The sequence below is a fragment of the Leiobunum rupestre genome, chromosome 7, assembly GCF_980474605.1.
Source record: "Leiobunum rupestre chromosome 7, qqLeiRupe1.1.hap1, whole genome shotgun sequence".
Taxonomy (NCBI): domain Eukaryota; kingdom Metazoa; phylum Arthropoda; class Arachnida; order Opiliones; family Sclerosomatidae; genus Leiobunum; species Leiobunum rupestre.
This window is the reverse complement of record NC_143390.1, coordinates 57,561,379-57,632,762: the sequence shown is the minus strand read 5'-3', so window position 1 is coordinate 57,632,762 and position 71,384 is coordinate 57,561,379. Positions and strand designations below refer to the sequence as shown.

Below are 71,384 nucleotides of genomic sequence, written 5' to 3'. Positions count from 1 at the left end.
CTAATGCTTTCAGCTGCATGAGAGTAAAACTTGCCACTCAAGTATTGAGCAGCAGTGTTGCTAATGCGATGGAAGTGCTAATCGGAGAGGAGGCTTCTGAGACTGTTAAATTTTTGCGGTACTTCGATACTTTTTTTGACATTTTAAATGTTTCAAATGTCTCATCTTGCATTATTAAGAGGAAACCCGCCTTAGCACCTTTCACAAGCAAAGACGATTGGAGATTTAAGGTATTTAAGCGTATTCACATATATTTTCACCAGTGGCGTATAGACAAGTGGGTTTTTGGGTCTAGACCCCCGTAGACCCCCCATTGGGCCTACCTTTGACTGTACTAAATTTCCACCCCCTTGACGAATTTCTGGCTACACCACTGATTTTCACAGCTCTTTTTACTTTTCAGTGGATAGTTGAAGACTTCCTTGGCTATTTGGACGAATGGGAGGAGGAAGTCAATCAAATAGAAGTCAAAGATAATTTTGATAAATCCAAAATGCTTCTTAGCAGAGAAACATTGGAAGGTCTTAGAATCACTAGTAAGTATAAAATAATTTGATGTTGACTGTTGAAGGAAACCAAGTTAATTTTATATTTATTTGACTTTTAGTTTTCTCAACCATCGAAATTATCAAGTTTCTATTAGAAAAGGGAGCACCCTTTGTTTTGACGTCTCGACTAAACCAAGGCCACTTAGAAAACTATCTTGGTACACAGCGAGGATCCTGTGTTTCGGGTGAAAATACAACTGTAAATCAGTATGGCCAAGGAACCAAAAGAATAAAACTGATGAAATCTTCATTGAAACATGTAACAAATGGAAATTGCAGTGCCATAAAAACAAAAATATTGCAAAGAAGATAAGCAGCTCGCGATGCTTTTCAGGTTTAACCTTGCAATGCTTAAAATGTTTTTAAAATAAACATAGATTTAAACCTTCATTATTATTGGTTTTCTGGTCCATCACTCCAGGTTATCACTTTGGGGATCTGGGTTATCACTTAAAGCTCTTTACGAATGTATTTTTAAATGATAATTTATTAGTATTTTGAAAATCTTTTGCTTAGCGGCATTTGAATTTTCCCTTTGTTCTCCCCATAAATTATCCCAAGATTGATTTACATATAAATCATCTTGTAACGCATTAGAAGTACAGTAGCCATGTGCGAGCCCTGATTTTTGACTATCGAGCCAAGTCTCGAGTCTTCAAAATTTCATTTTTCGAGTATCGAGCTGAGCTGAGCCTTAATTTTTTATCGAGTCTTTAGGCTTAGCACAAAAAGAGGGTTTCGAGTATTGAGCCGAGCTTTAGATTTTATCGAGCTTTCGAGTCTTTAGGCTTAAGAGGTTTCTAGTACACGAGCATGCAAGTTTTGCTTAAAGGAACATTGAAAGTACTTAAAATCTTAAATATAATTAAAAATAATAAAGCTGAACTAGAAGTAGTTTTATTGATAGTTTGCAGTTACAAAAACCCAGAAAATTGAATGAATAATATAATTAATAATTAATTACTAATTAATAAATAATATATTTAATATTTTATAACAATAACATTGGTTTAGGAACTTTAGGTAAAAGATAATTTTCTGGATCTCAGTTCAGGGGTGGCATTTTCGAACTAACAAACTGTTTTAAACTAGAAACCGTTTTAAGGTATCACAGCTTGCGATAATTGAAATGTTGTACCTAACTTCTAAATGTTCATAATAGCAACTACTGTTGAACAGTTGAGTTTCCCTGGGATTTGTTTTTCAAGTATAGATGTAACAATGTTAATTGCTCAAGATGCTCTGGAAGAAGTCGTTTCCTTTTGTCAGTCATAATAATGATCTCCGGATAGAAGTTGAGTCGCAATTTCTAAGGGTTCTAAAGTTTCCAGCATTGTTTTCACAATTTTCCATTCCAGACTTTAAGTTGTCTACTTTATTGATATCCAAAAGAACACCTGACTATATTTCAACCATTGTCAGTGGCAAAATTGATAGGAATAGACCCCGAGAGAAACTGCTGAGGAACAAAGTTTGTCATGAGATTTCGAAAATTCATTCGAATAACATCTGCAGTGTGAGTCTCTTTATATGGTAAACAGGCTAGACTCAAAACAGCTGTGATAAAATCTGTGTTAGTAAAATGGCAAGTTCAACTTAAGAAGTGTTCCATTGATTTAGACTTCCAAAAGTCAGTAGTAAAAGCCAAAGATGAAGATAAAGTTTTATCTTCCAATGCTGATTTCAACACCGCTTTGAGGTCATTTTGCATATCTTCATATAAATTTGGTATGACATTTCTAGAGAAAGTGGACCTGCAGGGTATGTGATACCTTGGTTCACATTCGTTAATAAGCATTTTAAATCCTTCAACAATTGAATATGGTTGGTAATCAAGAGCTATCATATTACCTATTACTCGTGTAATAGCAATGCTTTTGGGTGAATTTGGGAAAATGTGGTCACTTTTGCTTACATTTCTTGCAGAGTTGGTTGCTTAGTTTCCTTAATTACACTTGTTTCTTGAGTTATGAGCTCGTTAAATTCTGTGAGTTGCTTAATACGAAGATGTCTTTTCATACTTGATGTATTCCCAGTTTTATGATTTATGATCTTATTGCATTTCAAACATTTGGCGCTATGGTTATCTATGGTTCTATAAAAATTCCACACTTAACTTTTTTTCTTCTTCTGGTGATAGTGTCTTGATGCTCACCCTTACCAAAAAATAAGTGGTCTAAGAACTATTTAAGTTGGTTTTAAGTTTGTATTTGAGACAAATACCAACTAAAAACCTACTTAAAAACAACAACACCAACTAAAAACTTACTTAAAATGTTACTTAATAAAGACCACTTAAAGCCAACTTAAAACTTACTTAAAATGTTACTTAATAAAGACCACTTAAAGCCAACTTAAAACTTACTTAAAATGTTACTTAATAAAGACCACTTAAAGCCAACTTAAAAAATAATATGTAATTTTCTGACCACTAAAAACCAACTAAATACCAACTTAAAGTAAAAGGCATTTTCCCACCAACTTAACTAGTTTACTGAAATATGCAGACCACTTAAAACCAACTTAAATGTGAATACCAACTAAGTACCAACTAAAAACCAACTTATTTTTTGGTAAGGGCAGCTTCAGAATCAGAACTGATAGATGATTCGGTTTCATTATTTGATTCTTCTATATCACTTGGTTCTAAAATTTCCTCTTGAAAAGAGTAGTTTCGGTTACGTTTTTTTGAAGCCATTTTTAACAACTAAATCAGTCAGTAGAACCCGGCAATTTCTTAAAGGGGTCCACCAGAGCCGTAAGGGGAGCAATCGCTTCCCTCCCCAATAGCCAATCTGTTCATTAGTTAATATTTTTCCCGTGGTGACCCTAAAGCGCGGTCAGTATTTTTTGCCGGCGTGTAACTGGCGTAGGAAAATAAGGCAGCCTACTCTACTTTTTCTTTCTTAATCAAATCATGGCGGATGGTGAAGATTCGGGCACGTGCTTTACGCGAAATATCTTAAAAAGTAAAGCAGAGAAAAGGTGAGAAGCTCAGTTAAAGCGAGAAAAATCCAAAATATACCTTTTGGAAGAATTTGATAATTGGGAAAGTTCAAAAAAATCGTGATTTAAAACCAAAGTTAGCGTTCAAGGTAAGAGTGTTAGGCCTAGGACTGAATACAGCTCAGACAATGAAATCCAAACCAAACTGGAAAATCTTGTGTTTAACGAAAAGGCCATGAATTACAGATCATGAAAGAGTGTATTTCTGATAATGACTGCATTTTACCCAAGGTTAATGTATATTTTTCTCGACATTTACTGAAAATTCACTAAACGTTTTGAGAAGATTGTTTCTCAACCCCTTTACCTGAAGTTGACCCTGTTACTACTAATGAGCCATATGTATATGGCAATGAAACTATAGCTCCAAAAGTGTCAAAGGCAGAATTACCAGTAACTGTAAGCGATTATATAAGTACCGCAGTCAAAATTGGTGTGTTTCCCTCTAACCATAATTATTTGGTGGAGTCTAGCGAAGAAATTTTCCAGCTGAAGACGAAAATACTAAATCGATCCAAATAGGTAGTTATACATTTAACAAAAATAAATACATTTCAAATAAATATTGAATGAAAATATTTATATTTAGAATCCAATACGGCTTTGGAATTTGTGGCTTCATACCCGGTGGTCAATGGAAATGTGGAAATAAATGCAGTTTTAACAACACCACCCCGAAAGAGAAATAAACGGAAATCAAATGAGTATGTTACCATTAGAACGTAGTACTTTGAATATTTAATTCTAATGGGGATTCAAGTGAAGGCTTTTCACATTAACTTCGAAACTGAGGTAGCGGTTGTCTAAACATTCGAGTCCAGTCTTAGACATAAGGCGGTGGCATTGGTCAAAGTCTAGAGTGCTTTTTTGGGTCATTTCGAGTTAGTTTATGAGAATAGGCGCAGAACAGTTGGTCATGACCTTTTTTTTAAAGAGCGGGGTGCAGTGGTCACATTAGCAGTAATTTGTAAAAGCTTATGTCTGAGACGGTTCATGGCCTGTTTTTAAATTAAAAAATAAATGGTTGTCTGCTTATAGTGGACTGCTAGCACAGTCAGGAATGTAGAAGTCCTAGCTGACATCCCCATTTATGTAGGGTGAAAATATATATGAATTTTCCATACTTTCAGACCAAATTGTGAAACCTCTGAATTAGATTCCCATTCAGAAATTTCTCCAATACAAACCAAAGAGGCGACTTTACAAGAGTTTGTAACACCATTTGAATTTGAGAAATAATGTAAATTTAGTGAACGTGTCAGCTTTAGACAAAGAAAGTAATTATGTTTTATTTTGTTTTTATGGAACTTTTATATCAGATAATTGGTTACTACTAGGTCATGTTTTGATATATCCCAGCATACTCCAAACTTGAAACAAAATCAAAACTCGAATAAGAAAAACCTCTTCTCTCCACAGAAGCAACCCAATCGTAGTACTCCTATTGCATCCATTACAGGAAATAAAGAGAGCTTGACACCGCAAAAAATAAAGTAAAAATTAAATTTAAAAAAAGTATTATACAACTACTTATAATTGTTTTTTCCTAGCTCCTCACTTGGAACACCCTAAGGCTTAGGAGGTTTGCAAGTTCAATATGCGTAGTTGATGATTAATGAAATTAAAAACGACTTCATTATATTTGCATATTTAATAAAATATTTATGATATTTACAATGAAAGTCCGACTAGTTTCGTCGTGCCTAGCATGACATCTTCATCATTAACAAAGCTGATAAAGGGGGAAAAATCGTGGTGATTGATAACGCAACCTATAAGGACAAAATTTACGAACTGCTTAACTCCGAAGATTACAAGAAATTGGGAAAAGATCCAACCAACAAAGTGCTAGCCCAAGTTAAACTATTATTAAAAAAAACAGATGTGCTTAATGATGGGGAAAAAAAGGAACTAAATGTAACCGTGGCTCTGCCTCCCAGACTATATGGTCTAATAAAAATACATAAAAAAGACAAAAAAATAAGACCGATAGTTTCTGGAATATGGAGTCCTACCCATGCGCTTGCTGGAAAACTCGCTAAACTATTATCCCCCCTTAGAAATAACATTAGTAGAACAGTTAATAACTCATATGAATTTATTGACCAACTTAAAGAAGTAGAAATTAATGAAAATGATAAACTTTACTCGGTAGATATTGTTTCTCTTTTTACAAGAGTTCCCGTTAAAGGGGCTCTCGATGCCTTAAAAAATAACCTTATTAAAAATAAATATAAAGACGAAGACATTAATGACATTTTAGATCTAGTTAACATTTGCGTCACAACCACCTACTTTAAATTTGACAATATAATTTTCCAGCAAGAGCATGGTTTAGCCATGGGTAGTCCCCTTTCACCATTACTCTGCGACCTCTATCTTAACGAGTTCACAGAGAAAGTTTTTGGACCAAATCAAGTGGCTCTACCCAAATTTTGGGTACGCTATGTAGATGACGTTTTTTTAATTTGGAACTCCGGCATACTAAAATTTTACAATTTTTTGGAATTTTTAAACTCTATTGATAAGAATATTCAATTCACGTTTGAAGAGGAAAAAAATAACACATAGCATTGTATAAAATTAAAATTTCAGTTAAAAATTAAAACCTGTACTAGATTAACAAATTATTGTAACTCTTAAATTTAAACATTATCCTCTCAATTTAATTTTGTTAGAAATAATAATTAAACCCCCCTTTATTTTAATTGTATAACTTAAAAGACCTCCAGATGGCACCTAAGGGTAACAACAAAAAAAGGGAAAAAATAAAATAATTATTTTTTGTCAAACGATTGGTTATACCGTGACAAAGGCCGAGTTAATTTTGTATAAAGATGACGCAGGACTCACCAGGAAGGTTCAGTCCCTGAAGATGTCATGCTAGGCACAACGAAACTAGTCGGACTTTCATTGTAAATATCATAAATATTTTATTAAATATGCAAATATAACGAAGTCGTTTTTAATTTCATTAATCATTGGAACACCCTGTAGTAGACCAAACTTGATTGAAGTTGAAAAAAATAAAAAAAGGCTTTTTCCATTAAACGAGTCATCATCTAGTATTAATTTTTCCTTTGACAGTGACTTTACACGATTAGCTTGCAACCGCAGCCCTGATACTAACATTATAAACCGATCATTTGAAACAACGTATGTTAATGAATGCAGATGTTATTAATTTTTTTTATAATTACATTTTTAAATATTTTACCAGTGCGTCTGCTGGAAACCCTACTTCACCAATAAGATATGGAATTGAAGAAAATGTTGAGCTTAGAGAACCTGAATTACAAGATCTCAAGTGCATTGCCTCCGTTAATCAATTAGAAGCTCTTGTTAAAAAGTGTATAGGGCCCATTTGCACCGTTGAGGGTTGTGGGAAATCTCTAATATTTCTCTGGTACAATTTACAATGTAACGTGGAAATGTAAAAATTGGGTGGAGTACCACAAAGAGAGATGGCAATCTACGACTGATAATTTAAACCTCAGACTTTCCGCTGCACTGTTATATTCTGGTTGTTCATATGCTAAGGTAAATATTTAATTTCATATTACTTTATTCAATAGATCTTTGTTGCTTTTGATTTAATACTGCCATCTCAATCCTGTTCTATGAGTAAAGCACCGTAGATCAAGGTGATTTTAGGAGGGACTCAAACTGGGGAAAACCAATAAAATGGCGTTTAACATTTGAAAACTTTGCAAAAGATCTGTTGAATGAATAAATTTGGTATAATAAATTTCTAAATCTTTTCATCTCAGTTTGAAACATTTAGTAAGCTGTTGGATCTACAAGTTATTGGCTCAAGTACTGTAATAGACAAACAAGTGAACGGGTGTTATGGGGCAGTTGTTCAATTCTGGGAAACTGAACAGGTAGATAAAAACTAAGGCTGGGCCGGGAATCAAGACTCAGCAACAACAACTAGTCTAGTATAAAAAACGAAAAAGTATGAAACAAAACTAAAACTAAACCTATTCTCCCTTCAGTTTTTTTTTAAAGTAAAGGGAGACTACTCAGAATAGTTTGTTTTGTTTTGTAGTCTTTTCCTTTTGGTTTTTCATACCTTAGGCTACTTGTTGTTCTTGTGGTATGGATCCCCATATTTTTAATAAAGTAAAATTATTGTCATAAGTTAATTTAACTTATTTTAATTAACTTAATTCTGGTCTAAAAATGAATCTTGAGGATAATGGTGAAGTTAATGTAGCATGTTCCAGTACTCAGGCCTCTGGTACTATAAACTAATACAATTCGACGAATATTCGGTATAGTATTCGACGAATATTCGATAAGGCAATATTTGTATTAAGCCCAACTATTCGGTATTTAGTTCAAAAACTACTATTCGTCTCGGTATTCGATTAGAAATTTATTGGATATTCGTATCGATAGGCTAAAAATGCTATTCGCCAAGCCTTAACGAAGAAAATAAATGCTTCTAATGAAAATTTATTTATATTACAATATTGTATATCATTTGTTTCCACTAATGTTTATTTTTTAAATTACATTTCAATTTAACACATCAAACATTCTCACGATATATCTGGCACGTTGCTAAATTGCTGCGAAAAAGGCTTGTTTCGGTATATATAGTTTTATAATAGCTAATAAATGTTTAATTAAAATTAAAAAAAAAACGTTTTTAGGCGTCTAAAGAAAAAGGATGCGAAGCCATTTTGGAATAGATAGATGATATTGTAAACCATTTTTGGTGGTGCGGTAGAAATTGTAATGGAGATACCAATCGTATGAGACTGAGACAAACAAATCTACTACATATTAAAATGTTCTAACCCTAAAATATTTCATAGATGCTATGGTTATCACAATTGCATCATGTGCAAAATTTGCATGTGTGGCCATTAGGGGAGTGTCAGCACACTGAAATTGAAATGGAAGGCCGTACAAAACAATGGCTAAATAGAAACAGTTTGGCATTTCGTAAGCTTCAATCTCTCATTTGTGACAAAATGTTTTTAAAGGATTTCTCGTACTACAAAAATTTTAGGTTTTGTTACTATTTATATTATGATCAAGAATAAATTTAAGTGACTAAGAATATGGTATGCTAGAATACATTGTAACTAAGTTCGTCTGCTTTTAATATTTTGCGATGATGAACTTTTACTTCAAATTATGATTGCATAGTATCAAAGGCTAATGCTATTATTGCTATACTCCATATTCTTAGGTACTTGAACAAATTCTATTTATTATTTGATAACCTGAAAATAATAAGTTTGAAAATTTAGACATACCGGTGCATTGGAGTCATACCATAGCCTGATATTGAAATATGCCACAAAGAGATTAAATTTCCCGTGAGTTTTGCTTTATAAATTTTGTACCCATAACAGTTTTATTAGAGTTGATCGGATATTTTATTTTAGGTGGAAAGGATATATAGTATGGGTACTTCTAGCTGTATTGGATCACAACAGAAATATTTACAGACCAGTTGCTTTAAAAAAAAATGGTCAGCCAAGGTAAACCATAAAGGCAAAGCTTTTGTAGAAATATACCTAACATTTCAATATTCTGCAGAATGAAGTGAAAAAATTCTAGAGTGTCAACGAAGTGGACTGTTGTTCCAGTAAAAGTACAAAAATCACAAAAACAGCTAGGTTAAAGAAATGATCGAACTAGCTATGTCAAGAGAAATTTTAAGAAATGTCGAAGACATGTTTCCTGAAAATCCCGCCAGCATTACAAAAAAGAAAAACATTGCTAGAACTCCATGTCCTGAAAGAACAGACTTAATATCTTCAAGGGAGAAATATGCAAGATTTAATTCCTCTCTTTATGATGACTTACATTTGTAAATTACAAAATTTTTTGATTGAAGTTATTTCTCAAATAAACAGAATTACCTACTGATAAATTTGTAACATTGATAACGATAGTTACAAAATTCTAGCAGGCTCATATCCAGTATATCTATCATTTGGATTTGGGTAAACAGCTCTAATTTTTCTGACTATGCAAGAAGGTATTACCCTCCTATTACCTTGACCCAATCTACCCCACTGCCAAAAAACATACTACCTATATGCTGCGTAACGATAACGTTTATAATAATCTCCATCTTCAGCTTCCAGATATGCTATATGAAAACGCATCTCCATTTGAATCTCTAGAACTTCAGGATCCAATATCAAATTTTCAAAGTTCTGGTAGTCTGTTATGCAACCCACATTTCTTCTTCGAGTGCAGCATTTTCTTTCGAGAACTGTGGGCATCTCTGTACAGTTATTACATTTACACCATCCTGGTTTTTCCTCTGGGTTTCTAGGACTCGATTTAGGGCTATTATTCAATTGACTAGGAATTTCGTCATTTTCAGTATTGCCATAATTTAGTTGACCGCCTTGTCCATCTTCACTATTTTTTTCAGATATTGAACATTCTCCTTCGCAATTGAGCACAACACCAGGATGAGCAAAGGACATAGAAACACTTTCCTGTAAGCTTGGACCAATTGGGTCTTCTTCTAAGTAGCTGAGCAACGAAATATTTGGATTTTCTAAATGTATTTTCATAACAATTAGTTCAAGTTGAGCTTTTGTCAACTGTTTTGCATCAAAATCTGGTATAATGGGTGGCTAAAAGAATGTAGGTTACGTTAAAAATATAAAGGTTAAATTTATCGTCATGTAAAATACCAAAGTTGGTTCTTGGAATGTGTAATTGTTTTTCTTCCACTGACCAAATGTCTTGCGATTCTTGGCTGGCTGAAATGGCTCTACTTGATTTTCCCAGTCCTCTAGGGGGTCCAATGAAAAGACTACTACAGGCACATCATTCAAACCTTGAGTCAATTCTTGCACATGTATGTCACCACCTGATGAAGGTTGTGTCTAAATAGAAACAAAAGCGAATAGTAAAATTGTAAAAAAGGAAAACCTAACTTACAATACCGAGAGAGAGACAGTTTCAGTCCAAGTTCTTTTACTCCTCTTTTTCTGCCTTGACAAGTCATCTGTATAATTATGTTGGTTTTGTAATTCATGACTAGCCCCACTCTTGGTAGATTTATTAGTGTCCCAATCTTTTGTGGACAAAAACTATACCGTAATAAATTAAAATTAAAACCAATCAATTATCAACAAATAAATGAAACTTACTTTTGGTAGATACATTTTCTTCAGGTTAGCTCTTGGCTTAGTTAGTTTCACAGGCTGCTTTGTAAACTTAAGTTTATTCCATTCCGAGTTCTCAGAAAGTTGTTCCGATAATTTTTGGTGAAGCTTACCACTGCCTTCGGTAGGCTTACCATTTGCACACTCGAACCTGCTACCACAGGAACAAAACTCTGAACATAATATATTTCGCGCACGGCAAGCACATACATTTCTACCTTTTGCAGTAAGGCAATTGCTAGAACATTTACACGATTCCATTAAAAAAACCACTGTTAAGTTGCACTCAAATGATGTAGTCCGACCAGGAAAACAAAGAGGAATGGGAATTTGCACTCCGTAAATCGCGGAACGCTGATATCACGTGGGAGCATGACGTAGTTTCCTTAAAAAAAAAGAGCCCCTCTGTTACAAAAGACGGCTTTGGTTCGGAACTATAGGAACTGAACTGAATAGATTCTAAATCCGCTAGCTTAACTAGTCCCCCTTACTGCTCTTATTTCCAGCCCCCTTATAGCTCCAGTGCACCCCTTTAAATGTGCAATAGCTGCGAAAGTTGAATACTGAAGATACAAAAGGAGACTTTCAAACTGCCCTTATGCTAGCTATCAAAGTTATGGTTTTGGTTTTAGTTTCATTTTCTACTCCTACAGGTTCTGACCTACCCAATCAGGAACAAACTACCTTTACCTATTTACCAATAAGAAGGATTGGGAGGCTGCACCCTTTTTACGGAAAAATATCTTTTTTTAACTATTTTTTGGTTACAAACTTACGACGCGCTTTTAAAACTAACTTTATATTAGAACTCACGAGTCGGGCCTTTGATAAAGTTAAACTAAAAAACTTGAGTACTCGAATTGATAAGCCTAGACATTCGAGCGCTCGAAAACTAAGCCATGGCTCCAATTTAAAGCTCGAAATGGTTTCGAGTCTCTCAAATAATGCTTATCGAGTCTTGAGCCGAGCGCTCGAACAAGCTCGCACATGACTGGTTTCATTTTTGTTAAAGGGATCATATGGATTTATGAAAGTCCTAATTACTTGACAATTTTTTTCAAATAATTTGAATGCATCAATTGAAAGATATAATAATGCTCCTCTGTCTTGTTTAATACTCCATTCGTGGAACAATTCATTAGCTTCAGATTTTTTAATAAGACAATTACCCCAAAAAGTTGAACATTCATACAATCCAATTAATTGGTTCTTTTCTATACTCGTCCTTTGGGCTTAATTTTCTAGTTTTAGATGTGTCTTTAGGTGTCAGTTGCGGCTGGGCAATATTTGTTTCATGTTCAAGATAATTGGAAAGTATTTCGTTGAAAAGGCGATTAGAAAATATTGCAGTGACAAGGTTCTGATCTTTGGGTTGAAGAGCTTTATAAGGCAGGATATTCATTAGGGATGCAACGGATAACCGGAACCGAAAAGAACCGAGTAAATTCTAGGAACCGATAATATAAAAATTTGATAACCGTATCTGGAACCGGAACTGATATTTATAAAAAATGATAACTGAAACCGGAACCAGAACCGAGTTTTTCATTGTTTTAAATGGTTTTTAAACGGTTCTATAACTTTATTTACCAACATTTAGCGCATGTTGAAATTTAGTAATTAAACTTCCTAATTTACTATTAGTTTTTCATATAAGCTCATCTTTATCCTATCTCAGATAACTCTATGTGGGTTTCTACGTAACTGTCAACTGACACACCCTTCCGTATTCTCAATTGAAAATGGGCTCGTCATCCAAATGTTTGCTTTAAAAACTGGCATAATCCGGAACCAATAAATTGAAATTTTAAGAACCGGAACCGGAACCAATAAAGCAAAAATGTAGGAACCGTAACCGGATCTGGAACCGAGATAGTCCAAAAAAGTGGAACCGTTGCATCCCTAATATTCATGAAAGACTTTTTTAATTCTAAAATGAAATTTATGTTGGTCACGAGCTCATGCCTATTATTAACAGATTATCTTTGTCTAAAAGCCCAGTTTTGCTTGAAAAAACAGACAAATAATCGATTGCGTCATCAGTTATTGTCATAATTTTGGTTTCCTTTATGGTTTGCAACATATCCTAAAAATTAAAATATATTGATGAAATCTAAACATAATAGATATTGAATGGCATTTTGTTTATAAAAATAATCACAATGATGTGTTTTGGTCTCCCCACATACATAAATAAATAAATTGGAGTGTAACTGCCAAATAGCATATATCGGACAAACGTGCCGTAATTTAATAACGCGAATAAAAGAGCATCCCTTTCATAAACTGCAACCTTGTACCTCTTCGTGGTGGAAGGGAGTAACAGGGGGAGGGGCAACCCTTCATGCTGGCCAACTAAGGCTCTGCTTCTTCCTTAAGCTAAGGTGTGAGGTATCGTGCTGAGGGCTGAGTGGTACTAGGGAAGCGAAAATACGGTATCGTGAACGATCCCCTCGGGGAACCAGGCGACACCCCGTTGTATTTTAGCCTTCCGCCCGGACAGAGGACTAAGGGCGGTGACTTTCTACTTTCCTCTTTTCTTGTGGGATCTTTTATGAATTCCAATAACAAAAAAAAACAAACAAAAAACCATCGGGCAAGGGTCTGTCTTTGACAGCACCCTGCTCTAGCCAGGGGAAGGGTGTATCTCAGGATACTACCCTCCCTTCCACAAGTTCAGATCGTGGGTCTGTCTTGGAAGATACCGAGCCCATGGTTCTAGGGTCTGCCTCCGGTAGTACCCAGCATCAGAAGCCGGAGTCTACCAAAGACAGTACCCCGACGGAGGGAAGCAAGGTAAGTGCTTCTAATGCCCGTACTCGCAAGAGGAACAGGCGTCGTAAGACAAACAAGAAGGAGGTAGACGACTCTTCAAAGGGTAACTCCTCTTCAAACAAGAGAACAAGGGAGTCGGACCAAGACTCTCCAAGTTCTCAACAACAGGCTGCCAAAAAGTCCAAGCCACTGACCTTCAGCGAAGCTGTGGGTTCGACGCGGATGGCCATCATAAAAGAAGGCTTTCCCTCGAACGGCTTAACCGAGGCAGAAATGGGCGCCATCCAGCTTGGAGTTCTGGAGAGGATAGACGGGATACCCTCGGGCAACCCTCTTCCTCAATTCCTGCAATTCCAGCTGAAAGGAGGTGCCCTGGTTACCTGTGCAAGTATGACTTCACAGGTAAATGGTTAAGTCAGGAGTTCGACCGTAACGAACAGGTTCTCCGGGAACAAGGCTATTGGTAACAAAGGCCAGTGACCTGCCGAAACCTTTTAAGGTCGCTCTCCGTACGAGGGACGTCTGGACGAAGGACCCTAAAGTTCTTCTAAGGCGTCTTCAAACTTTCAACGGTGCGCTGAACACAAGCTGTTGGAAGGTTCTGGGCAAGTCCGAGGAACCGGCTGCCATCCGTTGGATTTTTCTGATGGATGGTGAGTCGGTCGACGCTATCAAAGCGGCAGGATTTGCTGCACAGACAGGTTTGGACAGGGGTATCTTTAAGATACTCATTCACCCAAATCAAACCCCAGTCGTAAGTACTGAAGAGGGTGTGGTTAATCCTACACCTATTAATGAATACCAGTCTAACGACTCGGTCATTTCAGGACTAGAGGACCTAGAGCCTCTGCTCAGCGATTATTCGGAAGGGGATACGCTGACAGAGGACATCAAAAACCTCAGTGTCTCGGACGGTGAAGAGGTCCAAGATGGAGCAATGGTGGGGGAGACTGGTGGTGCTAGCCCAACCAGCGGGAGTGGTGTGGTCTCCACACCCCCCGCTGGGGGGAGGTGACACCGGTCAACCTCCAATCTAGGCCTGTCGCCATGAGCATTAAGGTGGTGCAGATAAATCTTCATCACTGCAAGGCAGCCTCCGCTGTACTTTGCCGTAGGCTTGCTAAGGAGCAAATTGATGTTGCTCTTATTCAGGAACCTTGGATTGCCAAGGGTAAAATCCTTGGTCTTAATAGTGCAGGTAATGTCTATTATGACTATAATTCCGTCTCACCTAGAGCTTGTGTATTGGTACGTAAGGAAATTCATGCCCTTCCGCTTTCAATCTATCTCTCTAGGGACACTGCCGTGGTTAATATCATTTCCCCTATCGCTGGTGGGAATGATGAATTGACGCTGGCTTCTGCTTACTTTCCTTATGATGATGCTCTGCCCCCACCATCACAGGAGGTAACCAATCTGGTAAACCACTGTGAGAGGTCGGGAAAGAAACTCATTATAGGTTGTGATGCGAACGCTCACCATGTTATCTGGGGCAGCAGTGACTGCAACGATCGTGGCGATAAACTAATGGAATATGTGGTTAGTACAAAACTTCATATTCTTAATAGGAATAATGAACCAACTTTTGATACTCGTAATAGAAGTGAGGTCATTGATCTCACGCTGTGCACAGAAAATGTCGCAGCGCTAATTAATGACTGGCATGTGTCCAGTGAACCATCACTGTCGGATCACAGACACATCTGCTATAAACTCAGGATGAATGTGGTTCCGGTTTATACCGAACTTCGCAATCCCAGGCGAACCAATTGGCCTGGTTTTAGGGATGATCTAAATCTTCATCTGAAGGATGATAAGCCTAGGCTGTCATCGGTGCTGGATTTTGATTTGGCTGTTGATCGCATGCAACATGCCATTATCGACTCCTACCACCGCAACTGTCCGGTGAAGTCTGCCAACCAACCAAGGTTAGTTCCTTGGTGGAACCACGAGATTGGCAAACTTCGCAAAGAAACTAGGAGGCTTTTTAACAAAGCTAAAAGGTCGGGTGATTGGGTTGCCTACAAGCACACCCTCACTGCGTACCATAAGGCCATCCGCGAGGCCAAGAGGGACTCGTGGAGGAATTTCTGTGAAAATATCTCTGATATTCCCAGCACGGCAAAGTTAATGAAAATTATGGCCAACGATAAGACTAAACATCTTGACACTATTAAGTTGAAAGATGGTAGCCATTCTTCGTCGGGTAAGGAGACTAACTCATATGTTAGATGTACACTTTCCTGACTCCAGAATTACGAACCGTACTGATTCTGACCCCCTTCCCTTTAGGATTGCACGTACCAAAAGGGAGGATTGGGCGATGGCAAACAAAATTGTCACGCACTCCAGACTTATCTGGGCAATAAAGTCTTTTAAGCCCTATAAGTCTCCGGGGCCGGATGGAATAATTCCCATTCTGCTGCAAGAGAGCATTGATATTATCTGCCCGATGTTGAGTAGAATCTATAGGGCTTGCATTGCCCTTGGATATATTCCTAGCACCTGGAAACTTTCTAGGGTGATTTTTATACCAAAGCCGGGGAAATCTAACTATCTCGAGGCTAAGGCCTTCAGGCCAATCAGTTTGACTTCCTTTTTTCTAAAGATTCTGGAAAAATTGGTAGACAACTATATCAGGGGGGAGGTTATTCCTCATTCTCCTCTCTCAACGGATCAGTATGCCTACCAAAAAGGTAAATCTACTGAGACTGCCCTTCATGGCATAACTAATTGCATTGAAAAGGCTATCAACTATAAGGAAATAGCGTTAGCAGTTTTCCTTGATATTGAGGGTGCCTTCGATAAGGTGTCCAGCGCAGTCATTAGGAAGGCTGCAAAGCGCTTTGGCATTAATGACACTCTGTGTCTCTGGATCAAAGCTATGCTGACGAATCATGTGGTGGTATCCTCTCTGCTTGGTGAATCCCTTATGATCGCCACCAGCCGTGGTTGCCCGCAGGGTGGTGTTTTATCACCTCTGCTGTGGTGCCTGGTTGTGGATGAGCTTTTGGTGAGGCTAAACAGGGATGGGTGTCGCTGCTTCGGCTATGCCGACGATATCGCCATCATCTTCACGGGTAAGTTCCCCAATACTATTAGCGATTTAGTGATAAGGGCTCTTGCATCAGTAGAAAACTGGTGCAGGGAAGTTGATCTTACGGTTAATCCCAATAAAACGGTTCTTGTTCCTTTTACTCGTAAAAGGCTGCAAAACTCTTTGAATAATATCTCCTTATTTGGGACTATTTTGAGCGAAAGCACGGAGGTGAAGTACTCGGTGTTATTCTTGACAACAAACTAACCTGGAAGCCCCACCTTGACTCTATAGTTAAGAAGGCTAAGATGTTACTTTGGAGGACCAGGAGTGGTCAGCAGGTCATGGGGTCTTAGCCCTAAAGTGGTCTTCTGGCTGTACACCATGATCATCAGACCATTGCTCTCTTATGCTGCAGTGGTCTTGTGGCCTAGAGTCCAAATTAAGACTGTGCAGAGTGATCTGCGCACCCTTCAAAGGCTGGCTTGTGTCAGCATCACAGGAGCTATGAGAACAGCCCCAAGTGCTTCTCTAGAAATTCTCCTGAACATTCTTCCTCTTCATCTTTTTATAGAAGAAGCTGCTGCCATGGGAGCCTACAGGCTCAACCAGAATGGTTGGTGGAAGGCGAATATTTGGGATAATAGCCACACCAAGATCTATCGGGACATTTCATGTCAGTTACCTGTCTACCTAATGGGTTCTGATATGATGGCTACGAAGCTGCATTTTAGTAAGTCTTTCAATACTTATTATCCAAGCCGTACGGAGTGGGCCAACCATAGTACCCTCGGGGCCAGAGGAGAAATCGTCTGGTTTACCGATGGGTCTAAGCATAGAAATCTCATAGGTAACTAGAATGCTGCCGCCTACGGCCGAGCTTGACGCCAGTTCACCTTGAACCTTCGCCAATGAGAGGCCGTAGAGTGGTTCCGCCAAGGAGGATAATAATCCTCCTTGGATCCGCTACTATAGCGGGAGATAAGTGACGTCATTCTCTCTGGTGACATTAAATTCTTGGCAGAACCACTCTTTGAGCTCTGATTGGCTGAGATCTGGCTATCGTTTGCCACGACGTTTGGCCCATTTTCCAGTTACACGGCAGCATTCTAGTTACCTATGAGATTTCTATGGGTCTAAGACCCGCTCTGGATCTGGTTCGGGTATGTATTGTCTTACTAGCAATCTCGGCTTCTTTGAAAGCCTTGGTGTTTATGCTAGCGTTTTTCAGGCGGAAATTGCCGCTATCTGCTTCTGTGTTGACTTTTGTCTCAAAAAGAAGCTTCTTGGCAAGGTTATCCAAATTTATTCGGATAGTCAGGCAGCCCTCAAGGCTCTCAACCAGTTTCAGGTTTTTTCAAAACTGGTGTTCAGCTGTTTGAATCTCCTCTCGGAGCTAGGTACCAACAATAAAGTTCAACTCTATTGGGTTCCTGGCCATCGGGGGTACTATGGTAATGAGAAGGCTGGCCAAGAAGGGGGCAGAGGCTGGGTTCTTTGGTCCCGAACCTGCAGTTCCTATCCCCTCTGGCATAGTTCGCGGCCTTATCTCTAACTCCATGACAGACCGTCAACTCAAGCTTTGGCTTGAGATGGATGGCCAAAGGCAGGCTAAAGAGTTTATCTCTGGCCCCTCTAGGCAGAGAGCTAAGGAGCTGCTCTCGCTCTCCAAATCTAATATCAGGCTGGTCGTTGGCCTACTTACAGGTCACTGTCTCCTTAAAAGACACCTTTACCTGATTAGTATCAGTGATGATCCAATCTGTAGGGCTTGTCAGGTTGAGGAGGAAACCGCCTCTCATGTGCTTTGTAGGTGCGACTACTACGCGGCCCAAAGATTCGAGCATCTTGGTATGCATCAATTGGAAACTTCTGATTTCTACAATATACCGGCCAAAAGGATTCTCCGTTTTGTGTCGGATATCGGGCTTTTTAAGTCTTAAGGTTCGGGGTTGCACAATGGACCTCTGGTCGAAGTGCGCGAATGGGTCCTTAGCCCTTCACCCCTTTCACTTATAATAATAATAATAAAGAGCATGAAGCCGATATACGACATAATAGACACATCAAATCTGCGGTTGCCAAACATGCATCCAAGCCTGACCATAAAATTATAATCAAACAGGTAAAATTATTAAAACACCTAACCAATCGTCAAAAATTAAATTTAAGGGAATCCATTGAAATAATAAAATTAAAACCAAAAAATGTATTAATAAATCGCGAAGAAGGCCCTTTACACCATTTAATAGCCCAATACACATCGATATTTGAACTATCTTTCTAACTACATCTTTTCAAGTATTCTTGTAACGGTAGATTATGATTTTTTATTTCGTTTGGGTTTGTTCTTATATATATTTGGAACCCTGCTTAAAAAATAAATATATTGTTGTTTTCGCTCGCTGCGACTTTTGACGATCATTTTTGTACACCTGACGACGAGACGCGTATGCCGTCTCGAAACAGCTGTCGTGGTTTTAAAAAAAAAGTTTTTAATTGTGAAATAGTGGTTTTAATTTATTAATTATTATAATTTCTACACAAGTGAACTGGTAAATATTCAGTTGAAACTTGTGTTTGTTGCTCCTAGGTTTTTACAAAGGGGTCCATCTCAGAATTCAATAAAAATTTGTAATAAGCACCTCCTTGCACATAGAAAGGTCCCTCTTAAATTTGGTGTTGGCGACCAAATTATTTTTATAAAAACTAATTTTTTTGAAATTGGTTATTTTTCGCAAAACTGAGTTGTACGAGCTGGATAGAGGGGTGGCACTTATCATTTATTTAACGAAATAAGCCACATCCAAATTCAACGAACATTTCAAATAAGCACCTTCTTACATATAGAAAGGCCTCTGCCAAATTTGGTGTTGGTGACGAAACTATTTCTATTAAAAAGAATATTTTTTAAATTGGCCATTTTTAGCATATTTCGCCAAACTTCAGTCCGTGAGCTTAGGTGGGGTGGCACTTAATATTTAAAGATCCCCTCCAAAATTACCAGAAATTTTGTCAAATTTTTATTTCTAGGTTTCAAAGAACTTAATTTTTAATTTTATATTCTTATTTTTTATGAAATATTTTTGAGATGAAATATTTAAAATATTTAAAAAATCAACAGATAATTTTAATTTAAAATCCTAATATACTTTTTTTTTAAATAGTGTCTTGGCCTTTAATAGACACTCATTTTGAAAAGTAGTAATGCCTTCCTCTTGGTGATTTTGGACAATTAACAGGGCAAAGTATTTTACACTCTGGAACTCAGTGCTCATCTTTTCGATTGGGCCAGTTATAAGAAGTTAAGATACCGTGAGGGTGAATGAAACTTATAAGTGATTCTCGATATGTGTCATTTGTTTCCACAATAACCTCAAAAAATACCATTTGGTCGAAAACTATGGCAATATACTGTCCGGGAATAAATTCGGATTGTGTGTCCAATGTTAAGTTCTCATCACATACTAAAACTATTGAAAAGGATTCTTCGCCAAGAAAGCGATATATTTTTAATTGTTCATATTTGCTAATTGGGATAAAAGAATGATGGCTTCGTGTTCCATGGATAGTTCTGGCTTTTTCAAGTCTGCTTTTAATTTTTTCTTCATTTAAATCGATGTCCGATTTCATAGCGTAATACTTTGCCCTGTTAATCGTCCAAAATCGCCAAGGGGAAGGCATTACTACTTTTCAAATGAGCCAAGACACTATTTCTTCATGACTTGTTCAACTTGTTAAAATGTTCCACGCGCTCTATAATATTTTAGCGTAAAAGGCTCGCGCAATTTTTTTATTTCAGGGAGCATGCGTGAAATCGCTCGAGCCCGTTCACACTAAAATATCAAGACGCGCGTGGACCTTTTTCACAAGTTGAATAAGACATAAATAGTTTATGCTCGCGTCTATTTAAAATTATTTGTTGATTTTTTTAATATTTTTAATATTTTATCTCAAAAATATTTCATAAAAAATAAGAATAGAAAATTAAAAATATAAGTTCTTTGGAACCTAGAAATAAAAAGTTGACAAAATTTTTATTGAATTCTGAGATGGACCCCTTTGTAAAAACGATGTTTTGCACAACCCCCCCTCCCCCCAAATAGCTCTTATACACAAAACTAGAGCCCAGAGTAAATTGGAAGCCAAATCCAGAATCTGTAGGTCTTTTAGCTAAGAGTACCAATTTTCATATGTTGAAGAGCTTTACAAATCATGTTACCGAAAAAAAGTTAATTAAGTAACGAAACTCTAGCCAAAATGCATGAAATTTCAAAAATCATAACTTTTCAAATTTTTTAAATTAGCCCACTAAACTCCAGGCTTCATATTTAGGGTAAATAAACTAGGGAAAAATTTTTAGGTGAAATCCATTACTATCGAGCAACAACGCTTGATGATTTCACATGGAATGACCCAAATATGTTCCAAAAATATCAAAATTTGGACCAAAATTAAATTAATGATAACTTTTGTCCGAAAAATAAAATTAATTGCCCACACCAGCGTTAGGTAGATTTGGCCAATCACTCTAGAATTTTTAAGAGGCTTTGGCGAAAAATTAGTTAAATTAACACACCAGTGTGGGCCTTTAAATTTATATAAAAATTTCAAGAATATAATGTTGAACCAAAAGAAAATAAATTAGCACAAGGTTGCCAGGTAATCAGCAAGAGAGGCACCTGGGGGAAACGAGTTAAGAACTGATGCTGTGTTCCCTCTTTGAACCGCAATAGCAATTCTTTGCGTGAGAAATTCCATTGATCGAGGCTCGACGGTAACCTCACTTAAAATTAAACTTACTTTATCCTGTTTCGATGAGCTAGGTGACAGCAGGTTCATCCATTTTCCTTTGAAAAGTAGTCTTGAATATTTTTTATTTTGCGCGACAATTAGCTTTAATTAATTAAAACATCAACCTAAACTGAAAAACCATCTGAATTTACAAAAGACTGATAGATACCTCGAGATAACCATTACTCAGAAACCAATATGAGATTTATCAAAAACCGACTTTTTTAAATATTGACCAGTATGGGCAGGTCAGCGTAGCACCATAGAAGAAATTGGATTAAGAGAACAACCCTCCCAACTGTGTAGAATGGCAATACGGCTTTTCTACTATTTCACAACACTTCCAAGAATTCAAAATGTTCCAGTATGAAAGGATGCAGGTTATAATAATAATAAAGCTTTATTATTGGATATCTCTTATCAGTTTGTAACTGGTTTACATAGAGGTCCATTGAATTAAAAAATTAAATTAAGTTAAAGACAATCATATATATATTTTTTCAGAGTTCTCTGGAACGCTAAGAGCGTATCTTCATTTTTTAATGTTAGGGGTAGTGAATTCCAGAGCTTGATACCACTAACTCTAAGGCATTTCTCACTGTATTTGTTGGTTTTCGTGGAGACGTTGAAATTGATTTTCGAAGTTCTTGTGCAATAGGTGTGGTTAGTGTTGAGTGTTTGTATGAATATGTCGGTAATGTAGACTGGGCAACTTTTATGATAAATTTTATACATAAGGATTAGCGTGTGATATATTGCTCTTTGATTTAAGTTAATCCATTCTAACTCAGTCCTGGCGTCTGTGGCAGATGATCTGGAATGTTTGTGTAGAATGGAACGGGCACTGTTGTTTTGTAGAATTTGCAGCTTTTTTAATTTAGACTTCGATACGTGGTTATAAAAAATATCACCATAGTCGAGGACTGATTGTACCAATGAGTTATATAAAATACAAAGATTGCTTTTACTCAGGCTATCGAGAAAAGGTTTAAATATCCAAAGCTTTTGCTTTGCTTTGTTAAAGGTGTAGTCGATATGATGTGACCAACTAAAGTCCTCATCAAAATATAACCCCAGATATTTGTAGGCGGAAGTTCGTTTTATGCTGGTGTTGTTTAGATTTAAGATAGGAGCAGCAGTCACTTTCTTCTGTTTGTCAGGGGAGAAAATCATTAGAGCGGATTTGCTTCGTTTAGGATAAGGCCCTTAGCCTGTAGAAGATCTCGTAGCGCGAGTGCATCTGTTTCAAGGTCTTTTAGTGCAACCTTGAGATTAGCATTAGAATTCAAGAGTGCGTCATCATCCGCATATTCCATAGAGATTGAGTTATTGATAATTTTATGGTTGTCGCTTGTGAAAAGATTAAACAAGAGCCGGCCAAGGATACTTCCTTGTGGTACTCCCGACTTAATTGTAAGTGGGTCTGAAGTTTTGCCATTAACAGATACAATTTAAACCATTCGAGTGTAGCTGACTCAATTCCATTAAGCTTTAAAATTTCAAGTAGTAATTTATGGTTCACCCTGTGGATGCCTGTTGTAGTTGAGTGGCCAGGAAGAAATCCTGATTGCATCGAGTAGAAAATGTTATTAGTAAAGCCATACTCTAACAGTTGATCATTAGCACATCTTTCTCCTGTTTTAGATAAGCCCTGGAGAATAGAAATTCCTCTGTAGTTGTTCGGGTCTTTTTGGTCGCCGGATTTGTAGATTGGAATGACCTTAGCCTCTTTCCATCTTGTTGGGAAAACGCCCGAGTTAAATGATTTGTTAATGATTTCAGTAACGACTGGAGCAATGATAATTGCTAAGCCCTTTATTAGGTTGACAGGTAGACCATCAGTTCCAGAGGCTTTACTAGAAGGTAGAGATTTTAGATGATTGAACACTGTTTCTATGGTGACATTCTTAAGGCAGAAGTTGGAAGACAATTGCTCTGTAAAGTCCAGCGGATTGATACGAGTATAACATTACATTTGATTGATTATTTATAAAATGTTCATTAAAACCGGTGGCTAAATCTGTTGGGTTGCACGTGATGTTATTGTTGAGTTTTAGTGCGCATATCGTTTTACTTCTTGACTTGATATATGGTTTCAGGACCTTCCAAATATTTGGAGGCTTGCTAGATCCACTTAGTTCTTTATGGAAGTACCAATTTTTTGCTTTTTTTAAAAGATTATTAACTTTATTACGCAATGTGTGGTATTGTTCAAGAAATTCTGGACTATGGATGGACCTCTTTTTCATTACATCTCTGATGTGCATCATGTATTTCACTTCATTAGTTAGCCATGGAGTTGGAGTGATATTTTTCCGTTTGGAGATAATCGGGGCATGGTGATTTAGATGTTTTAAGATTATGGATTCAAGTTTCACAGCACCTTCATTAGTGTCAGCCATCTCAAAATGTTCCAGCGATTCGGTGAGATCCTTAATGAATGCATTGAGATTCATGTTTCGATAGTCTCAAACTTTCGCTATAGTTTTCTTAGGTTTGGAGCAGTGTTTTTTCCGAATGCAGAAAATGAGATTGTGATCGGACACTCCAAGCGTGATATTGCCACTTGCCAGAATTCTATTTGAATGAGAGGTATATATATGGTCAAGTAACGTTGCAGAATTCAGTGTAATCCTTGTTGGAGAATCGATTAGTTGTGTGTAGGAAGATAGGTGTTTTTCAAGAATTTTGCTTTTTGAATCCAGCGATTTTTTTAATAGGTTGCAATTAAAGTCACCTAGTATCAGTAATTCATTGTTTGGGTTGGGAATATGTTGTAGTACCTTTATAAGCTCAGCATTGAAGTTCTCAGTGGTTTGTTGTGCATTCGGAGGGTAATAGCAAACCCCCAAGTGCATTGGTTTTGTATTACATTCATATAGGGTGCACCATAGATTTTCAATGAAACAGTCCTTCTCTAATGCAGGCGTATCGTCCAGGATAAAGTTATATTTGTTCTTATAGTAGATGCAGATACCTCCACCGGCTTTGTATGTTCGATCACAGCGATGGAGATTAAAGTTATTGATATTTACTACCACATCAGGAATGCTATCATTTAACCATGTCTCGGTGATACACAAGATGTCAAAATTAAAACTGTGCAGAATATTTCTTACATCGTCTAGGTGGGGAATTAGGTGTCGAATATTTAAGTGTCCGATTTTGATTCCTTTATACTTTTGATAAGGTACTTGACCTACTAGTAAATGGGATATGTTTGGCTGGTAGTACCTCTGGTTAATATTATCCGAATCGATTTCCTGTATTTTCCTGGATTGCCCTGGGAGTCATACTTCCTCTATACGATTTAACTTCGGCAATCGATATCGTTGAATTTTGTAAGGGTATGGCCAGTTTTCTGGGTTTAATATCGTAAGATCTTGGTTTGATTCACATTGAATGATGTAAGGTTTCCAATTGGGTCGTGACTCTGATTCCTTTAATGTGATATTGACTTCATTAACACCTATCTCTGTTAAATGATCTGTCAAGTTTTCAATGGATAGATTATTTGGGCAGTTTGATAGCAAGTATTTAAAGTTGGGTGAATTGGATAATCTCAAGCCATCTTCATCAGGATTGGATCCCCAAGTCTTCTTGGTTTTATTTGAAGCCTGTAATTTGTGGCATGAAATTCCAATTGGCCATAGCTTTGGGTCTAAGATGGTATCTGCTTCGGATGAAGAATTGACTATATAACACTTAAACTTGGAATTTGGGTCCATAGTTTGCCGAGTGAGTCTGATTGCTTCCACAGCAATGGATCGGGATTGCATATACGATTTCATTAATTGTTCGTCAGAGTCAGTATTACAGTTAGTCTTCGGACTTTCCTGGGGTATTTAATTTACAAGATGGTAACCTGTCACCTCCGCTAGACAGAAGCACCTTCAAATGTCAGCTCTCTACCTTTTCTTTTAGTTTATAAGGGATGTATTAAATACAGTTGTAAAACTTATTGGAAGTAAAATAAATAGCCTGATGTATAAATAGTTTACAATAAAACTAATTATATAACGTATTCATGGAAAAAGTTTCACAGTAAAATGTCCCGCAATACATGGTAAAATGGTTTTCCATTCCTGATCAGGGCCCAACTACATGAGGCCATAAAAGAATTTCTAAATGCTGTAGAACTTTGGAATCAACTCCAATATGAACTTAAATCATGTAGTACTCTTAGTCTCTTAAGACGCCAGATCACATGAGTATTTGAATAAGAGTGAAATTTTAAAGAAATTATATTTCTAATTTGCATAATTTTACTGACCAGGATCCTTTTTAATAAGTTTTTCTTAAAAGGTATTCCAATAAAGAAGCATTATTATATTTAAAACAAGTTCCACGAAGAAATTAATTGTCTACATTCCTCATTTCATTTATTTGAGTAATTGGTTGGGTGGCCAGTTAATTAGGCTTTGAAAGTCTGCGTAGTAATCCAATCTACAAATACATAAGATGTCTCATCATCAGTATATGGAATCATCAGTTGATAATGCCTAAATTAGTCCAATATCTCCATTTTTTTTTCTAAAGAAATTCACTCCAAATGCCCATTTAATAAGACAATTCAACAAAGTTTGTTTGACTATCAAAATTTTATTTTCTGTATGGGTGAGCAGACAAATTATATATTTAAACGTTTTGAAAAAATCTAGGAATATATTCCTAGATTTTTTCAAAACTGAGTATGCCAGTTAAATAATTTTATCTCGATTGACCAGCTGGGAAAACTTTCACACCGCTCATACTTCAAAGGAGAAAAACTATTTTCAGGAGCACCATACTATTAGGCAATTAAATTTCATAAAGTGCCAAACTAATACTTTTTGTGCTACGAGAACCAAGACCATCTAATGTGGTTTAAATTGATCTAATTGCTATAAGTCAAGGAAACAAACATTTAGAAACACTACAAGTTTATTAATTAAAATAAATATGCTTTGAAACTTACTTTTATTATGTAAAATCGAACATTAGCTATATATGAAAAATGATAAATGAGAAATGTGAGTGAAAAATGGTAACCACAATGGTTTTACAAAATACAAAACAATTATCGTCTTCCTTCTCCTCTCCCGCCCCCTCCGCCACGGCCACCTCCTCTGCCACGTCCCCGTCCTCGACCCCTTCCTCTGGCACGACCTCGTCCAACGGCTGAAAAGAATATTTCATTCCATTAGAAATTGTTTCGATCACTACTGACGTACATTTAATTGTTCCTGTCAATTGTATTCAGACTCATTAAATCAGTGAATAAAAATCTTCAATATATTTCAGAGTAAAGTGTCATCATTATTTGCTTAAGCCTTTGTATTGAGACGGCCTAAACATTTGGAAAAGCCAATATCGCTCGACTCCACATGGTGGAAAGCGATAACTTGGCAACAAATGCTTATTGCCCTTATTTTCTCCTGCAATTAGGCATTGCTTTAACTCATTATGTCCATTTTCATATGCTAATATTTAGTGTTAGGTTCTAATACGTTTTAGACCTCTAGAGCCACATATCAAACACCTTGTGCACTGGATTTTTACCTGATTCCTTTTTCTTTGCTTTTGCTTTAGGAGTATCATCGACCAGGAGTGTCTCTAACGGCAAACTGTCAGGAAGGATATAGTATCGAATGTTATTTCCTCTAATACTCAAAGTTTCCAGTTGCACTGGATCTCTATTCTTAACAGTCATTTTCACAGCTTTTAAATGTGTATTCATGGCAACATCAACACCTGTAAGAATAACATGACTCACTTCAGTGCCTTTCACAAACAAGGTTACTTAGAATTGAAACTAAAATAAATCAGACTCATTAAATCAGTAATATAAATCTCATAGATTTATCAATAAAAAGGTGGTCATCATGATAAAAAATGCTGCTTCATTTTATCAGAAGAGTATACCATATCTATACAAAGTAGTATCTATCTGCTGTTAAATTGCAGACTTTCGTTGCTTTTTCAAAATTAAATTCAGCAGAAAAATTGTGGGAGATTAACAGGTCCATAAATTAGGGGGTGCCAGGGGATGCTCAGCGCCCCCATGTGCCGACTTGGGCATACCCAATTTGACTGACCAAAGAGGCGCCTCAAAAGAAAATAAGGTAATATTTGATAATTTCTGGAGCTAAGTTTTGAAGGTAAAGTTGTTGGCTTCCCTAAAAATAATTTGAGCATCCCTGAGTTTCCGTTGCTGGTTATGGGCTTGGAGAGAATTAAATCAGTACTTTTTTACTAATATTACAGAAATAAAATGATTTATAATGGTGCCATTTTTAATTAATAGGATAAATATTATAAACAGCAGTATTGTTGTAAGTTGGAAAATTTTCCGAAAAAAATAAAAGGTTTCATTCCATGATTAGTCTAATATATTGTTTGCAAATTTAAATAAAGTGGCATTTTCGCCTCATTTTTTCAAATCTATAAGTAAAACTAAACCTCTAGACTAGTGATGTAAAATACCCGGGTATTTATAACGCAGGGTAAATACCTTGGGTACTTACCCGGGTAAATACCCAAAATACATAAATACCCAGGTGTTTATAAACACCTTTAATTTCTTTGTTAAATATTTTTTAATTTATTCAATTAAGAATATGGTAATTGAAAAACCCACAAACACATCAAGTTATTCACATATTAAATATTAATTATGGTTTTTTCACTTTTTTTGCAAATTTTACATAGTAACATTACATATGAGATAACTATTAAATATTATTTATTCATTATCTGGATGATCACTTGAAAGTTCGGTCTCTGCTGCCCCTGGCTCTCCTCAGACTCCTCCTCATCATGACTATTTTATTACCAGGCTTAACACTAACAGTAACATGAGCAATTAAGGATTTTATTCATTTCATGTGGGCCATTAAAACATTTCCTGATATACTTTGTCATTTTGTTGACATTAGAATGTTTGTATTCCTTACAGCAATATACATATGAAAGCAACACCTTTATTTTTATCTTTGAATAACTCCCAGGCTAGAAATAAAATTGACTAATATAAAACTGCTTTTAAAAATGTAGTTTGCCCAAATTGCCCTACCTAATAAGCCCAAACCAAGCAAAAGATGTAGACAAGGAGGATAACAGATAGCTCCACTCGACCCGATACTAACTAACGCCCTAATCATAAAAACCCGGGTAAATACCTATTTAAAAATACCCTACCCACTGGGTATTTACCCGACTTACATCACTACTCTAGACTAGTTTAAACTAATTAACCATGTAACACTAATAATGTTCAGTGGTATGTTTACTGATATTAGACATTTTATATCGATAAAAAGTTAAAAACATTAAAACCCTTAAAAAGTAATTTTTTACAATTTTTTTTCAGATTTTCGGAAAATTTTCCGCATTTTATTTTTCCGGAAAATTAACAACACTACGCAGTAGTCTCACTCATTAAGTGGTTTTGCTGGTAAATCAGACACATTGGAAACTGTCTAGTCTATGAAAGGATTTTTAATTTATCGTGTAAATAGCTACTTCTCTTGCAAGGGATACTTAAATTTTCTGATTTAATAGAAGTAGAAAAACATTGCTAGATTATCAACATGGAAATAGATTTGTGTTAAATGACAACCACTTAAAATAAGTGAATCAAATATTTTAGATTATGCAAAGAACAACAACAGATATGTCTCACTGACCATTGCCTTTCAACATTAATTTTTCATTGACACACTTTTGCCTAAGTAACTTTTGATGTTACTATAAATTGTGTTGTTTATAGAAGTGCGAGTATTTTTGTAGCTTAATGCAGAACTTCGGGGTGTATCCCTTACCAAAAAATAAGTTGGCTAAAAACCACTTACAACAACTTGTATTTCAACTTGGTTTTCAGTTTGTATTTGGGACAAATGCCTACTAAAAAATAACTTAAATCGTCTTTTTTAATCAACTTATTTCCAACTAAACCAGAATCAACTTTTACATTTAACTACTTAAAACCAACTTAAAAATAATATGTAACTTCCTGACTACTAAAAACCAACTAATTACAAACTTAGCATAAGAAGTATTTTCCTACCAACTGAATAACAACTTATTACCCCTTCAACTTGAAATATGCTGACAACTTGAGCTTACTTAATACCAAGTTAAAATCAACTAATAATCAGCTAGGCTAATACCCAAGGCACCACCTTAGGCCTAAGTCATCAAGCGACTTTTGAAGCCATTAATTCAGGTGGCCGGGTTACAATGCGTAGGAGGGTGGTGGCAAGCCCTGCATGCCACGAGATCGAGCCAACAGCTCCCTACACTAACTATTACCGTTAACCTCCACAAGTTTTTATGGAAGGGGAAACCGAAGAACTCGGGGGGAAAACCCCTTAAACCAGTGGGGAGAGAACTTGCAAACTCAACGCAGGAGTTGTTCCGAGTTTTCACCCAGTGCCACAAGCTGGGATCGAACCCGGCTCCTCTTGCTGCGAGGCGAAAGTGCTAACCACTCCGCCACCCCACTTTTAATGTGTATACAAACTAAATACAAACTGAAATCCAACTTATTTTTTGGTAAGGGATGCTTCCCTTATATGATAAATAATGTTAACATTAAAAAATTACTCTGAATACAAACAAATACCTATTAAAGATAACTATAAACCAATATGCCGGACTGATCTACATTATATTTTCCAGGAAATTATATACCTACACATTTGGTATGATTAAGGTAGACTGGCTGACCCCAATGCTTCTTAAAGGAACCAACGATTTTCATAGTGTTTTTAAGCGGGCAATTTCTTGAAAAAAATTTAAAATTCACGAAGAGTGAAAAAATAGATTGGATTACCTTAAATTCATCAACAACGACTATTACCAAAAGTGTGTCAATGTTAAAAAAATATCACAAATACAAGAACGTCTAATAAGCTTAGTGTTTCAATTAGATTAATTCAACCAAAAACATTCATATAAAACTTGGTTAAATGGTATGGCCACCTACGTTATAATAATCAGATTTATCGGATTATGTACCAAAATCATAGATCTGCTCAATACATAAATATACAGATTTGGAAAACCAACTACTGGGAACAGATATCCAAAATGAATATTTAAAATATTTTCGAAGTACGAATTGTTGTTTTCCAATGTAAATTGCATTAACACAGACAGGATGAACCCATATTACAAATAAACGTGTCAAATTTATTTTGATATCAAATAGTTCAAACAAAAAAGTGTAAAGAAATAAAATCTATTGGATTTAATTTTTATTCTCCAAATTTGATCTCAAAACTGCTAAAAAGTTAAGTAGATTATACATGTGACGCCAAAATATATATGATAAGTAATATATCAGTGTGCAAATGCCATTTTATGAAGATCAAATACAATATTTTTTCTAAATGTCAGAAACTAGAATTAAATATTTAAAACGCCAAATTCTAAATTGAGTATTTAAAACGCCAAATTCTAAATTGAGTATTTAAAACGCCAAATTCTAAATTGAATATTTAAAAAAGGTCAAATATTTTTGCATTAAAAATGGTTAGTTAACTGGTCAAATTGGTTTTACTTAACTGTTTTAAGAACGATAAAATAATTATCTACCTTGGCGATTGAAGAGTAACACCACACATCACTGTACATTTTTTAATAAGAAAACTTGGGAAATTATCACATTTTTCTCTTATGGCTAGTGTGACCACCCCAATTATTTCCCCGAATATTATAATAAAATATTTGTTGGATGAATATTGAAATATACTTAATTATACACATTTTTTATATTTTCAATATTAATTTAAATAAATTTTTAGTTGAAAAACTCTTCTACTTCTGTTAGGAGATTTAATGACCAAAGGAAAATGTCAAATTTTTTACCTGCTGGGAAAAATTGGTATTTTTGCTAATAATTTAGATTTTCGAAATTATATCTGGAAAAACTCTTTCTAAATTTGCAGTGTGGGGTATACGTGTTCAGTTAATGGTAAAATAATTTATGGTTTGTAAGACAATTTATAATTTTCTTGATTACAAATTACTTAAAAAGGGAAGGTTAAGCTTTAGCTAGCTAAATAAACATCTGGGTACTTGAACTTAAAAAAGATATTTTAGAGTTACGAAAAAATAAAGCTTTATTGGGACACCATATTAAAACCTCTATGTAATTAAAAAGCGATTGCTCAAGGATTTCACGTGACCACAAAAACCCCAGTTGTGTAGGATATTAATGGTACCAATTCTTAAGAGAGTGCTATTTTTAGTTAATGAGTAACTTCCAAGTAAACTCCCAAAAAATATATTGATCACACTTACCTCCATATTGACCCAACTAGCAGCAGAATGCTTCTCTAAAAATTTTATTTTCAGTTTTAAAACTGTCTGCATTTTTTAGAACGATAAAGGAAAAGAAAACCAATTCCTTTTTGAAAACCATTTTCTACCTTCGTTCATTCTTAAATATTAACTCTTTCTGATATATCAACAGGAAAAACGAATAAAAGCAAACATAATTGATCTATATGGTGTAATATAATATTTGAAAAGCAGCAACCAGTGTGGCACCTTAAGTTTCACTTTAAACTTAATTTATCATTAAAATTAACAGACCTGTGATGGTTCCATGGACTTGTGTACCATTTTTCAATTCAATTGTAACTGTTTCATGACTAAGTTTCATTAAAAACCTAAAAGTAGAAATTATATGAAATTTTTATTATTAATTAATGCTAAACTCGTAACTAACTTCAGTGCCTTTAAATGGCAAAGGTTTTTGTATTAAAACCATATCAGACTCATTAAATCAGTAAAATAAATCTCATAGATTTATCAATAAAAAGTTGGGTCATCATGGAAAAATACACTTAAAGGGAATACAGAATGATTAAAAATGTGGCTCACTCACAATGACAGTAAAAACTTCTTTATCGGTACGATACTAAAGGTTAGAGCTAATCTAAAGCAGTCTACACCACTACCAACTTTATACATTCAATCGCAGCTAGCCATAAGCTGCTTTGGGTTTGCCAAAATATTAGTCTAGCATCAGTTTTCCTAAATTTTCCAAGCGCGCGCAGGGAACAGAGCGCTGTTATTGTTATAGCGCGTGATTAAAGTCCTAAAACGTCACCGCTAAACAAACAATGGCAGATCGCTTGGCAGGTAAATTTGGCTCGTTTAAAAATTAATTTCTCGTCTTTAAAAAATTATACAATTTTACGACTGATATTTTTTAGTTTATTTAAACATGATCTTTCAAATAGACCCAAATTTTACCCAACCTGGACTTTTGCTTTAAAAAAACAATTTTCTTAAAAAAAAGTGTGTTTACACCAGTAAACCTTGGCCAGAGGAGTAGAAATCATACAGGTGGGGGACTTAAAATATAGAAATATATAATGACAAACAAATTGTTTCCCGTCTCAGAAGCTGTGGTAATTACCCTTTCAGTTTACATATAGCCAAATTGCGACTGATGTGATTAGCTTTGAGATATATTGCCTGCTTTGCAGATGACAATAATAGATTAATGAACTTTTCACATTGGCCACTATAAGGCTCTAAGAAAAGGCTAATTACCGTACATTAGTTAACAAACATGGCTCTTAGGTCAAACAAACATTTAGCACAGCACTAAAAACCAAGTAAGTCACAATTTATTTAAAAAACTGGGCCCCCTTTCTTACGTCGCTTACAAAGGCTGCACGTCATAGCTATATTAGTAACAACAACCATCGTAAGGGCAATTACACTTTTCACTTGCTCAGTAAGTGTTCTATAACTATGGAAGGTGAATGATGCAATAATCTTAACTAACATTAGCTCTAAGGGTTTGAAGTGATTCTAAGTAATTAATGCTAAAAAAAATTCAAAAGAAAATTTTATAAAACAATTAAAGAGGAAGAATAGAGGTTTTTTGTTACCCCACTGCACTTTTGAGCTACACATTGAGGATTGGGCTCTAGTTTCCTGCCAAACTCAATCTCTACTACGCATTGAATGCTTTGTTCAACGTTTCATGGTCCATTAGCGGGTTCCAATCTGCTTCAATCAATTTTTCAAGTATTCCATTTAAAGTTGTGGATCGAAATTGCTCTCAGAGCAACATTTTCAACACTTAAGGAATATGCAAAAACAATGGCTTTGAGTGAACCTTTTCAGCTCTGGAATGACGCGCTTACATCTTCGAAACATTTTCCATTTATCTTTCAATCAGGTTAGATCAAATACATCAGAGACAAATTTGAAGCGAATCTCAAGTAGTCAAATGGAAATGTAATGAAGACTAGAACAGTAAATCATCTTGAGCATGTTTATAGTTCTTTGCATTCCTTAAAAATTCATAATTGCCCCAGGATACCATATCATCTCAGTTTCGTAGGTCAGAGAATAATTTGACTCTGAGCCTAAAACTATTAAACTTACAAGGCATGCGGAGTTGGTAGATTAAATTTTAATATTTAATAGCCCTTCCCTTAAAGCAACAATCAATTAGACATATTTAGTCACAAAGCATAGCAGTCTTGATGCTCCGGAAACACCTATGCAAAAAGCAGTAGCGTAATAACATGATTTACAATATAAAGTACTCAAATTAAAAAAATAATAAAATCAGAATAAAGCAAAAAGTCACTTATATTTAACTTCAAATAAATTAATACTTCTTACCTTACGAGCTTCATGATTAAATCAGATTAGTTTCTTCTAATCATTTAAGAAATTGCAGCTTTTATAGCCTTAGCCTATGATTGTGAAAAACCGCTTTCTTTCATCGTTCAGACGACGCTTTTAACGCAGTGTTGCCATTGGGGATATATTTCAAACTTAATTTCATAAAGGCATGATAAAATATAAAATACAAAAAAAGATCAACATTCGTAAAAAGATATTGAAACGTTGATGTTGAAAGAAACGGGCACAAAAAAATCTTACCCCTATCAACCGTTAATGAGTAATTGAAGATTTTTTTTTTAAATATGCTTATGGTATTAGCCGAACGCTTTAGACACCTAACAACAAAACAAAATAGGGTTAAAAGTTAAATGAAACCACAAACAATCTAAAGTTGAACCATAAGTCTTTAATATTTTTCCATAAGTTTATTTAGAGGCAGGCCGTTGCGCGACGTTTCCATTTTGCCAGGCGAAAAGCAGTACTGCCTGAATTAGATTATTTAGTTGAAATTCGTCCTTTCATTTAAAATAGAGATACGACGAGTAGCTCAAAAACCCCTGGCATTTTTTGTGCTAGCGGACTCTTTGTGTTTTATAATAACAAATTATCTGTTAAGCAAAAAAATCACCTGCCTTCGGTGACTATCTTTAACATTACATTTTTGTTAATAATGGGGAGTTATATCACTCGTGACCCTTGACTCATTTAAAAATGGTCAAAGAAAGAAATCCACAGTTCATAAACTTAGCTGTTCTATCGCAGAGGTAATCCATACAAATGTTGGGTCCTTCCGTAATGAACGCGTTCGAGGTCATATTGCCCTTTAATTATATTATAAAATGGGGAAAAAAACAAGTAATATTAACTACCTAGTAATATTAAAGGGCGAATTACCTACAACGCTTTCGTCACGGAAAACGACAACAATTTTAGGGTTTACCTACGCAAAAAAGCACTTAGCAGAACCGAAAATCTCAAAAATCACAGGAGGGAGCATCTTTCCATAATAATATATATTCAAAATATGTATAAAAGTAGCAGGCACTGTTCAGTTCTTAAATATAAATTGAATCCCGCAATTTTGCACGCGGTCCCTAAAATAAAATAAAAATACCATGCGATCTTATCCTTAACAGTACAGTAAAACATGACATGTTTATGTTAGTTTTTTTCGGACCTCCCGTATTTTAAAGAATCACCTATAGGAACACTTTGGAGGGTCACTGAGACTAGATTGTATTCCCTTTAGTTCACAATAATACCAATGCAATTGAAATAATATAAAATTTATTTACTGTAACGAAAATTAACATTTAGCTGCATACAGCTATAATAAGTTAATCACTTTTGATATTATTATCTTTCTTTGGGTTATATCTATACTTTATGTAAGGTGAGTATATATCAAACCCTAAAGAGATTGTCGTATCAAAAAGTACCCGGTATCGAGTAGGAAGAACGTAGAAATTAAAGACTTGAGCCGGAGGCCAAATGAGCCATTCGGCTATGTATATTTGAGAACCTTTCTCGAGTAACTCTTCTTTGATTATTTCCTTGCAAGAGCCTTCGAGAAGTCCCAATGTCGCGAAATAAACGGAGATCCAAAGCGGAGAAAACAGCACTTGGTCTAAGAGCACCTTCTTGATGACAATGCGGAATGCTCTTCCTGGAAGGTAGCGATCTAAGAAATTGTACCAATAATGGCAAGTGACGCCAGTCGTCAATCCAGCGAGAGTCATGTGAACGGTCCTTTTTGATTGGTAGTTCGGCAAATGTCCCATTAGAATGTCATAGTGCTGCTGTATTAAATCTCCAGTAGCGCCCATCGCCATGGAGACGGTACAATTCGTCAACAATAAATATTTTCCGAATAGTTGCTTCCCGCAATGGGTAGCCTTTAACGTGACCAGCCGGACTCCCCTGCTAAATATAGTCGTTGCCATTTTTCAACCTTTTTCCTGTTTAATGTGAAAACCTAAAACGAAAGTTGTACATATGAAGGACACACGAAATCGAAATTCATGTTTGGACAATAGTACATCAGTTAAGTTTAACAACCTACGATTATCTATTTCGTCGTCGCGTACCCTTCTTTAAAAACAAAATTTAAATATTTTGTTAAGACGCATGACGTCTATTAGCTTAACTATTTCGAGGACGAAACTATCGAAACGCCCAGAAGCCCTAGGCGCAATTTAATTATAAGGCCCCATAAGTAAAAGTTATTTTTATTTTATTTTTTGCTGTTATGTTTGGGGTCCCTTGAAGCGATGAGGCGTTCATAAATGGGTAATCCGCAACTGGAGTAGAGAAAAGAAAAATGAACTCTGTAGTTTGCGTTAAATTAAAACGAAATAACGTACTGTATAGTTAAATATCAGCGTTTTTAATATTAATTGGCGACTTGTTAAACATTTACATAATAATGCGATTTTTAGAAAAAAAAATACCGGAAATTTCCGTTGTTTTGTGTTACGTCGAACCATTTGCGAAATTAAGCACTTGATTTGAAACTCCGCCAAAACTAGGCATGCCTCGCCCACGACCGGCTTTTATTACTTACTTCTGCTTTAAGCGCCTTATGTAGGTTATTTTCCTACTTAAATTATCCCTTAAAATCGTAAGTACTACAAAAATTCGAATAAAATGAAACAAATATTAATTTCTAACCTTTTAAAGGCGGTCAACTTGGCTGACGGTAGATTCAAGTTTTTTTAAACCTACCAACTAATTTGGCGACTAGCATTAGCATCGTTGCCAAAGATCCCTAGATAAATATTTCCCACAACATTTTGGTTAGCTGTTTTTTATAACGCATCGCTAAGGGGCCAAAGACCAGTTTGGAAGGTGGAGGGCGAGGGGGTAGCGACTAGCATTTTCAACTTACACCATACTAAATATTTTTCAATACTACGAATATATTACGAGATTCTCTACAATTCAAATATTACGATACTTCCAGATATTAAACGATACTTCCAGATATTAAACGATACTTCCAGATATTAAACGATATTTTCAGATATTATAAGATACTTTCAGATATTATAAGATACTTTCAGATATTACTTGATACTTTTAGATATTATACGATACTTTCAGATATTACATGATACTTCGAATATATTTTCAGATATTACATAATACTTCGAATATACTTTTAGATATTACATAATACTTCGAATATACTTTCAGATGTTACATAATACTTCGAATATACTTTCAGATATTACGTGATACTTCGAATATACTTTCAGATGTTACATGATACTTCGAATATACTTTCAGATATTATACGATACTTTGAATATGCTTCCAGATATTACATGATACTTCGAATATACTTCCAGAATTTCACCATACCATTTAAACGATATTACACCAAAACTTGCAGGTATTACATGGTTGAAACATGAATTTCATATGTAATAGCGCTATATCGAGATGTTATTATGAATGTGTTATTGTTTCAGTAATAGACCTACATGTATCACGCTTACTTGGAACAACACTATCTGCGAGCCTGCAATATAATAACTTATCATATTAGCTTGTTCATTAGCCAAAGAGGACTCCATCGTCATGATATCGAGTTTTTAACCGGCATCAATTGGGTGAAATAATTCCCCAATAAGAATTTTGGATATAAGAGAACTCGCGACGAAAGCCAAAAGATTAGACTACACCGAAGAGCCCCCACATATCAAGAATTCCTAACCTCGCTACTACCGGTACTCATCGTATACCTACGGTAATTATCAATATTACATGTAATAGAAATATTAGTAGAATTTATCGATTTTGCAAATCCAATGAAATACTACATGGGTATTCTTAATAATCGATATACTTCACGAATTATTACGAATATTATCATTATTTCATCTCTGATTACGTTTAATACACGATATTACACCTACTTACTACACGTAGTCGTTATCCTATCGGTGGGGGTGCAAGGAAACTCGAAACTACTGAGACGTGAGTCGGTAGGGGAACACAAGAGCTGTGAATCCCTTTTTAAAGGCAAAAACGTCACAGATTTTTACCTCTTTTTACCTATTTATATTTATATTCAGTTAAGGTGATAATTTACAATATCATTGTATGCCATTTTTGACTGTTTAACACTTTTGGGTTTTAAAATTAACTACGTGGATTAAGCTATCGTGTAACCGGCTTTATCAAGTCACACAAACATGGCATTCTAATTAGTGATTTTCTAGGGCTTATGTGAACTATATAATTATAGATTAGCATTGAAACAGTTTTCAATAGACAATTTTTAATGCAATTTTGAACCGATTTACGGATTTAGTCATTCTGCAGTGAGCTATTCACGACACACACTGTACTGGAGGCGATGACCTTAAGTTTTCCAATTTTAATAGATTTTCTTACACATTTACATGGCAAAATATTAAATTATTACTTTCGTTTTTTTACAAAAGTGCCAAGTTAAATCAATCAAATGATTGTACAGAAGCCGCTTCAAGCCGATTTTGACAAACGCAATACCAAAAATTACAGTATCGTGGAGTTTTAGTAATTGTCGCGGTAGTCTCACTATGAAAGGCCAATTTAAATTCGAGTCGAATTTTTGAAATGCTATCCTGGCCCTTTAAATTATACTCTGGCCATCGCTTTCCTAAGAATAAAAACATATCTACTAAACAAAACTTTTAAATCAATGGATATAGAATGACGTTGTTATCTAAATTTAGAAAAATGAAAAATTGTTATATTATAGAATTAGTTTGTTATATTATATTCGTGGGGGGCCATGTTTATAAAATTAATAATAATCAGCTAAGCTAATACGCCTGCTTATACTCAACAATAGTTTTGGGTCGCGGATAGGAATAAAATTAAGGGCAGACCCTTAAGGTAATGCACATACCATTTGTTGGGGTCGAAACGAATATAAAATATTTTTTTTTCTAGCCACGTGACGTGGCGTCGCTAGGGTGTTTTAGGCGGCGCTTGAGCCACCTGTAAAATTTCTGAAGCGCCACCTAAAATTTCCGAAAAGCGCCTCCTAAAATTCCCAATTTTTCCAATTCACTTATTTATTTATTTAATATCATGAAATAACAACTGCAAAGCCAAAGGTTGGCTTTTGTGCAGAAAAACCAAAAAAAGAGATATAAGAGTACAATAAAGAACATATTTTAAAAATCTACAGAGGGACAATTTTCAGCGGAAAATTTGATAATTATTCTCGGTTACAATATCGTTGTTGAAAAGTTTCTTCGAACTTAAAAATGGGCTCCCCCCTCCCCCATATCACTCATTAATAATTAATATTAATATTACTTTTCATTTTTAATACTAGTTTTTGTTGTTGTTCTGCTAGTATTATTTTTAAAGTAACAAAAGTGTATTCTTTGTATGTGGTTGAGCTCCCCTGAACCGAGCCGTCCTGTTTTAAAAGGACGCATTTTTCTGTACGCAAACCGATTAATAAATTCATTCATTCATTCACGCCCCTGACCAGTGCTTATGGCTTAAGCGCCACCAGTTTTGAAATCCTGGTGACGCCACTGGCCACGTCAAATACCGATTCAATATTTAAGACGTCGAATATTTTGGAACGAACAAACAAAGCCAGTTAACTAAGTATTATTTCGATTACCAAATAATTCGACTTATTTGGTTTTACAGTTTGTTTTTTTGGCTAAAATTCCAAAACATGTCAAGGCTAAATAATCTAGCTAATAAGATACCTAACAGCTGTCTGAGCAGCGCCACAACAAGAGACACTATCCACCACTTTCATTTGATGACCTCAAAACACAACAATCGAAAAACGTAGCTATTATTCGATCAGTTTTGCAAATGTTTTGTAATACGAGCCCTCGTACCATATTATAACAAAAACAGTTCTTCGAACTGAAAAAGCAGTTTAGAGCTCGTTATAGGTGCAGCCTTAAAGGGACATATATTATTTTTATTGTTGATTAATATGTCAAATTCATTGAAAGTATTAAAAAAATATTCCTGTGAACAAAAGAATGACGTCATTCAGCCTTTCCCAAAAAGGTATCCATATTTATATTTATTTCCTTCCCTACACATTTAACATAAAATTTTAAAAATTATTATGTATTATTTATTTATTTATTGCAGTAATCTGCAACAAAAAATAAAATAATAATAATAATAATAATAAATTTTAAAATTTTAATGTTAAATGTGTAGGGAAGAAAATAAATATAAACCAGTTGGCAAGCAAAATATACCTCTCCTCGGAAGAATGGTCCCTAGTGGTATTAAATTCTCGACACGACCCCCAAAGATATCTCCGCAATTCAGAGTTATTTACGAAAAACGTATTCTCGGTTCAAACCCTGCCCGGTATAAAATTTTAATTTTAATTTAAATAATTGAGACGAAACAATCGAGTTTAATTTATTCAGAATATTATAAATTAAGTAGTTACAACAGCGAGTTAGACTTACTAAAACAATGCACAATTGAATTTAACCCTTTTTACAGTACATGTTTATCAGTTGAATATAATACTAAGCAAATTTTAATGAAAGAAATATCTACAGATGGTATTTGTATTTTTCTCGCTTACGAAATACTTGCCGCATCTTTAACGCTCATTTTATTTCAACACTCGTAGACTTCCAGTTGACGTTGTGACACATACCGCATGAAAAAGACCAATGCCGTCCAATTTCCAATATCATATAATGACTCGCACACCCAGGAAATCATTGACTGCGTTAGAAATCGTAGATATCCAAATATCCACACCAAATATATTTACAAGAAGCAAAAACCTTATCATCAACAAAGCACAGAGAACCACTTGACTAACCGCCAGCTCTTAAAGCAATTAACGTTAAATTATCTCCTTTGAATTAACACAACTATATATAGGTCGTTAAGAATACCCGTAAATAAATAACAAAAAAACTAACAAAGTGGACCACCCACAGGGTCTACCCTTTAACTCTCTTATCTCGGCTGACTGCGCTAAAACAAGATTTAACCTTTAAAAAAACCAGATTAGGCCTTCATAAATTCATTAATAAAAAAGACTTTATTACCTATTATGCTTACGATGCGTGTCTTAATTTCAGTAAAACTAAGGAGCTATCGGTGGTTCTGTGGTAGAGCGCTTGACTGCCAAGCCGAATGGTTTGGGTTCGAAACCTGGGTGGCGCATTTGTTTTTAATCAATAGAGAAACGCTAAATTAGAATTTCTTCGATGCAATAATTTCAATTTCAATTAAACCAAAATTTCGTACTCTATTAAATACGCTTCCGATAAAGCTGAAGGTCTAATTTTCAATAAGGCGTAACAAGTGTCGGTGGTTCTGTGGTAGAACGTCCGCATGTCAAGCAGGAGGTCTCGGGTTCAAATCCCGCCCGATGCGATCGCAAATTGATACTAAGACGAAAACCGTTTACGACTGGTGGAAACCCTGCCATTGGACGTTGAGAGGTAGCATTACACTCAGCACTCGGTCCGTCCCAAAGTCATTAAGAAGAAGTTGGAGAGAAAACGCCCATATAGACACAACAGACTCAACATGCATAATCATCAGAACACAACAAATTCAACACTCACAACCTACGCATAAACATTACAAAAACGTAATACACCAAACCGTCACGACGGTGAGCGAAAAAACACCATCCAAACCAAACCGCAAATGCATCCGTTAACGCTCACCGTCGCACGGTGGTTTTGCCAACCCTTTGAGAAACTGCGAACGCAGTGATTACACTTTGCACCGAAAATGCGAACGCGTTCGCAGGCCTGACAGACAGACCCACAGACAGACACGGTGGTTGTATGACCCCTCCTAGGGGACTTTGTCTTATACATGTAAATTTGGGAGGGGCTCAAAATTAGTTTTTTAATCTTATACGCCTCTTGGTTCTTATTTGATTGTTAAATTAGCGATATTGGGTAAGAGCACGTTGAGACCAATCGAATGATACCAATATCAGGTCCTTTCAATTTTCAAGGTCACCGGATGTGACGTCACGTGGTTCTTATTTCCGGAAAGCCCCCACTTTGGCCCGTTAGACAAACAGTTCTTAGTTACAAATCACTAACCTAATTAAAAAATATATTGACCCACCGTGTACCTTATCACATGCTTATTTTCTCATGGGATCTTGGACTATTACAATATATGCCCATTTATGAGAAGTTTATGATTTGTTCTCTCCAAATAACAACAGCCATTTTCCTGATTGACAGACAGTCTGAAACCAAAACCATCCCAACAAGATTTAAAAAAGAAAACATAAATTCTGAAACCATTCATTCGGTTTTCCCCCGAGTTCTTCGGTTTCCCCTTCCATAAAAACTTGTCGAGGTTAACGGTAATAGTTAGTGTAGGGAGCTGTTGGCTCGCGTGGCATGAAGGGCTTGCCACCACCCTCCTTCGCATTGTATCCCGTCCACCTGTTTAAAGGCATTATAAGTCGCTAGATGACTTGGGCCTAAGGTGGTGCCTTGGGTATTAGAATAGCTAATTATTATTATTATTATTATGGCGCATTAACCGCCACACCTTATTTTTTTTCGCGCATTGTCAAGTTGAGGTCAAAACTAAGAAAATACAAAACACACACTAAAAATCTAAGAAAATACCATACTACTCTCTAATGTGTTATAAAGAAATAAATGAAAATTTAAAGAATAATACCAACGTAAAAAAATTAATTCCGAAACTCCAAGTAGAGGGTGCATTAACCGTCAATTTTCGAAATTGTACTGCACCGTGTCGAAGTCGAGGTCAAAACTATATGAAAAATGTTTTCTAAACAAAATACATACTTTCAAATGTGTTTTAAAGAAGTATATAAAATTCAAAGGTTAGTACTATCGCAAAAAAGTAAAACAACCTTACTAATTTTTTTTTCATAAAGGTAGGATTCGAGCTCACAATCTCTTGATTGTCACCTACGTCAAGGGTGCCTACCTTTTAAACCCGTGCCCGAAGAGATGGAGACAAACGCGGCCACTAGCCGGCTACCAAGCAGCGCCCGCTCTCTTCGTAATTTTCGATGTTTCAAATACTTCCTTTTGGACGATGTTAACTAATTAATTAGTAAAAAGTGTATATCAAAGGAGATGCTCCGAAATGCAAGGAATCCAAATCGGGTCTCAAAAGTAAAATCGGGCGTGTGGTTGATTTTATAATCACCGGCAAAAATAACGAGTTTCAATTCGAGGATCAGTCCCGATTGTCCTCACGTTAAGTTGACGTGTCGCGGATTCCCCCGTTTCGGGTAGCATCGAAAAGCATTCTATAAAATTCAGCGGGTTTTTCAGGCGGAGGGAAAAGTGAGCTCTAAGTACTCCGTACAATAATTTCTACTACACTTTTAGAATATTCGTCTATTCGATCTAGAAAAACGAATATTAGATAACATTTTGAAGGTCTATTCAATTTGGTATTCTATCGAATTATTTAGTGTACCATTATATTTTTCACAGCCGAAGAAACCCTTGTGAATGTCACGATTTACGTGTAAGTCATTTTTGGACAAGTTTCCCTGCCATTGGTTTTTTTTAATAGTATCTATTTTGGAGAATAAACTAAGACGTGATTTGTTCTGAATAATCTAGTTAATGTTTTAATAAACGTTAAGTTTGACAAACAATCCAAAACCATACAATTTGACAAACAATCCAAAACTAGAGGTCGGGGACGGTTAATCATTATCCATGATTAAATTGATTTTTTTCGGGAAAAAAATGTAAACAAAGAAATTTTCCGGTTAATATTTCGGAAAATGATTAAAAAACATGTATTATTGGGAAAATTTGAGCTTTTTATCGAAAAAAACTTCGTTTTTCCGTTTAATTTTACCAATTTATCAAAAAATTAATCGGATAATTCAGAAATATAAATTACTTGATCAAAACGTTTTACGAATAATTTTGAGAGCTTTATCTATTGAATAAAAGTTAACCATCCCCGACCTCTATCCAAAACCATAGTTTGACAATTTCAAAAGCAATTTTTGATGAGAATGTCGTAAAGTAAAGGAATGGGGTTTGTATTATTTTGTTAAATAGGTAATAACTAAGTTACGGCGGTGTCATGTGATGCAAGGAGAAGAGCTACCAGAAATTTAAGCACAAGAAATGAAAAAAAAAAACAATTATAATTATTGTTAATCCAAGTTATTAAGAAACACTAAGGCGGCGGTTCTTTTCAGTTTCTTGGCAGCGTGGGTCTCGGCAAAAATGAACAATTCGGTGGCGTTCTTCGAGTCCGTCAATTTGACAAGCGAGTCTTCGCAGTGTCGTCGTAGAGCCTCGATGTCATACATATCCGCGATACGGAGCAGATTCTGGTACGTCTGACACAAACCCACAGAATCCATCCTCCCCAAGTACAGGTATTCCAGCAAACCTTTGAGGGTGTCAGCGTCCATTTCTTTGCTCAAATCGACCATGTTGTCCAAGTTTTCCTTCATTTCGTGTTGAAACATGGCGTTGAAGTACGAGCAACTGGCCGCTAGGACGTTTTTATGACACTTCAATTCAGTAGCACCCGATTTCAACACCACGTCCGAATAGAGGCCTTCATCGAACAACCTTCTAAGCACGGGCGAACATTCATTCGAGTCAACGACACTGGCCGGACCCTGTACCGTTTTCACAGTAATGGAAGGTTGCGCGTGAAACACTTTACCGGTACACAGAAGGGTCAAGTGGCCCATTGGCAAGTATAAATCTTTTTCATCTTCAATGGTGCTCCTCTCGATCAGATAAGGATCTCCGAAACCATTTATTTGTAACAATTTTTCAGCAGTGGCGTCGACGCGATGGTTTACCAATAAATTGCCAGCTCTACCCATTATAGAGAACTGGGCAAACGCTGAGACGCATTCTAATTCTTTGGGAATGTCCACGACTTGAAGGAAGGCAGAAATGAATACGTATTTCTCTTCGCGAGGGTATAAACGCATAACGATTTTTTCGCCACAATGAGTGCTGCATTCAATTTTCGGTGTTTCGATGCATTTGTCATTTGAACAGACGTGGTCCAGGAAGTTCCTGAACTTCACTTTCAGTCTAAAATCGTGTCCTCCATCCGGAGTGATCACTACCGTATTCCATTCTTCGTTGTTACCTGACATGGCAATCGACTTCAAGCTCATGGAACTGAGATGATTCTATAAGTGATAAGAAACCTGTAAGTGACCTACGCTTAACCTTGCTTAAAATACCTGTTGCTTTCTAAACAGTGACGTAGCCAAGATTTCGGCTCAGGAGGGGCACACAAATGATCCCCCTGTAGCTACGGTGCTGTTTCTGGTTAAGTGCTGAACCCCTTAATTGCCGAAGATTATTTTATTAATAATGAGGCTTTACAGTCGACATGAGAGCTACGTAACGGCCAATGCAACATTTTCGCCTACTAAGCAAACGATTTGTTATAATAAAAAAGCGTCTGCTTAGCAGACGAAAATTTGTGTATGGGGCTCTATGAAAAAGGCCCATTACATATGTAGCGTTCACTTCTATGTATTTTAAAACATTCGTTATTGCCAATGTTACATAAGTCCCTTAAATGCTACACTTGGGTTATTTTTATTACATCATTTCTTCACAGTGACGCTAATAAAGATGGAAATAGCATACCCGTCACCAAGTTTTATCATGCATACATTGTTTTCAATTCTCGCTAAGACTCTCTTTCCTTAAAATCTCGGTACAATGGTTACTACTCCCGGAGGTTCTATTGATTTGCCAATTGAATATCAAAATTGCAAAACATGAAAATAGTTTAAAATCGGCCCGATCCCGTAGGGAACACCCCTGTCCAGCGACCTCTACGAACCTCAGCGGAGGTAATACAATCGTACCTATTGCAAAATATAAATTAAATATTACCTAATAAAATATAGGAAATACAGGAGATTTCGCCGTCGGGTACTTTTTCCACGAAAAATTGGGAATTGGAAATAGTATTGTCGAAACAAAAATATTTTGTCGTCGGGTACCCTGTTTTATCTATAATACATTTGAGGCAGATTTGCACTATTAAGAAACTAGAAAAGTCCCAAGGTTACCTGCAGCCCTAATTCCTCTCCAAACCTTGGTTTCTACTAGCTATAAACGCTTTCACTTCGAAAGTGCTGAAGTTCCGTTTCGCTACATTAAAATAATAAAACGCTTACCTTGATTAAATAACCTGTTGGAATAAATGTTTTCTTGGCCAAAACATAAAGCCAAACCCAGGTTTATAAACGTCAATACACGAGCCGATAATTCCTCGACGACTCCGAACCCGTCTCGTCCAATAGCAAAGCACGTTTGAGCAGGAGGCGTGACTTTATGTTATCGTTCACCCTAAGTTTCAGCATGCTGATCTCAAGCCCACGCGCTCCTTACAAATGATCGAACGCAGTTTCGCTCTTTTGAAATGAAGATTCCGTCGACTTAAATACTTAGACAGGTCTTAGATAGCTCAGATTTCTGAGGTCATTGTGTGTGAGTGTATATTACACAACTTTATTTTACTAATTGACGGCAATAGTGACATAGAAGATTACATTGGCGATATAAATATTTGCCCAGCCACAGCTGAAATTGTAGGAGAAGCTGATGTGGCTAAAAATAAACGAAAAGCTATTACAGATAGGCTTAGGCTGCAAAGAGAAATAGTCGAGCAGTAAATGTTAAGTCATTTAATTACATGTAGCCTTTGTATTTACATATTGATTAAAGAATCAACAAGTTTTGTCAATACTTCGTTTTTGGTTTCTAGCTTCTTAAGAAGCTCAGTTTGAAAATTGTCCCATGATTTTTTTAAACAACTTTATGAACAAATTTAATAAAATAAATTAAATATACCATACCTCTTATTATTCTGTCGTGGTCTACTTGTCGGACAGCAATTAAATATGTTTCGTTATCTTTATCGCACAATGCGATTTCTACTAACTTTTCTGGAACATCCAACTCCAACCATGTGTTTATGACTTATAACACGTCACAAGACCAAAAAACCGATCAAAATGGCTCACCGCTGAGTGTTGTGACGTCAGTTTCTGTCACCGGTAAAAATAAAAATCGCGTTCAGTATGTGTTAAAACTCTGGGTTTGTAATTCTAATTGAATTTAATTTTAGGTAAAACTTAATGTAGGACAAAATTTAAAGTATAGTAATGCTAGGAAAAACTAATAATAATTTGGTCTAAAATGACAAAATATTGTAAAATAGGCCCTTTGGCCTAAAAAGCCAAGAGTCATAAAATAGAGTGGTGGCGGATGGGGAACGATCGAGGATTGCTATTGTCCCGAGTGCAGTTTTACTCATTAAAGTAAACTTGGGCCCAGAGCAGCACCAAGCCCATTTATGACACGCGGGCTCTTTGAGGAAATACCGAAAAATCGCCTCGATAAAAGAGAGAGGGACAATGGGATCCTCCTCGGTTCTGTTCCCGGCCACCATGTTCAAAAACTTGCCTCCAGTTGGAGAAAGTGGCGCTGTAAAAAAGGAATAGCGGGCAGTTGAAATGTGAGACTGGTCGAGAACAGATCTCCTTATTATTTTGTAACTTTACGAATTTTTGCTTCTCTAAAATAAATTGTTGTTGTTTAACCCGTCTTTATTTTAATCCAGTAACAGTCTCTATATGAGAATCGTTGGTTTTTCAGTCGCTAGCGATTCTAAAATCTAAAAGGACTCTCCCTAGTAAATTTAACTTTAACGAGAAAATTAAACGCCACGGTTAGGGTTTTTTCATGGTGCCGAACCCGGGAATCATAGCGGACTAACGAACTAGGTAAATCGAACTTGGAAACGGAAAAGCGGGTTTTTGGACTTCCGCGCAGTTGCCAAAAATTGGACGTCGGTATCGGATAAATTTATAACGGAATAATAAATAGTATAAAAAACGGAAAGTGACGGAGATCTAGAATTGTTTGGGCAGCCTGTATATTTAAAAATGACGGATCGAGAACGGGCGAGAGAAGTGAAAATTCGCGGAACAATACGGACTGCAGCTAGTAACTTAGTTAATCAATTAGGATGATAAAATACGCGAAAAAGTAGATAAGTCCATAATTAAAAGGGATAATATAGCTAAATCCTAAACAAATTTGAAGAAAATTAAAAACTTACTAATAACTCGTACCGATAGGTCTTCGAGCAACGCGAAACTCGGATCAAATAGATCTTCGAGTAATAAACTAAATTAAAAATAAATAAAATAGCCAGAAATTCCAACGGTAGACCGGTTTCGACGTGCTATTGGGGGAAGCTAGTACTCCAATAGCGGACTTTGAAGACAAGCTAACGCTAATATCGAGAAAGGAGGAAGAATTACTACCCTTGGACGAGAAGATTTTAAAATTTACGGATAGTGACGCAGCCATAGATGAAGAGCTCACCAAGAAAGACGAATACCAAAACAAAATAATGTTGGCGAAGAATAGAGCGTCCAGGAGAATCAAGGAATTGGAACAAAGGGCACAAGCAGCAACAAGAGCAAATAACTCCAGAACTTCGTGTGGGGGAGGAAACTGCGCGAAAGGACAAGAGGATACGAGACTTCCGCCGCTGGTCTTGCCGAAGTTTAGCGGCGACGAGACCGAGTGGAATGGATTTTACAGTTTATTCGAATCTACGGTCGGTGAGAAAAATCTTTCTAAGGTACAAAAATTTAGGGGAGAGTTTCGTTTGGCCGACTTCTCATTTGGCCGACCACAAAATACACGTTACGCCGACTGTCCATTTGGCCGACTGCACATTTGTCCGACTGAGAAGTCGGTCATATGGACAGTCGGCCAAATGGACTGCTCATTTGACCGACTGTCCATTTGGCCGACTGAGAATTCGGCCAAATGGGCAGTCGGCCAAATGGACAGTGCATTAGACCGACTGCTCATTTTTCCGACTACTCATTTAGCCGACTGCTCGTTTGGCCGACTGCTCGTTTGGCCGACTACTCGTTTGGCCGACTACTCATTTGGCCGACTACTCATTTGGCCGACTACTCATTTGGCCGACTACTCATTTCGCCGACTGCTCATATGTCATTTAGACGATACTAGGTGCGTTTGGCTAGGTACTGTCCTCTAGGTCGCGTTTTAGAAGGCCCAGCTTGGTTATAAAGAACGGGGCTGGGGGGGGCGCCGGTCCGGCCCCCCAGCGCTCGAGCGAAGCGAGTGCGCGGCGCCGTCAGGCGCCAATGCTTAGAATACATTGCCCGTTCTATAAGTCAACCTAACACTAAAGACATAGATAAGGACAGGCTATAGTATAAGAGTCAGTGAAATGAGCAGTCGGTCAAATGAGCAGTCGTTCAAATGAGCAGTCGGCCAAATGAGCAGTCGGTCAAATGAGTAGTCGGCCAAACGAGCAGTCGGCCAAACGAGCAGTCGGCCAAACGAGCAGTCGGTCAAACGAGCAGTCGGTCAAATGAGTAGTCGGACAAATGAGCAGTCGGTCAAACGAGCTGCTCATTTGGCCGACCAGAATTTCAGCTAAAAGAGTAGTCGGCCAAAAGAGTAGTCGGCCTAATGAGTAGTCGGCCATATGGTCTGCTCATTTGGCCGACCGAAAAGTCGACCAAATGAGCTGTCGGCCAAATGGGCATTCGGACATATGAGCAGTCGGCCAAATGAAAAGTCGGTCAAATGAGGAGTCGGCCAAATGCGGAGTCGGCCAAATGCACCCCACCCAAATTTAGTTATCTTAAGACATTGTTAGAAGGGGATGCCTTAAAGGTATTAGGAGGAATGAAACCCTCAAATGAAAATTATGACGAAGCAATTGATTTGTTAAAGAGAAGGTTTGGGCGAGATGATATTTTCGGGTATGCCCATATGAAAAAATTATTAAAATTAGAACCCGTAAGCAGTTCTTCGGATTTGGTCGCCCTTCGCAATTTATACGACACGTGCAAAGTAAACATTAGGAGTTTGCGCGCTCTTGGCATCGATACCGCTGTTAATGGTACATTCCTTTGCCCTAAGCTAATAGGGTGTCTGCCACCAGACATTCGACTAAAATATACGGAATATAGAGGGGCATCGGCCGAGTGGGATTTGGACGGACTAATTAGCTTTTTGCGTAAACAAATTGAAATCAGGGAAACTTGTAAAATGCTCGGAGAAGTATACCAACCACAAAGGCGTGAAACTAAACAACCCGATCCACCGAAACGCGTAGATAATTTTAATAGATACAGCCGGTACGACACCAGACCCAAGAATGGTCATATGAGCGCGGCAGCGCTATCGAACAACGTAGTAGCTAAAGCCGTTTACTGCGTATTTTGTAAAGGGCCGTCGCACGCGTCAACGTCTTGCACCAAATATACGTTAGACGAGAAGTGGAACATAGTTAAGGAAGCCCGCCGTTGTTTTATCTGTTTAAAATTCAATCATGACTCCAGAAATTGCCAAGCTCAATACAATACTTGTAAAATTTGTCGTCGCGGGCATAGTACCGCGCTTTGCGAACGGAACGATGCGAATAAGAAATCAGTAGATACTTTTAAAAATGGAGCGACAAATACGCAATATAAACAGACAGAGCACACGGAGCCTAAGACCGTCGGAGTAGTCGGGACAATAGGGAAAGATAAGACTATACTTTTGCAAACAGCGAGAGCTATTGCGAAAAACCCCACGGATGAGAGAAAAGAAGAGATCCGCTGTCTTTTGGACGGGGGCAGCCAGGCTACGTTCGTGAAGGAAGAGATATCCCGTAGTTTAGGGCTCTCCGAGGTGGGCAGGCAATGGGGGACAATCCACAATTTTGGGAATGAAAACCCAGAGCGGGTAGAGAGAAGAAAAGTTAAATTAATTTTGGAAAATACTAGCTTCCCCGAAACAAAAATTGAAATAATCGCTATCGAGGTACCCTACTTATGTAATACAGTTACTACTATCAATTGTGGAAATATTGAAAAAATAATGGAAGAGCAAGGTTTACAGATGGCGGACGAGGCTAGCTACCAAACATTAACGTGTTCGAGCATTGGACTCCTTGTAGGAGCTGATTATTATTGGGAGATAGTTAGAGGGCAAATTAAAAGATTTGGAATATCAATGGTGGCTATTGAGACTCAATGAGGTTGGGCTCTTCAGGGGCCCACGCCGGACCCCAGTAATTCGGAATTTGGGAGTTTTGGCGTAACAGTTATGAATATCGGATTGGATAAAATAAATAAAAGATTACAGTCCTTTTGGGAGTTGGAAAGTTTAGGAATTAACCCCAAAGAAGAAGAAGATTTCGAAGGGCATCAAGTTTTTAAAAATTTTAGGGATAAATTGAAATTTGAAGATGGTAGATATAGTGTGAGCTTGCCGTGGATTAGGAGTAAAGAAGATTTGGCGGATAACTTCGGGGTAGCGACTAAAAGAATGGGAAGTTTAGTCAGGAAGTTTATGAGGGATCCAGTTTTCTATTCGGATTATAAAAGGGTTATAAATGAAAAATTACAAAATGGAATAGCAGCGGTAGTTCAGGAACCTCACATTCGCCCCGCGGGAACCTTTTATCAGCCCCACCAAGCGGTAAAAAGGGAAAACAGTTCTACCACTAAATTGCGGGTGGTTTTAGATGGAACTAGTCACGCCTACGGGACTCCTTCTCTTAACGAATGCGTAGCTAGAGGCCCAAACCTGTACCAAGACATGCTACAACTGCTACTAAGATTCAGACACCACAAAATAGCGATAACGGCCGATATAGAGAAGGCCTTCCTTCAGGTTGCGTTGGAGAGGGAAGACAGAGACAGTGTTCGTTTTTTGTGGGTTAAGGAAGATAATAACGGTAAAATTATTCCTAACGATTACACGGTGCTGTGCATGCAGCGAGTACCCTTTGGCTCAACATGCAGCCCGTTTCTTCTCGCGGCGACAATCATAACCCACGCTGATAAATATAAAGACAGCGATCCGGAAATATCAGACATATTAAAAAAATGATTTTTACGTGGACGACCTCGCAACGGGTGCGAAAGATGTACAGTCAGCCTACGACTTAGCAAAAAGAGCGTCGGAAATTATGGGAGAAGCTAACATGCGGCTTAGAAAATGGAACTCTAACTCGCCCGAATTGATGAAGAAGATAGGAGGGGAAGATAACGACACTGGGGTAGCAGTTAGGTTTGATAGAGAGGTCAATCCTAGTCAGAAAGTCTTAGGGCTACTTTGGAATCCGGAAGCCGATGTATTTACTTTTGACCTATCAAAATTAATGGAAATATTACAAGACGCACCCGCTACAAAAAGATTCATCCTAAGCGCAGTGTCTCAGGTATTTGATCCGATGGGATTTTTGTCTCCTTACACAGTCAGAGAAAAATTTATATTTCAAGCTTTATGGGCGATGACAGATAAATTAGATTGGGACGACAAAATTCCAGGTAAATGAGCGAAGAGTTTAGTCAGTGGTGCGCTGAGATGACCCATTTAAGTAAATTCAGGATCCCTAGATTCTATTATGGGCAAGGCGAAAAGGAATCGAACATTCAAATTCACTGTTTCACTGATGCCAGCGTAAAGGCGTATGCCGCCGTTGTTTACGCGCGCTACCAAACCAAAGATGGAAGGATAGGCGTCTCTCTCGTAACGTCTAAATGCAGAGTAGCTCCCTTGAAACCCCAGACACTGACATTACCGAGATTAGAGCTAATGGGTTGCATCTTAGTAGCTCGTCTAGTTAACGCGGTTGAACCAGTTTTCGGGAAAAACGGTGTCGAGATAAAAATGTGGACCGATTCGCAAATTGCTTTGTATTGGATCAAAATAAATAATTGGAAACCTTTCGTTCAAAATCGAGTGTCCGAAATTCAGAAATTCGTAGATCCTTCTTGTTGGCGACACGTCCCAGGGCTAGAAAATCCGGCGGACATACCGACCAGAGGAGCTAGGGTGAAGGACGTAATCAAGGGAAAGTGGTTAGTAGGCCCAGCTTGGTTGCGTCAAAACGAACATCAATGGCCTACCGAAAACTCCAAATTATGTAATGAAGAAGTAGAGGTGGAGCGTCGAAAAACAGTGATGGCAGTGACGTTGGACGCACCAACGGGAATTCAGAATATTATAGACCTAAAGAAATACAGCAGTATAACAAAGGTTTTTAGAATAACGGCTCTGATGACTAGATTTACCGAAAGGACTAGAAAAATAGATCGACGCGAGGGCCCAGTTACCGCCGAAGAAATAGCCAGGGCGGAGGAAAAATGGATTAGAGATATACAAAAAGAGGATTTCAAGGAAGAAACAGAGAGTTTAAGGGGAAATCGGAAGCTATCTAAACAATCAAGTATTATGACGTTGAAACCCAAGTTAAATGATCAGGGAATACTTTGCGTTGGAAGTAGATTAGGCGAGTCAGAATTTAGCTATAGTCAGAAATACCCGATAATTATTAACCAAAAGCAAAGGATTGCGGAATTATTAATGAGAAGAAGCCACGAAGAAATAATGCATGGTGGTATTCAGGCGACCATAACTCAGGTCAGAGAGATATATTGGGTCACCGCTGGCCGCCAATTAGCGCGAAAAATAGTAAAAGACTGTCTAATATGTAAAAAATTTACAGCAAAGCCGTGTGACGCAACCAGGGGTCAATTACCTCGCGAAAGAATAACGGAATCGCCACCGTTTACAGTTGTCGGCGTAGACTTCGCCGGACCCGTATTCGTGAAATCACCAGGAGGTCCAGTTAAATCTTACATTTGTTTATTTACATGCGCTGTGACGCGCGCGATTCATCTGGAACTGATACCGTTGTTGTCAGCTAACGAATTCTTACTAGCCTTTCGCAGAATGGTATCACGGCGTGGAATCCCTAACCTAATTGTTAGCGACAACGCAAAAACATTTAAACGCGCGAGCAAAGATCTACAGCTAATGTGGCGAAATCTTAACAGCGACGAAGTTAAGCAGTTTTTTGGAAATAAGGGAGTAGAGTGGAAGTTTATTGCGGAAAGAGCCAGTTGGTGGGGAGGCTACTGGGAGAGAATGGTGAGATCAACGAAAACGACCCTTAAAAAGGTTCTCGGTAAAGCTTCCCTCACTTATCCAGAACTGGAGACCCTGCTCACGGAGACCGAAGCCGTGATTAACGCGAGACCGATAACATACGTTTTTAATGACGCTCAAGAGCCAGAACCCCTGACCCCCTCACACTTTATTCTTGGAAAAAGGGGGACCTGTTTACCCCCACAGGGAAAGGATGATGCCGTTGCAGCTAACAATAACAGCGGAAAAAAGATGCTTATACGAGTTAAACATCGAGACGCGCTGATGACCAGACTTTGGAACCGTTGGCGTCACGAATACCTGTTGGAGCTGCCCAACGCCCATTACAGTAGCTTAGCTAAACGTGATGTAAAAATAAAGGTCGGGGACGTAATGATAGTACAAGATGACAAATTAATTACCGTGTCAAATGTGGAAACTGGGGCTGGTGACTAAACTTGTTGAAGGTCGCGAGACTCGTGAGGGATGTATTAGATCGTGTTGGGTACGAATGTCAACCGGCAGCGAAATCAGGCGACCAATCCAACTGCTTTATAAATTGGAGGTTACTAAGTAATAAGAAAATGAGGTTGTAAATACTTTGGTGTTGGTTGTAAAACTTTCATTGAATTGTTTTTTATTAATGTACATGCTAATGTTGTATTAGCGTATAGTGTTGTTATTTATGTATAACTGGTATGATGTATCGTAGGAAAGAAAAATTTCATTTTTTTTGTTATTCTTGATTTAAATTATCTCTGTGAACAATTCTAATTTGAATTCTTTATTGGACATTTATATTTCAGTAATTTGAACTTAATAACTATTGTGTAACACTGGCGTGTTACGGTGGGGAGTGTTAAAACTCTGGGTTTGTAATTCTAATTGAATTTAATTTTAGGTAAAACTTAATGTAGGACAAAATTTTAAGTATAGTAATGCTAGGAAAAACTAATAATAATTTGGTCTAAAATGTTTCCATGACAAAATATTGTAAAATAGGCCCTTGGCCTAAAAAGCCAAGAGTCATAAAATAGAGTGGTGGCGGATGGGGAACGATCGAGGATTGCTATTGTCCCGAGTGCAGTTGCACTCATTAAAGTAAACTTGGGCCCAGAGCAGCATGCACCAAGCCCATTTATGACACGCGGGCTCTTTGAGGAAATACCGAAAAATCGCCTCGATAAAAGAGAGAGGGACAATGGGATCCTCCTCGGTTCTGTTCCCGGCCACCATGTTCAAAAACTTGCCTCCAGTTGGAGAAAGTGGCGCTGTAAAAAAGGAATAGCGGGCAGTTGAAATGTGAGACTGGTCGAGAACAGATCTCCTTATTATTTTGTAACTTTACGAATTTTTGCTTCTCTAAAATAAATTGTTGTTGTTTAACCCGTCTTTATTTTAATCCAGTAACAGTCTCTATATGAGAATCGTTGGTTTTTCAGTCGCTAGCGATTCTAAAATCTAAAAGGACTCTCCCTAGTAAATTTAACTTTAACGAGAACATTAAACGCCACGGTTAGGGTTTTTTCAGTATGAAACCGCTGAGACCGGACTCACCGGTGAGGTCCGCTGAACGTACCCAAGTTCTACTGATATTGGGTAGCTTAGTTTCGTACGTGTTGAAAACTATGAGTGGAATAAATATTGTACGTATTTTTGGCTGGGAAACATAGTTATTTGTATTAAAAAAATATATATTATTAAAATGGTGTTACTCCTCACTTTTTCGTGCGCCATACCTTAAAAAATTTAAATTTTGGAAAAAGTATATGGTCCTTTTTTTCGAATGATATAATTTTGATAGTATATTTTTTTTATTTTATAGTATATTTTTTTTATTATTTTTTTAGTATATCTATTTTAATTATTTTAAAGTAATTATGGTAGAGTAATTTATTTTATAGTAATTTTGTTAGAGTAATTTATTTTATAGTAATTTTGTTAGAGTAATTTATTTTATAGTAATTTTGTTAGAATAATTTATTTTATAAAATTTTGTTAAGAGTAATTTATTTTAAAGTAACTTATAGAGGTGTGCCCAATATTTGGTTACACCAAATAATTCGATCGAATATCTAATCGAATATTCGATTCGTCGAATAGAATAGAACCTGAAAATATTATATTTTCCTGATCGAATAGTCGATTATTCGATAAGAAGGGTTGAAATATTTGGAAATTTCGAATAGTTTGAAAACTCGTCGAATAACTGCCGGGTTTTTCGTTATGATTGAGGTTCAAGTCCATCAAAGGAGAACCTGATGTAAATTTGAAATTTGCAAATCATGACGCGTGGTGTGGCGGTGCAATTGCTAAAAATAGGGTACCTGCATTCAGTTCCCTTTCTGAAGCGGATGACTGTACCTGTACACAATCAGCAATTGGGTCCCTTTTTGGCTTGATTATTTATATTTAGCCTTGGTGCATTTTGGAAGTTTCTAGAAACGTAAAATAAAACTAAAACCAACTCAAACCATCGTTGCCCGATTGTAGGTAATTTCTCATTGCGGGAATTTTGGTGGTCCATTTTAGATCTGTGGGCTGTTGATAAGTTAATTGTTTTTCAAAAACGTTGTATAACGTTTTTAAGGAATTTTAAGGACTTTGTCATGTGATGGTTAACTGACAGAAGTATTCCTAGCCCTTACTCAAAGATATTAATTCACCAAGGCGGGGGGAAGATGGCGACAAAATGCGAGTCGTGGCATTTCGTGGTGTGAATTAAATCTGAGAGAGGGGGTTACATACGGGGAAAAGAAATAAAAGAAAAATGGGGGGAGATTCGAATTCAGAATGGAAACCCTTTGTCGTTAATCAATCGCAAAATCTTTATTTGACACTGATTTTTATAAAACACTAAATACAAAAATGAACAAATTGCGGGGAGAACTGGCTGTTTAATTTTACTTTGCTTCTAGTGATGGTTAGGCCATCTCTATTATGGTTCTTTTATCTTTTTCATATACACTTACACTAAATAATAAACACTACAATTGAGATACTACACTTTGAGATTCGACATTTAAACAATGGCACCGTTAACTGAAAAACAAACAAAACAAAAATGGCTACAACGAGGGTACAATGCTAACGAAAAAATATCGTCCAAACTACATAAATTCAAGAAGCAGAATGAACTCTCAACCTCGAGGGGAACTGTTTTAAACCTTTTTCTCGAACAATAGCGAGGGATTAAGCCTTCTTTCCAAAAATAATTATCTACGTTTTCACCGGCTATTTCGTATTTCGACCCTGGGTACTCTACAAGGGGGGGGGGGGGGGTTATGATAAATTTCTACTTATCACTTGATTCGTGGCTGCTCTTCGATTTACGGGAGCTTCCGGATTACGAGGTTCCGAATTACGCAAGACACACGCCCACGCGTTTTCTTGGAGGGACTCGACGGGGGACTTCTTGTTTCGCGGTGACAGTTCCAAACTGTCCGTTCGTCTCGCTTACGGCAGGGATGCCCGGATTACGGTAACTAACGAGCCGGATTACGGTAGGGATGTCCGGATGACGACGACGAACTTCTTACAAGTGACGTAGGTACTTCGGGTTTCAGTCTAAAACATCTGGTTAGGCGAGGGAATCGGTCTCGGTCATCTGGTTTTCTTCTCTCGGAACGGCTAGATTTTGGGTGATCAACAGGTGATTTGAGGGTGTTGAGGGCATTACGCTTCCCGGATTCATTACTGCTCGGCTTATACTCTTCCGGTCGGAATGTCCGGGATGTAGGTCATCTAGGCAGTCAGTGAGGGTTGTTTCGGTCATGAGGGCTGCATTGAGGGTTAATTAATATTTAAGCGCGACTTCATCGCGCATTATTCTATATTTATCTCGACATGGCCTTTCTCTCGCCCGGGAAACAGAGTTCTCCCGGTAATGAAGACGGACTTCCTTCCTTCCTGGTACAAGTTGAGGTCTCCCAAAAGCAGACTTCTCTCAAGTTCTGTCCAGAATCAGAATTCTCCCTTTTTGGGGCTCTGTCTCTTGGTTTTGTTAAGGGATTCCAGGGCAGAGTTGAAAATAAAAAGCGATTAGTGACCTCCCATTTCATTTGAGTCATTGGTGCACCTAAGACTCGTGTCTTGTCATGGGAAGTATGACGTTGTCCGACCCGCGAAAGGTCCCTTGGGGTTGGTTCCGCGTGATTGCGGGGGTCTCAGTGTTTGTGGGGGAGAAGATGCCAGAAAATCACGAGGTTATATTTATTTTGTTGTCAAGCGAAAATGTCCAGGCACACTTTTGACCTATGACCTGGCCTTGGAAAATGTGCGCTTTTTGTTAGATTCGGGTTGCCTGATAGTGGGCTAAAGGCCCACTAACATGACAAAGGTTCCATGGGATCGCTGTGAGTTGAGGGAATATTACTGGTTTAGTTCGGCAAAGTTTCTGAGAAAAATGCGGGTGGGGTCGGTTCCGAGGGTATTGTAACACGGTAATAAACGAGGAAAAAGACACCAATTATCTCCAGATGCTAAGGGCTCTTAATTTTAACATTGCTGAAGGCAGGGATTTAGTTTATAATATATATTAAGTACCCTGTTTAATTAATTATCTCAATTTTTACCTCTCCGAGGGGACAAAGTAGGAGTGGGCCTGTGGGTCTGTCTGTCAGGCCTGCGAACGCGTTCGCATTTTCGGTGCATAGTGTAATCACTGCGTACGCAGTTTCTCGAAGGGTTGGCAAAACCACCGTGTGACGGTGAGTGTTAACGGATTCATATGCCGAGGGGCTAACCACTCGTGAAATCTGGTGTACAAAATTTCTGAACTCTCTTATGAAGTCTCAAAAATATTCTCTGAAGTCTTCTGAAATCTCACTTATTTCATGAAGTCTTAGAAATTTTGAATTCCCAAATGAAGTCTGTGAATTTCTTGTAAAACTACCTGAAGTATCGTGAAATCCTAAAAAATGGTAAAACTAAACTGAAGTCCGACGAAGTCTCTGCTAATTCTTATAAAAATAGAGTGAAGTCTTAAAAATCTCCTCGTATTCCCACGTAGTCCCGTCTAAACTTAGTGAAGTCCGATAAATCTCACATCTACATTCTTCTGGCGCTGTAGCGACAACGTTGTGCACTCTTCCGCAATTATTACGTTAACAGATGGCGGTGCCATACAGCGTATGAACCCAAAATCTGGTAAAATTGAGCCGCACGTCGCAAGCTTTTCCCTTACAGTTTGGCGGGAAAAGAAGGACGCTCGATAGTCCCTTTGTCTTGAATTCACTTGGGTTAGTCCGAGGGCTAGTCATTGCTATAATAATTATGACCCGCTAGCTTGATCCGTTTGGAGTACTTTGAGTAGCATCCATAGTGTGAAATAAATTTTTAATAATGTCTGGAGACGAAAGCCTCGAGGAAAGCCAAGTAAGTGCCATTATCCTATTTAGACTATTTTTATTTACTGACTGTAAGTCTGGGATCCGAGAAAAAGGTATGGGATCATCTAGACCATGCCCCAGGAAGGTATCAGCCGGTCGGTTTTTTGAGCACAGTTTTATGACCTTTTGAAATTTTGAGCTTGGTAGAGCCTGTAATTTCCTATGGAATTTTACATGCTAATTTCATGGGTATGAAAAATTTGAAAATTGGACTTTTGTCAGGCCCATGCCATACATGGTTAAAAGTGGTCATTAAAAGATAAAATTGGTTAAAATGGACCATACCGGACAGTGTGAACCGGTAGTGGTCAAGATGGTCAAACATGGTCAGTTTGGGTTGGGAGCGTCCACAATGGGCAAAAATGGACAGTTTGCGATGGGAATACACGAAATGTACCAAAATGGCTAGTTTGAACTGGGAGTGGCTCGGGGAGTTGTCAAGACGGTCAAATATGGTCAGTTTGGGTTGGGTCCATTAGCCGTTTCCTAAACCTTTTTAACCGTTTCTCAAATTAAACAATTTTAGCCGTTCTTAACCCATTTCCGAGGTATCTCAAAATAACAAAATTTTAGAAAGATATGATGTTTTTCGGTTAGGTATTTTCGCTGTATTTAAAACGCATTTTAGGGGTGAAAATAGGGACCTTGGGCGACGAAAACATACATACTATCTAAGAGATAAATTATAGTTTTGTAGGGAGATATTAGAGAAAATAATTTGTGATCTCGGGTTGCATTTACGAGCTTTCGTTTGAGAAATTCGCCATGATTTTTTGGTTCCGTAACTTCCGTTTCACTAGGCAAAATTTTACTAGTTACGATATCACTAGGTACGGTTCCAGATGTCCCAACGATGTAATATAAAAATGGGTCTGGTAGGCCCCCAGTCTAGTCCCGTGTAGCAAAATTTCGTTGATTAACGGTTGTAAAACGGTTACAAACTTGTTGTTAAAAAAACGTTATGAAATCCTCAACAATGTCCGGCAATAAAACGACAGATAAAACGGGTGAAAAAACGTTATGAACAACTTTATACTCACCAAATATCCACGATATTAATTTTAACGTCTTTAGAACGTCTCTATTAAAACGTTTTTGTAACGTGATACCAATTTAAACAAAAACGTTATGAATCCGTTGAAAATGTCTGGCAATAAAAAAATGTTTAAAACGGTTGAAGAAACGTCACACTCACAGAATAGCGACGATATTTTATTTTAACGGCTTTTAAACACAATAAAAAAACCATACAAAATATTTTTTTGCTTAAGTTATTTCACTTAACCACAGTTGACCCTGTGGTAGGATTTAACATCAAATGCTAGTTAATAAAATCAAATGATTACTTAATTTTAACACTAGGCGTATTTTATAGAAGGCACTTTTGTTTCAATTTACATCAGGTACATTGTGTCTATTTTTACATCAGGTACCTTGTCTCTTTTAACATTAGCTACTTATTTGTTTATTTAAGTATCAGATCCTTTTTATTAAGATTTTAATATCAGGTTACTTTTTATTACTTTTAAAACGAGGTAGTTTCTATTTAGTCGACAAAACTTATTTCTAGGTTGAGGTCAATATGGTACTCGTTATCACAGCATGCACATTTTAACCATAATAAAACACTTTACCAAAATCAATCTTAGATAAATGGAATCGTTAGTCTAAATGCAAAAAAAAAACTAAACGATTAGCTAGTTGAGATCAAATTTTGAATTTCTTAAAAAAAAATATATTTTTGCAGAACAAATATTCTCAAAACAATTATCTATTAAAACAAACTTTTAAAAAAAAACTACTTAGAAATAGTCCATTCACGTGGTGTTTCAAAAAGTTTTGGTATGATTTAATAAAACTACTAAAATTATTAGCGATAGTCTTGTACGCCTAATTAAATATAAAAAAAACACATTACCAAAACAAGAATCTTGCAATAAGCCTGGTTTTATCTAGCCCATGTTTAAGAAGAGCTTGAGAGCTTCAGCATTAGCTGTCTTTGCTACATTTTCAGTAGGATCTGTTGGTTCTTTCGATTCAGTCAAAGATGATTCTGAAGTTACTGTAGAGCTCACGGGGGTACTAGAAAGCTGTTTTCGGCTCTTCAAACGAGTCTTGGAATATTTTAATCGCAGCTGCAATTACAAACTGATCCGCTTTGTTAAATCACTCGTTTGACCGTACTGCAGCTATAAAACAAAAAATTTACTTGCAAAAATATTTAATCTAAGAAATACAGTTGATTAAAATTACCAATAAGAACATCTTTCAGAAGTAGGGTTTTAAAACCCATTTTGTTATGACCAGCCCAGTTTAACTGACCAACCTCATTATCTAACCACTTCAAAGCTTTAAATATCACCTTAAAATATCAATTGGGAAAACTATACTTTTGAAAAGTAGACTAGCCCCTTCTGTTTTGAAAGAAATTACTTGAATGTCGCAGATCAAAAACATCAAATATGGGTTAATCCATTTAACTAATATTTTATAATAAATTTAACTGACCAAACTCATTATCTAACCCCTTCAAAGCTCTAAATTTCACCTTAAAATATCAATTGGGAAAACTATACTTTTGAAAAGTAGACTAGCCCCTTCTGTTTTGAAAGAAATTACTTGAATGTCGCAAATCAAAAACATCAAATATGGGTTAATCCATTTAACTAATATTTTATAATAAATTTAACTGACCAAACTCATTATCTAACCCCTTCAAAGCTCTAAATTTCACCTTAAAATATCAATTGGGAAAACTGTACTTTTGAAAACTTGACTAACCCCTGCTGTTTTGAAAGAAATTACTTGAATGTCACAAATGAAAAACATCATATATGGGTCTATTCAACTCATATTTTATAATAAATTTAACCAATGATACCAAGAGGCTAGTTTTTTCTACAGAAGTCTGGGCCAGTAAAAAATAGTGCAAAATATAGTAAAAATGGCTAATAGCTGCTAATAACGAAATATCGCATGTAAAAAAGCTAAAAATTAGTATTTTTACAAGTTAAAAACTCGATATTTTAGTGCAGTAATGTTCGAATGTTACTTAGCCCAATAATACCTTTATACTCTGGTAAAATTACAATTTTCATGAGTTTCTCGAGTAAAAAAAGTATTATAAATTATTTGCCACATTGGTCTAAAATCTTATTTTTCTTCAGTCCCTAAAAATTAACAATTTTCCATGGAATTTCCCCTTGGATCAAAATCATCAAACATGTAATACTATATTTTATTTGATATTTTTAATAATTTTCAACAATCATCCTCATTATACAACCCTTAGCAGACTTAAATTTCACTTTAATATATCAATTGGAAACATTTTGCTCATGAAAATTAGACACTAGAATTAAGTAGCGGTTGATTTTCATAGTATAATACAAATAATTCTAAAATAGATAGATTCTAAAATAGATAGATTCTAAAATAGATAGAAAGATCTTCCACTCACCATTTTGTTTGCCAAATTTCAATGAAACAAAAAATTTGGACGAAGCGGCAAGCTACTGACGGGCGCAATCAACTTGGTCACTGAAAAACATACATTCCCAGTAATAAATCCAGGAAATCTTTAACGGCAGCACGGCTTATTTTGCGTATTAAACCTTTGCATAATTAGTGTTGAGCAACTTGAGCTTACATTTAAGTACCTTTCCGGTTTTCGGTAATAAGGAACTGAATCACCGGGCAGGAAATAAACTTAAAATACCAAAAAATGGAATTCTTGTACTAACAAATTTCTTATTACGTGTAAACCATATTAAAATATTTAGAGAATACCAGGAACTGAGGAGAGCTTTTTGCGCCGTTAGAAATTTGAATTCCGGATAAAAACCGTTAACAGGGTTGCCATACGTAAAACTCAATTTTTATTGGATGGCAGTTAAGTCGGCTGTACTTACGTAATATAAGTAAATAATTTATTTAAATCTAACTAATTAATTAAATAATATTTGATTTATTTTAATAACAAGAATTTTCTGAATTAAACCAAACTTAATTGTCAGAATAATCTGTTAGTTTAAGGTGGACATTTTGGTTGGTTTTCAATATAGAAATCATAAGGTATTTTCAATGGCTTAAAAATGTTTTTTAGGCAAGTTCAGTTGGCTGCTGGCAACTCTATTAAGTAAATTTGTGGGTAATTTTTGACAAAAGTACGGTCACAATAATATCAATATAGTTCATATTTGCACTAAAAGATAAAGAATGTAGCATTATTGTTGCCTGCAGGTTCGGCTCATAAGGCGGCCAAATTTATGCCCCCCAACCATTTGATCTATGCTAAATGTTTTTGTATATTTTTTTAACGAAGACCCTTTCGCCTCCCCTACGATTGTCTCTAGTAAAAACGTTTGCAAAACGTTTTGATTTTAATATGAAATAACGAAAACGTTACGATCTATGTAAAACGATAATATGACGTTACATGGACGTTAACATTTATGCAGTGGATAAGTTGGGAAATATTCACTTATTTTCAACGTAGAATGTAAAGTTATTAAAAACGAGAAAACGTCAATTTGACCACAAAACTACAAATCCACGAACGTGAAACGTTTCGTTGCTACCCGGGTTGGTTCTCGTAAGGCCCATTAAGTATTTAATGTTTAATTTTCATATCCATTTTTTTGTGATACAGTGAGTTTTATTGAGATTTTAGGGAAACATTCGGGTTTTTCGGAATAAATTAAGTTCGTATTATTTCAGTTGATACGAAGTTAGTAATGTTTTGCATTTCCATTGTATATCTTTCGTCATCACCCCTACTTTAACCAAAACGTGTTCAAATCTCGGAATATATAGAATCGTTCTAGGTAATATAGCTATTGTAAAAGTTTGCGTGAACTTCACCTTAAAATGATAATTAAACCACGCATTAAAGTAATTAAGTTAAGTTTAATTTTAGTATGTTGTTTTGTTTGCCATATTATTTAAAACAATAGTGCTATAATAATTTGTATGTAGTCCCATTTAAAGATTTATAATTATAGCTAGCGAGATGAAATGTTTTAAGTCATAACCAAAAATTTTATTCCTATTTAAAATTAGACAAGCCAATAGTTAATAAATAACATAATTAATTGTCAAATTAATAGGTTCCATTTAAAGTATTTGTTATATAATTTAAAAGAAAACTTATACCTTGAATGTATTTAATAATACTTAGAGATAATGCCTGTTGAATCGATATTTAACGTTTTTCCCACAATACATAGTTTGCACCTTAGGGAGGGCCCTATGGTCGCCATGGAAACCGGGAGAGGAGATAAAAAAAATCCAGCCATTTCGCGTGTAGCTACAAAATAGGTAGTCATTTTGTTGGTAATCTCATTGAAGCGACTAAACGTACGAAAATTATGGATTGATGCTTTAATTTTTTTTAAATTAATATCGTTATGGGCCCTAAACAATACCAGATAAGATTTTAAAACCGGGTTATTGAAATAAAATCTCAAATAACCACAGGAATATCTACCAACTTCAGAAGTTGGCAAAGTTTATCAAATTAGGCCTTTGCGGTGATCCCTTTCACAATTACTTTCAGTATCGAATAAAATGACAATTTTCGCTCTACCTTTCTAATTTAACCTCTCAAACTAACCATTTTTAACGTGAAACTAAATTCATAATTATTATAAAATAATTAAAATCCGCAAACAGACAATTGAAACTGTTAACCCTAGTGTTTTACTAAGAAATCTACACCAGCAAAATGGCACCATTTTACGGTTCATTCTTTCTCAAATTACATATTTATTCTTGGTGCATATATCTATACTTGCAACTGTGTCATTGATGACGTAGGGATGCAAACTATGTATAGTCCTAAGATAAGTTATTCCCCTTTCAAGTCACTCAAATCGTCACTCTGACGTTTTTCTCGTCCCCACCCCCTTCCTCCCTCCCTTTGCAGGATAAATATAGACCGTGGTGTTGTTGCAGGCTGTCGCGACATAATCATTCTCCCTGAATATAAATAAATGCATTTTTGATTTCTTGTTAATTCAATTTAATTTAATGTAATATAATTTATAACTTTGAAATTGTCATTTCATATTTTAATTTTTTTGGTATTGTTTGGAAATAAATTAATTTAGTTAATATTGTTCATAAAATTACTAAGGGGCCATACGCAACGAAAAAAGAGGGGAAGCTCTGTAAAAACGTTACTAATTTAAATTAATTTAAAATTAAGTTTATTTGTTAAAAAATTAAGAACGTAATTTTGGTATTTATTTTTCATCTTCAAACGAGTTTTCAAATCGATAAACACTAGTTTTTAAATTCTGATTACTTTACTTCTTTAAGTAAATATTTACTTGAAAACACTTAACTTTTATTGAAATTTGATACGTAATTTCTCAAAAAATTGCCATTTAGTACGCTGTTGAAACCTCACTGAAAATTTAAGGAAAGGGCGACTTCCCATTTTTTCACTTAATTATTTGAAATGCTTCGGAATTTTGCAAGAAATACAAGCTTTACACGCACACTTAATGATCACGTTAATTTCAGGTTGAACAACATTTGCCTAATTTGGAGGATAGGTTTTGGAAAGTCATTAAATGTGGCATGGGAGTCGAAATTCCGACGTATTTAAAAAATTTGATGAAAATGATGGGGTTTAATAACCCTTACTCAGTTAAAAATATGTCTTCTCAAGATATAGAAGACATAGAAACCTTTGGTCGGGAAGAAATGAAGCATTATCTAAATACGAAAGATAACCTTCAAGATTATTACGGAATGTTTTCAACAAAACCAGAAAGCTTCAGAATTCCGCCAGGGCACAAGCGCCTTCTCAATTGTATAAAGAAGTATGTTGAGGATAAGCCAGACAACTATTTTGGTACATTTAATTTGTTGGGACAATTAAGTCAAACTAAGATTGCTCGCCAAAACAAACCCAAGAGGCGTGGCGCACTTAATACCTCGCGCAACGATGATACCGATTCAGAAATAAACGAACCAAGTAACCTAAAGGACTCTAATTCAAACACGCGAGCAAACACAGAAAAAAAAGTTAGATCGTTACTATTAAATGCAGTGAAAAACTGTTTTTTAACAGATCCCAAAAATGTTGAACGGTTTTCTCAATTTGAATTCTCAATAATTGAGCTTACACCATATACCGGTGTGGGGCGTGTTACTTGCCCTGATTGCCAAATTTGTATTACAATTTCAACGGCCACCAGCAAGAGTGGGTGTGTGAGGTGGATAACTTCAAATTATTCAAGGCATGTAAAAACGCATCTGAAGAATTCCAATCCAAATGTGAAGAACACGCAGAAAAACACTATAATCGCTCATTTCGGTTCAAAAAGACCCAATGACAAAGATACTATGGACGTTAGTGATAATGCTATAGACGTTGTTGATATTACTACGGACGAGAGTTCTAGTCTCGAAATTACCTCCAAAAGGCATTTCGAACATTCGCGTGAGCCAATTACTAATTCAGCGCGCGAAGACAGCGGACCACCAGCTAAGAAAATCAATGTACAGGCTTCGGGGGAAAAAATTAGTGGCGTGATGAAGGGATCGACCATGCCACTGGAATCACCGGTAGTTTGTCAAAGGTCCCAGAAGTAAAATGGAAGCAATTGAAGTATAGCAGATCGGAGAGAACGAAACGAAAACTTGAAATTCAAGATCAAAATCAACCATCAATAACCGAATATTTTACAGTAATAAACGCTGTTCAACAGTTGATAAAGAAAAATCACGAACTGAACGACTGCTTTACACAGTACATGAACCGCGGCAAGAACATGCATCATAGGACTGATCCAAAAGATAACACTGGTGAAAGTTTGAATGTTTTGTTGTCAGGGTTATTAAAAATTGCAAAAGAAAATTGCAAAAAAACCAAAGAAGGAAAACGGTACAGTGAAACTATAAAACTTTTCTGTACGTATCTTTTCTTGATTGGTGGACGATTGCTTTACGAGACATAACAGACAAACCTAGATCTCCCTTCGGTTACCACAATTCAAAGGTGTCTAAGCGTAAAGGGACCCGAGATAATTGAACGCAAACTTCGAATGGCTGAACTTAAAGCTTTCCTAGTCCGAAAAAACCTGAAACCTAAAGTTTGGTTGAGTGAGGACGCTACTCGTATAACAGGAAGGATAGAATATGATGCGAAAACGAATCAAATTGTCGGTTTAGTCGCACCAACTAATATCGTGACAGGATTTCCCGAGTTACAGGCTTTTCCAGCCGAATCAGCTAAACAAATTGAAAGCCATATTCTAAATCGGGTTCCGGCATATCTAGCTTATGTTATTATGGCCCAACCAATTGAAAATAAATCACCCTCATTTTGCTTGTGTATATTTGGAAGTGACAACAAATTTACCGCGGCAGACGTAATTTCGAGATGGAAAACCATATTAAAGGCCGCTAAGGAGCATGGAATAGAGGTCCTTGGGGTATCGTCAGATGGCGATAGTCGCCTCCTTAAAGCCATGAGACTTACGACGAAGCTACCACTGCCACAACCTTCTAATGGGAAAGATAGAGAATGGTTTCAGGAAGACAATAACCCAGAAATAGTTTGCGTCCAAGATACTGTTCACATAGGAACAAAATTCAGAACTAAACTGCTGAAAAATTCCAACATTTTACCTTGCGGGGGAAAAATCATATCTTTAACGCACATCAATGTCCTAATGGAAACATTTCCAAAAGATCAGCACGGTCTTTCTAGGAGTGACCTTGAGCCGAAAGATAAAATGAACTTTCGAGCAGTCGAGAGAATAAGCGCTCAGAGAGTTTTAGATAATCTAAAAAATCTACCTGAAACAGAAGGCACTGCGCAATACATCGTGTTAATGCAAAGATCTCTAAACCCATTTTTGAGCAAAGACATGTTACCAAGTGAGAGAATATTTGACATATGGTATGTGGTGTTCTTTTTGCGTATTTGGAGATCATGGATTTTGCAGCACTCTGAATACACGCTGAAGGACAACTTTATCACATACAACACTTATGCCTGTTTGGAACTAAACGCCCATGCTTTAGTTATTTTAATCGAAAGGCTTAGAGAAAATAAAGACGAATGCTCTTTTTTGCCATGGTTGTTTAGCAGCCAAACTTGTGAAAGTTTCTTCCGAGCCACGCGCTCTATGACGAGCACGTTCTCAACCGTCGTGAACTTTAGTTTACTGGACATTTTACATAGACTGAAGAGAATACAGCTTCAAGCTGACTTAGTGAGTCAATGTAGCAAAGAAAACTTGAAATTTCCTCGTAACAAACTGAACGAGCGCAGGATATCCGGTATAGATAAACTACCTAATAAGAAAGAAATTAATAGTGTTGTTCTTCGAGCTCGATCCTTAGCCATAGAAGATGCCTCTGCATTAGGAATGCTTTCCCCCAAGAAAATTATTTGCCTACTACCTCTAGTACCGTTGATAAGCGATGAAAACGCCGAAGTAGAAGAAAACGAGGAATTACGTGAAACTGAAGTAGACCCATGTCTAAATGTGTTTGAAAGTGATGACGTAAATGTTGAAGATTTAAGTTTAATTTTAACATCAGGCGGCTCAAATTTAAAGGACTACTCTAAAGACATCGATGTTGTTAATATCCCGAAGGACAGTAGGTTTGTTTCATTAAAAAGTAATGCTGGAAGAATAATCGTTGTACGCAAGACCTCACTTTGTTGGCTATTGCGGGCCACTGACAATCAGTTAAGTAGTGATCGGCTTCAACGTGTTTCCCAAACAGTATGCCGAAATCAAATGTCACTTCCCAACACTGATAATAACCCAGTCCGAAAAACCGATATCTCTATAGGCGAATGGGTAGTCTTTAGAAAAAGTGACAGCACTGGTTTGTTAATTGGACTAACTCTTGGATTTACTTATCTCAATGGAAGTGGCAAGGACCGAGAATACTCTAAAAATAGCGCGCCAGTAAAAGCGCCAGCTAAAAATTCGAAAGGTTTAGGCATACTCTGCAACTGGTACAACTACGATGAAAAGGGCTTATTAGAAGCGGTGGACATGCTTGCGCACGGATTCTACAACATTGAAAATTATATTTTTACAATTCAAAGACCCGCGTTTGCAAATGATCGCCTGCGGGTGCCTCAGATTAGTTTGAAAGCTATTCAAAATGAAACTACCAAAATTAAAAGCAAGTGTAAAACGCGAAGTCGAGCTAGAGCTAATACAAAGTAAAGATTTCGAGATTTAAAATATTGCATGATATTATCGGGCTTTCTGTAAATAAATTCGAAATAAATATAAGTTGAACTTGGCCATAATGCTCTACCATTGTTTTGTGGTTCTGTACTTAAATTTAAAGTTAAAAGCTTTACGTCACCTTTGGGCATAACATTCGAGTATACATTCTTTGAACTTTAAATTTCTTTTAACCAAAGAAATTTAAATTACATTAAAATACAGTCTAACAAAAGATATTCGTCAGAAGGGGCACTTGCCGACAAATAAGGGCGCCCAAAAAATCCGAAGATTTTGTTTGGGAAATTAAAATAAGAGCTTCGCACCGTTTTTTTTTTAATTATGGGGTCGCACAAAAATTACTAAAATCTGCCCAATCCGGCCTTGGATGAGTGTATTTAGGATACATAGCCAACGTCTATATCCATACGTATACAAAGAACTAAGCGAGCTAAAATTGAAAAGAATATAGATAAAAAAATAAAAAATAATAACGATGCAAAATTCGTGTGAAGTCTTGAAAAACGATAAAATTCAGTGTAGTCCGAAGTGAAGTCTCTAAAATGTTTATGAAGTCTTTAAAGTTTTCGTGAAGTCCCAAAAAGTTCAGTGAAGTCCTAAAAAGTTCAGTGAAGTCCTAAAAAGTTCAGTGAAGTCCCAAAAAGTTCAAAGAAGTCTCTAAAGGCAATGTGAAGTCTCGCGAATCTCAGTGAACTCTCTCGAATCTCAGTGAAGTCTGAAATCTGGTGTACACTTTTTAGCTGAGTGGTTAGCCCCTCGACTGCTTCAACCGCTTCTCTTTATTTCCTTTTTTTTATAAAAAGAACCAGAATGCTTCTTTTTCTCGGACATCCCAATTCAATTCAACATGAATCTAATTAATAACTATCTAACTAAAACTAATAAATGGCTTTCAGCGCGTGTGCGTAAAATAGAAGAGACTAACTGTAACCACGGACACACGACAAATTAAATCGTACCTATAGAATGCTTTGGAACTAGCCATCGAAAACGGCTTAAATGCATTTTAGAATATTGAATGCAGGTTCATAAGAGCCTAAAAAACAAAGAATTCTTGAAGATGGCCTGCTAGTTTATTTACGCCGTTGCCATTTACCCCCGATTTTCGGTGGCGAATAGCCTGTGTCTATTTACCCCCGACAATCGGGGGTAAATAGTAATTACTAAGGCTATGGCTATTTACCCCCGATTTTCGGGGGTACCTCGTTTTCGGTGGTAAATAGACTTGCTAGCGCGGTTAGTGCTATTTACCACCGAAAAAAATGATGCCCCGATTTTCGGTGGTAAATAGGCTGCTTCTTAATCAATGTTATCATCTTTCACTTCGGGGGACCTAACCTAACCTAACCTAACCTAACCCCCGATTGTCGGGGGTAAATAGACACAGGCTATTCGCCACCGAAAATCGGGGGTAAATAGACACGCCGGTTTATTTATCATAAAGCTGGATAAACGACAACGAAATAGCAAGCAAGTACATTGAAGTACTGTATTACTTTAGGCTTCCTTCTATTCTTGTGGCCCTAAATGGGTTAGTGTGCAATAACTGGTGGCTTTACCGGGAGGTCGGGGTCTGGCTCTTGTAACTCACTGGGAGATGTTAGCTCTGATCAAATGGTCCAATCTCCACTTCCGACTTCGGTCAGGTTTGGGCTCGAAACTGAGCTTCGGCTAAGGCTAACGGAGAGGGTCCGTGCAAACTGGCCGCCTCGGCGGATTGGGTAGCTTGCTGTGGGGCGGCGGGCCTCCGTATGAGGGCACGGTTGTCCTGTTTCCCGGCCTTTTATGACACACCGGGATCTCCGTCGTTCCCATTTAGGA

At 36.7% G+C, this 71,384-nt stretch overlaps 8 protein-coding genes across 12 annotated transcripts; 5 read left to right on the top strand and 3 right to left on the bottom strand.

Moving 5' to 3' along the window:
* Positions 1–4,027: 4,027 nt before the first annotated feature.
* Positions 4,028–9,337, top strand: LOC149937566 (uncharacterized). 4 transcript variants are annotated; one of them, XM_090153939.1, is made up of 12 exons: positions 4,028–4,076; positions 4,144–4,258; positions 4,685–4,831; positions 4,892–5,047; positions 5,105–5,136; positions 6,642–6,710; positions 6,775–7,094; positions 7,325–7,438; positions 8,381–8,577; positions 8,822–8,890; positions 8,960–9,055; positions 9,114–9,337. In XM_090153939.1, exons 9-12 carry the CDS (start codon positions 8,381–8,383, stop codon positions 9,121–9,123), a joined length of 372 nt encoding a protein of 123 aa, XP_090010065.1. In that variant the 5' UTR covers positions 4,028–4,076; positions 4,144–4,258; positions 4,685–4,831; positions 4,892–5,047; positions 5,105–5,136; positions 6,642–6,710; positions 6,775–7,094; positions 7,325–7,438; the 3' UTR covers positions 9,124–9,337. The 4 variants fall into 4 exon arrangements, with proteins under 4 accessions (XP_090010065.1, XP_090010066.1, XP_090010067.1 ...); XM_090153940.1 differs by lacking the exons at positions 4,028–4,076; positions 4,144–4,258 and having other exon boundaries at positions 4,800–4,831; positions 4,914–5,047; XM_090153937.1 differs by lacking the exons at positions 4,028–4,076; positions 4,144–4,258; positions 4,685–4,831; ... (3 more) ...; positions 6,775–7,094; positions 7,325–7,438 and adding exons at positions 8,076–8,152; positions 8,216–8,315.
* A 16,919-nt stretch (positions 9,338–26,256) lies between these two features.
* On the bottom strand, positions 26,257–34,114 carry SmD1 (small ribonucleoprotein particle protein SmD1). Its single transcript, XM_090181163.1, has 4 exons — positions 33,954–34,114; positions 31,896–31,972; positions 26,856–27,047; positions 26,257–26,474 (listed from the first exon to the last, which is right to left on the bottom strand). The coding sequence occupies exons 1-4, from the start codon at positions 33,965–33,967 to the stop codon at positions 26,374–26,376; spliced, it is 384 nt and encodes a 127-aa protein (XP_090037289.1). The 5' UTR covers positions 33,968–34,114; the 3' UTR covers positions 26,257–26,373.
* Positions 34,115–35,261: 1,147 nt separating this feature from the next.
* LOC149937564 (mpv17-like protein 2) lies at positions 35,262–36,776 on the bottom strand. Its single transcript, XM_090181484.1, has 2 exons — positions 36,630–36,776; positions 35,262–35,934 (listed from the first exon to the last, which is right to left on the bottom strand). The coding sequence occupies exon 2, from the start codon at positions 35,900–35,902 to the stop codon at positions 35,297–35,299; it is 606 nt and encodes a 201-aa protein (XP_090037610.1). The 5' UTR covers positions 35,903–35,934; positions 36,630–36,776; the 3' UTR covers positions 35,262–35,296.
* A 7,121-nt stretch (positions 36,777–43,897) lies between these two features.
* Positions 43,898–46,314, bottom strand: LOC149937563 (speckle-type POZ protein B-like). Of its 2 annotated transcripts, none has more exons than XM_090181665.1 (2): positions 46,132–46,314; positions 43,898–45,112 (listed from the first exon to the last, which is right to left on the bottom strand). In XM_090181665.1, exon 2 carries the CDS (start codon positions 45,106–45,108, stop codon positions 44,116–44,118), a length of 993 nt encoding a protein of 330 aa, XP_090037791.1. In that variant the 5' UTR covers positions 45,109–45,112; positions 46,132–46,314; the 3' UTR covers positions 43,898–44,115. The 2 variants fall into 2 exon arrangements, with proteins under 2 accessions (XP_090037791.1, XP_090037790.1); XM_090181664.1 differs by having other exon boundaries at positions 43,899–45,123.
* A 3,385-nt stretch (positions 46,315–49,699) lies between these two features.
* On the top strand, positions 49,700–51,040 carry LOC149937562 (uncharacterized). Its single transcript, XM_090153838.1, has one exon. It carries the CDS (start codon positions 49,700–49,702, stop codon positions 51,038–51,040), a length of 1,341 nt encoding a protein of 446 aa, XP_090009964.1.
* A 69-nt stretch (positions 51,041–51,109) lies between these two features.
* LOC149937561 (uncharacterized) lies at positions 51,110–51,898 on the top strand. Its single transcript, XM_090153837.1, has one exon. It carries the CDS (start codon positions 51,110–51,112, stop codon positions 51,896–51,898), a length of 789 nt encoding a protein of 262 aa, XP_090009963.1.
* Positions 51,899–51,992: 94 nt separating this feature from the next.
* LOC149937560 (uncharacterized) lies at positions 51,993–52,346 on the top strand. Its single transcript, XM_090153836.1, has one exon. It carries the CDS (start codon positions 51,993–51,995, stop codon positions 52,344–52,346), a length of 354 nt encoding a protein of 117 aa, XP_090009962.1.
* Positions 52,343–54,397, top strand: LOC149937559 (uncharacterized). Its single transcript, XM_090153835.1, has one exon. It carries the CDS (start codon positions 52,343–52,345, stop codon positions 54,395–54,397), a length of 2,055 nt encoding a protein of 684 aa, XP_090009961.1.
* Positions 54,398–71,384: the final 16,987 nt, after the last annotated feature.

Bases quoted from the DNA above. Each gene is read 5' to 3' on its own strand.
- SmD1 (XM_090181163.1), bottom strand. The intron at 27,048-31,895 runs GTCTGTTAATTT...TTATTCTTACAG, and splicing joins AGTCCATGGAACCATCACAG to GTGTTGATGTTGCCATGAAT. The intron at 26,475-26,855 runs GTAAAAATCCAG...TATTCTTTTCAG, and splicing joins AGCAAAGAAAAAGGAATCAG to CCGTTGGACGAGGTCGTGCC.
- LOC149937562 (XM_090153838.1), top strand. From the start codon at position 49,700: ATGAAACCCTCAAATGAAAATTATGACGAAGCAATTGATTTGTTAAAG.
- LOC149937561 (XM_090153837.1), top strand. From the start codon at position 51,110: ATGAATATCGGATTGGATAAAATAAATAAAAGATTACAGTCCTTTTGG.
- LOC149937560 (XM_090153836.1), top strand. From the start codon at position 51,993: ATGCGGCTTAGAAAATGGAACTCTAACTCGCCCGAATTGATGAAGAAG.
- LOC149937563 (XM_090181665.1), bottom strand. From the start codon at position 45,108: ATGAGCTTGAAGTCGATTGCCATGTCAGGTAACAACGAAGAATGGAAT.
- LOC149937564 (XM_090181484.1), bottom strand. From the start codon at position 35,902: ATGGCAACGACTATATTTAGCAGGGGAGTCCGGCTGGTCACGTTAAAG.
- LOC149937566 (XM_090153937.1), top strand. The intron at 8,578-8,821 runs GTTTTGTTACTA...TTGAAAATTTAG, and splicing joins TCGTACTACAAAAATTTTAG to ACATACCGGTGCATTGGAGT. The intron at 8,891-8,959 runs GTGAGTTTTGCT...ATTTTATTTTAG, and splicing joins ACAAAGAGATTAAATTTCCC to GTGGAAAGGATATATAGTAT.
- LOC149937559 (XM_090153835.1), top strand. From the start codon at position 52,343: ATGAGCGAAGAGTTTAGTCAGTGGTGCGCTGAGATGACCCATTTAAGT.